This window comes from Falco peregrinus, chromosome 5 (genome assembly GCF_023634155.1).
Source record: "Falco peregrinus isolate bFalPer1 chromosome 5, bFalPer1.pri, whole genome shotgun sequence".
In the NCBI taxonomy this organism is placed as follows: domain Eukaryota; kingdom Metazoa; phylum Chordata; class Aves; order Falconiformes; family Falconidae; genus Falco; species Falco peregrinus.
This window is the reverse complement of record NC_073725.1, coordinates 40,721,003-40,793,091: the sequence shown is the minus strand read 5'-3', so window position 1 is coordinate 40,793,091 and position 72,089 is coordinate 40,721,003.

Sequence of the window (72,089 nt, the reverse complement as noted above, 5' to 3'; positions counted from 1 at the left end):
ACATGTCATTTAACTGGCAGTATCAGAAGGCAGTCAGTCCTTCACAGAGTCAGGGTCACCTAGAATTTAGTCCACCCAATCTACATTTTCATTTTTTTAGTTACCGTCTAATTATGAAGATGGCAAGCTGAAGGTAGGATAACCCAAACAGAATCAGTTTTCCCATGTTATAGACCCTATTTATGTGATTTGAAGACAAAAGATGAGAATTCTTAAACAGCATCAAATTTTGGTATTTGTAGAGAGGATTTCACTGTCTCATTAGCATCTGCAATAATTAATTGATCGACTACTTTGAAAGATGTGGACACTAGAAATTAATGTCCATAGAACTTTAAACAAGAAAGCTTTATGGGAATAATGGTAGGCCATATTTTTAGAAACCCCTCCTTCACTTCCACATACACAATTCTGCCCATTAAGACACTACCACACAGTTGTTACCACTAATCTGTGTTTATGCAAGTAATGCATAGACCACCCAACTGGGATGAAGAAGCAGGTGAAATATTCTATAAGCATCTGGGAGAAGTCTCACAATCACTAGCCCTTGATCTCCTGGGGGCTTCAACTTAGCAGATGTCCACTGGAAATACAATGCATTAGAGAGCGAACAGCCTAGGAGGTTCCCGGGGTGCGTGGAAGATAACTGCCTGGCACGGCAGGTGAGGAGCCAGCTAGGGAAGGCACCTGCTGGACCTGTTGTTCGGAACAGAGGAGGACTTGTGGGTGATGTGATAGTCAGAGGAAGTCTTGGGCACAGTGATCACAAAATGATACATTTTCCGATTCTTCGAGAAGTGAAGAGGTGAGACAGCAAAACTGCTACCTTGGCCTTCCAGAGGGCAGACTTTGGCCTTTTTAGGAGACTGGTTGACAGAGTCCCTTGGGAGGCAGGCCTGGAGGGCCAAGGGGTCCAGGAAAGCTGGACAGTCTGCAAGAAGGAGATCTTAAAGGTGCAGGCACAGGCTGTCCCCGTATGCCAAAAGACAGGCTGGTGGGGAAGAAGACCAGCCTGGCTGAGCAGAGCTTTGGCTGGAACTCAGGTGAAAAAGGAGAGTTTGTGACCTTAGGAAGAAGGAGCAGGCAACTCAGGAGGACTATAAAGTTGTTATTAAGTAATTCAGGGAGAAAATTAGAAGAGTCAAAGCCCAACTAGAACCTAATCTGACTACTGCCATAAAATACAATAGAAAAAGTTTCTGTAAATACATCAACAAAAGGAGGGCTAAGGAGAATCTCCATCCTTCAATGGATGAGGAGGGAAACAGAGTGACAAAGGATGAAGAAAAGGCTGAGGTACTTCATACCTTCTTTGTTTCAATCTTTAATAGTAAAAGCAGTTGTTCTCCAGGTACCCAGCCCCCTGACCTGGAAGACAGGGATGGGGAGCAGAATGAAGCCCCCACCATCCAAGGGGAAATGGTCAGTGACCTGCTGCACCACTGACACACAGGTCTATGGGGCCAAACGGAATCCACACAAGGGTACTGAGGGAGCTGGCAGAAGAACTTGCCAAGCCACTCTTCATCATTTATCAGCAGTCCTGGCTAACTGGGGATGTCCCAGTTGACTGGAGGTTAGCAAATGTGACACCCATCTAAAAAAAGGACTGGAAGAAGAATCTGAGGAACTACAGGCCTGTCAGCCTCACCTTGGTCCCGGAGAAGGTTATGGAGCAGATCACCTTGAGTGCCATCATGTGGCATGTACAGGACAACCAGGTGATCAAGCCCAACCAGGATGGGTTTATGAAAGGCAGGTCCTGCTTGACTAACCTCATCTCCTTCTGTGACGAGGTGACCCTTCTAGTGGGTGAGGAAAAGGCTGTGGCTGTTGTCTACCTAAAATTTAGTAAAGCCTTTGACACCATTTCCCACAGCATTTTTCTGGAGAAACTGGCTATTCATGCTTTGGATAGGCGTATTCTATGCTGGGTAAAAAACTGGCTGGATGGCTGAGCCCAAAGTGTGGTGGTGAATGGAGTTAAATCCAGTTGGTGGCCCCAGGATACAGTATTGGGGCCAGTTCTGTTTAATATCTTTATTGACAGTCTGGATGAGTGGATGGAGTGCACCCTCAGTCAGTTTGCAGGTGAGTTGTGGGGGAGTGTTGATCTGCCTAAGAGCAGGAGGCTCTGCAGGGGGGTCTGGGCAGGCCGGGCTGATGGGCCAAGGCTAACTGTGAGATTCAACAAGGCTCAGTCCCAGGTCCTGCACTGGGGTCACAACAGCCCCACACAGCGCTACAGGCTTGGGGAAAATGGCTGGAAAGCTGCTGTTATCGATTTGTTAATAAGTTAAGATTGATTGACTTTATTTGATTGATTAATTGATTTTATAAAATCATTTTATACAATTGAAAAATAGAAGGATAAGAAATATTTTTAATGAAACTTCTAGTTGCACAGTAAAAGCTGCTATGAGATCTTCTGTACGTCTTGTACCAAGGCTAGAAGAAGGGGCTAGAACCATTGTTAAAACTTAGGTAATAACTTTAGGGTTTGAAAGGTTTCTTTGTATTTGACCAGTCTTCTGTATGTAGAAGTGTATTGAAATGTCAGAATATGAGATTAATGGAAACTGGGGAGAGTCGACTGGAACAGCTTGTAGTTACCTGCCAAGAAATCGTGAACTTTAGTAAAAGGTAATTCCGGCAGGGGGAGATCGCGACCACCGACTCATATACCACCTACCCAAATCGTACCCCAGACCCATTTCTAGACCTTTCTAAGCTCCACTGCGCAGAATCGGATATAGGAGGAGAATTTGTTAATGATTTACGGGAAATATCATGGTTATGCATGAATACTTAATGAATATGTATGAATAAGTTCTATATATGGTGTCTGATTTTGAGACCTGGCGTGCGTTGATCGTGAGAGGACTCGCTCACGCACCCGGCCGTTAATAAAGAAGTGTCTGCTTATCTACATCACATTGGTGTCGATAAATTCTTCATTCCGAGATTTCGGTAACAGTTTTGGCGACCCAGATGGGACCTCGCTGAAGGAGACCGGAGGAGTCGGGGACCTGATCGGTTCCAGCCGGCACCGAGGATTTCTCGGGGATACCCATCGATCCCTGATCCGTAAGGCTCTTTGCGACGTTCCCTGGATTTTTGGTGGCACTTCTTTTTTTTAATTGTAGTAAGTGGGTTGGAGTCCCACTAAAGTAAGTAAGTAAGTGCACTAGAGGAAGTGGGTAGGAGTCCCACTATAATAAGTGTATGGTAAGGAGTTGGATGGAGTCCCACCAGTGGGTTGGAGTCCCACTGAGTAAGTCTACCTGTCAGACGCGGTGAAAGAGCTGCACAGGGTAGGACTAGGAGTCTGCCCGTAAGACATAAGCGAAAGCTATTGCAGCGTTGGACAAAAGTGTAGACAAGAGAAACTATATGCTATAGTGTTCTCCAAGGTAGTGCCTCTAACAAGAAGTTAGAAGAAGTTTTTGGGGTTTTTTGTTGTTTTGTGAGTTTGTGTATTAAGAAGAAAATTAAGAGGTATAATATTGTGTTATATGTTTGTTTAAAGTAACTGTGGGAAAGTGTGAGTGTGGCTGTAAGGGTGAGACGTGTAATTGAGAACGAAAGCGAGTGTGGAGTGTGGATCCGCGGATCGGAGTGACAGAGTTGAATAATTGTATATTGTAGTGTGAGTAATTACACCATGGCAACTAAGTTAACTTGGTTGTTTAAAAGTAAAAGCATGGGTAATCTTGCTGTAAATGACAAAATCCCAAAAAATTCATTGTTGGGATGTTTATTGGCACATTGGGGAAATTTACAGGATGATCTGCAAAAGAGCCAGATGATTGAGTATTGTAATAATTTGAGTATTGTAATAATTGGTGGCCTTTTTATATATTGGATGATCAGGAAAAGTGGCCCACGAATGGGACACTGAATTATAACACTATTTTGCAGTTAATGCTGTATTGTAAAAGAGAAGGGAAATGGAATAAAATGCCAGATGTGGATTTGTTATTTTACTTAAGACAAAGAAAGGATTGGCAGGATGAATGTAAGCTAACTATTAGAGATAATTTGGTAATGGCTATAACTTCTGATAATAAGAAAGTGGAAAAAAATGTTGTTTAAATTGTGAGGTTGGGAGTGGATACAGGAGCAACATTTTTTTTATTAAATACCTGTAAAGGAAAAATTGGAACAAAAACAGGCCATTCCTGCAACCCCTGGATTTGAAATTTGGAAATAAGATAATTACACATGAATTTTTGTATGTACCAGAATGTCTGATACCCTTCTTAGGAAGAGATTTGTTATCCAAATTAAATGCACAGATTGTTTTTGACGAAGGAGAACTTTTCTTGAAAATACCTGAGTCAAAAATGGGAGAAATCTTGATGATACAAGAAAAGGTAAAGGAACCAGGAATTCCACCGGAGGTGGATTTGGCAGTGATCCCTACTGTATGGGAAACAAATATTCCTGGTAAATTGAAACTAGCAGAACCTGTTAAAATAGATTTGAAGGAAGGCACAGGAACAGTGAGAATTAAACAATATCCAATCAAACCAGAAGTGAGACAGGAATTGAAGAAATTGATTGATAAATTTTTGGAGTATAAAATTTTGGAAGAATGTGAATCTGAGTATAATACTCCTATTTTACCAGTCAGAAAAACTTCGGGTGAATATAGACTGGTACAAGACTTGAGAGCAGTAAATCAAATAGTTAAGGATATTTATCCTGTAGTAGCAAACCCTTATACACTGTTAACAGCATTGAGGGAGAATTATCAGTGGTTTACAGTGCTTGATTTAAAAGATGCTTTCTTTTGTATACCTTTGGAAACGGAAAGCAGAAAACGGTTTGCTTTTGAATGGGAAAATCCTCAAACTGGGTGAAAGATGCAGTTGACATGGACTAGATTACCCCAAGGATTTAAAAACAGTCCAACTATTTTTGGAAATCATTTACCAAAGGAATTTGAAATCTGGAAACAGGATAAATCAAGACCTGGGCATTTACTTTTACAATATGTGGATGATATATTGATTGCTACAGAAGAAAGATTTATTTGTATACAGGTGACTATTGACCTTTTGAATTTCCTGGGACCAAATGGGTATAAGGTATCCAGGAAGAAAGCCCAAATAGCCTGCCAGACTGTGATATATCTCGGCTTTGAGATTTTAAAAGGACAACGACAATTAGGAAAAAATCACAAAGAAGCTGTTTGTGGTATACCTGAGCCGAGAAATATTCATGAACTCAGAGCATTTTTGGGAATGACTGGGTGGTGTCGCCTTTGGATCATGAACTATGGGCTAATAGCTAAACCGCTGTACGAGGCCCAAAAGAACTCTCCCTTTGTATGGGGCCCACAACAACAAAAGGCTTTTGTAGAGTTGAAACGTGCCTTAATGTCTGCACCTGCCTTGGGACTGCCAGATCTAACCAAAGATTTCCAGCTGTTTGTACATGAAAGACAACACCTTGCACTGGGCGTGTTAACCCAGAGGACAGGAAGCTGGAAACGACCAGTCGGATATTTCTCTAAACAACTGGACACAGTGAGTAAAGGGTGGCCAAACTGCCTTCGAGCAGTGGCTGCAACAGTGATGCTCAATACAAGAAGCTCGGAAATTGACTTTGGGAAGAACAATAACAGTCTATGTTCCACACATGGTGATAACTGTCCTAGAACAGAAGGGGGGACATTGGCTGTCCCCCAGCCGAATGATGAAATACCAGGTGGTATTGACTGAACAAGATGATGTGATTCTAAAGACAACTAACCTGGTAAATCCTGCAGTGTTTTTAAGTTCCATACAGGAAGAAGGACGACTGGAACATGATTGCTTGGCTACCATCGAGTATGTTTATTCCAGTCATGAAGATCTGAAGGATCTTCTCTACTAGTTGTATTGTTTTACTCTAATTGTAGTATTGCAAGTTTTAATGAAAGTCAGTTCTGCGTAAACGTTACTCATTACATTCCTGATGTTGCACATCTCAGCCATTGGAGCGACCAGATTGGGAACTGTATACTGATGGAAGCAGCTTTATGGAACAAGGAGTTCGATACGCTGGATATGCGGTAACAACAGAGACTACAGTTATAGAAGCAGGAGCATTGGCGAGTACCACATCAGCCCAAAAGGCAGAACTCATCGCTTTAATTCGAGCCTTAGAACTAAGCAAAGACAAGAGAGTAAATATCTGGACTGATTCAAAATATGCCTTTGGGGTAGTGCATGTCCATGGAGCTTTGTGGAAAGAGAGGGGGTTATTGTCCTCTCAAGGATCAAACATTAAGCATCAAACAGAAATTTTACGATTATTGCAAGCAGTTCAAAAGCCAGATCAAGTAGCAATCATGCACTGTAAGGCACACCAGATTGGGAATACAAAAATAATAGCTGGGAATAATTTAGCTGATAGAACAGCAAAAAAAAAAAAAAAAAGGTAGCAAAGAAACAAGCATTGGAAATGGCAACAATTCCTTCTAAAACAGTAACCCTTCCTAGGGAAAAACCGAGATATTCAGAGGAAGATGACAAATTGGGTCAGTTATTAAATGCTAAGAAAAACTTAGCTGGATGGTGGATAACTCCTAATGGACAGGTAGTAATTCCACCTCTTGTGATGAGAGAGATAATTCAAACGAGACATCAAGAATGTCACTGGGGAGCAGAAGCCTTAGTAACATCTTTACAAAAGCAAGTAATATCAGTTAAGATGTTGGGAATAGCTAAAATGGTAACTGCAAAGTGTGAAGTATGTTTGAAAAATAATCCAGTGATTAAGAAAAAGGTTCAAATGGGTAGACTGAAATCTGGTACAGAACCTGGAGATTATTGGCAAGTAGATTTTTCAGAGTTACCTAGACAAAATGGGTACCGGTACATTCTGGTAAGGGTTGATACTTTTACAGGATGGCCAGAAGCCCTTCCCTGTCGCACCATACAAGCAAAAAGAGGTTGTGAAGTGGTTATTACAAGAAATAATTCCAAGATTTGGAGTTCCTATTGGAATTTCCTCTGACAGAGGTCCACACTTTGTTGCTGAAGTAGTCCAAAGTGTTAGCAAAGTATTGGGTATTAATTGGTATTTGCATGCGTCTTGGAGACCACAATTTAGTGGAAAAGTGGAGAGGATGAATCAAACTTTGAAATAACAAATAAGTAAAATTTGTCAAGAAACCAGTCTAAAGTAGCCTCAGGCACTTTCATTGGCATTATTCTGAATCAGGGTACAGCCAAAGAGTGGAACCTCAGTCAGTCCTTATGGATTATTATATGGAAAACCATATGAGTCTCTAGAACCAAATCTAAACATACATGTAAAAGGAAAACAAGATGTGTATAACTATTTGCTTTTTCTAAGGAAAACTTTGGCTGCGATTTGGAGTGTAGTAATTTGGAATAGACTTTTACCCCTGGAAAATTCAGTGCATGATTTCCAACCAGGAGACTATGTCTATGTGAAGACCTGGACCTCCGAACCTTTGCGGGAGCGCTGGAGAGGACCTTTCCAGATACTGTTAACCACTTTTACAGCTACCAAGATAGCAGAATCAGATGCTTGGATGCATTATACTCGAGTGAAGAAAGCACCTACTCCATGGAAGATTGTCAATCGTGACCCAGAGACTTTAAAATTGACACTGAAACATGTCTAATTTTTATATTGGATTTTATTTTGGTTGGTAGTGTTGGTGGGATCATGGGCCGGCTTGGTGGACAGGAACAAAAGACAAGTAGAAACAGAACAAGTGATTGAAACTCCCAAACAAATGGCTGAGGAAAATTTGATGGTAGGATTGACTAAAGAATTTGCCAATTTACAAAATGTCACACAGATCACTGCTTGTTTGCCAATACCGAGGGCAGTAGGTGAATCTATTCCATGGGGAATTTTAACTATGAATCTGACTAATCTGGAACATAAAAATTAAACCACCTATTGTGAACAAAGGCTAGTAACTCAATGGTATGAACAAACAAAGGTTATTAGAAAACAGTGGAAGTCACCAGGTAAAGAAACAGATTGTAAAAAAAAAACCCACCAAACTATTGAATTATGATTTTATAACAGGATCCCGACCTAGTGCCATAGCTTGAGTTCTTCTTCCTGGGGGTCCAAATCTCCAGTTAGGACGGTGTTCTTATGATGAACAACTTAAAACCAATGTGAGCAGAAGTATCATGAAATGGAAGTGTAATAAAACTGGCCAAGGTACCCAATTAGTAGAACAATGGGACTCCATATGGTCTATGTCCATATTTTCTCATTTTCAGTATATGGCAAGAACTTCTTGGTGTTTTACCTGGGATGGAAAAGATTTTTCAGTATCTTTGAGTGGGTCAATGATAGGTCAACTTCATCGGGAGAGAAGGAAAATAAAATAGTGCCATGGTGGAAATGTGAAAAAGTGTATGATTGCAGTAATGCAGACTTAGTAATCCAAAGAATTCCTCCGTAGGCCACTGTTTTAAAATATGGTTGTTTTTGTTGAGGTCTTAAGAACACTCTCAATTTAACCAGCACTTTTACAGTTAGGAAAGGAACTTTGTTTAGTTGTAGTAAAACTACTATTTGAAGTCCAGGACATTTAGTTTGGGCATTAAGTGATGGAACCTGGACCACACATTTACCATTAGATGGTAAGGTGAAACCAATTACTTTAGGCATGCCAACATTGTGTCCAATTTGGAAGAAATCACCATTTAAAGGATCCTTAGAGAATTCAGAATTTAAACGAATAAAGAGATCTGGGATAAATGTTGATATTTGGAATGAACCATTTACAGGAGTGAAAACTGGTTGGGCCCTTGAATCACTTTTAAATCCTATAGCTTCATATAGAAACAGAGCATGGCTCTATCAGTTAACTGGTCAAGTGGAAAAATTAGCAAACGTTAACAAAAAGGGGTTTAAGGAATTGAATATATAATTACAGGTGACCTCCAGAATGACTTTACAAATAGAATGGCACTAGATATGCTCCTACTTAAAGAACATGGAGTATGTGGATATCTCAAGGATAAATTGGACCACTGTTGTATCCACATTCCAAATGTCACTCAGAATGTGGAACATGATCTAGACCTATTAGGAAAAATTGAAAAAGAAACTGAAGCAATTCAAAAGGATATGTCAGAAGATTGGCTTGGGAAAATTTTTAACAAACTGGGATGGAATTTGAGCTCTTGGACACAATCTATAATTAAAACTTTGTTTCTGTTATTAATTGTCTTTTTGATGAGCATGCTAGTATATGCATGTTTGAAGAAACAGTTTACCAATAGAATTGCAGTCAATCGTATGATTATGAGAGAAGTACCAACTATTTTATCAAGACATGATCCATCACCAAAACATGTTGAAACAAAAGATATATGAATAATGTGAAAGTATTGAAATAATGATTTTCAACACTTTCAAAGGGGGGAAATGTTATCGATTTGTTAATAAGTTAAGATTGATTGACTTTATTTGATTGATTAATTGATTTTATAAAATCATTTTATACAATTGAAAAATAGAAGGATAAGAAATATTTTTAATGAAACTTCTAGTTGCACAGTAAAAGCTGCTATGAGATCTTCTGTACGTCTTGTACCAAGGCTAGAAGAAGGGGCTAGAACCATTGTTAAAACTTAGGTAATAACTTTAGGGTTTGAAAGGTTTCTTTGTATTTGACCAGTCTTCTGTATGTAGAAGTGTATTGAAATGTCAGAATATGAGATTAATGGAAACTGGGGAGAGTCGACTGGAACAGCTTGTAGTTACCTGCCAAGAAATCGTGAACTTTAGTAAAAGGTAATTCCGGCAGGGGGAGATCGCGACCACCGACTCATATACCACCTACCCAAATCGTACCCCAGACCCATTTCTAGACCTTTCTAAGCTCCACTGCGCAGAATCGGATATAGGAGGAGAATATGTAAATGATTTACGGGAAATATCATGGTTATGCATGAATACTTAATGAATATGTATGAATAAGTTCTATATATGGTGTCTGATTTTGAGACCTGGCGTGCGTTGATCGTGAGAGGACTCGCTCACGCACCCGGCCGTTAATAAAGAAGTGTCTGCTTATCTACATCACATTGGTGTCGATAAGTTCTTCATTCCGAGAATTCGGTAACACTGCCTGGTGGGAAAGGACATTGGGGGTGCTGGTTGACATGTGCCGGCTGCACATGAGCCAGCAGTGTGCCCAGGTGGCCAGGAAGGCCAACAGCACCTGGGCTTGTATCAGAAATAGCATGGCCAGCAGGACTGGGGAGTGACTGTCCCCCTGTACTGGGCACTGGTGAGGCCGCACCTCGAACACTGTGTTCAGCTTTGGGCCCCTCACACCAAGGGGGACGTTGAGGTGCTGGAGCGTGTCCAGAGAAGGGCAGCAAAGCTGGTGAAGTGTCTGGAGCTCAAGGCTTATGAGGAGCGGCTGAGGGAACTGGGGGTGTTTAGCCTGGAGAGGAGGAGGCTCAGGGGAGACCTCATTGCTCTCTACAGCTAAAGGAGGTTGTGGTGAGGTGGGGGTCGGTCTCTTCTCCCAAGAGGTAACAAGCAACAGGACAAGAGGAAACGGCCTCAAGTTGTGCCAGGGGAGGTTTAAATTGGATATTAGAAAAAAAATTCTTCACTGAAAGGGTGGCCAAACACTGGAACAGGCTGCTCAGGGAGGTGGTGGAGTCAATGTTCCTGGAAGTGTTTAAAAACATGCGTAGATGTGGTGCTTACAGGCATGGTTTAGCGATGGGCTCTGCAGTCCTGCGTTAACAGTTCAACTTGACAGTCTTAAAGGTCTTTTCCAACCTAAATGATTCTATGATTCTATAATTGATGAGACATTTAGGGTCATGGTTTAGTGTTAAGCAGTGTTAGCTTAAGGGTTTGACTTAATGATCTTAAATGTGTTTTCCAGTCTAAATGATTCTATGATTCTGTGATTCTATGGATGCAGACTAGCATCTGCAAAGCTTGCATGCACCAGTAACTGAATCTGTAACGTTCATGCACTGACTAAATGGTGAAATCTGTGGGAATCAAATGCCCAAACTACCTCCTTCAGCCTAACTTTAAGTGAATACTATGCAAAAATTAGATTAGTCTTGTGAACAAGTATTAGCAATTATGTTTGAACTTTAATAAAGCTATAGCCTAACCCATAGAACTGTTGCATATATTCAGTGGCTTTAGTAATTAAATCCAGTGCATGATGAGTTAATATCATCTGTCAAACCGGTACAGTTTTTTATTCCATTATTACCCAGGAACAGGGCAATGTCACATTATGTGATGTGCAAGCACAGAATAAATAAAACTCACTCTGAAGTTCCATGCATTTCTGTAAAACACAGCCACAAAGGCAAAACTGAAAGGAAACAATAGGAACGTGCCCAGTGGCAATGATCTTGGCATACCAGCAATTTAATCTAAATAAAGTTATTTTCCTATGTGCTGTGACCAAGTTCAGACAAAAGACTGGGATGTATTCAGTGAAGTCCTTCCCTGGAATTTATAGGAAATTGCTATTATGGCGTGAGTGTAACATAAATAAAACCACAACAATCTTTTTTTTGCAAATGCAAGTGGGCAGTGTTTTTTGTTTGGATGCAAAGTTTATTGATCTGTAAAGGTAAGCAGGAAACTTCAGTGGATATTGCAGGAAGAGAATGAAAAAGAGAAAGGTTGAGGAGATATTGAAAGGGTTCATTTTGACTTTTTAGGTTAGATTCAGGAGAAGATTTTAGGGCAGATTCAGAAGGGACATTCGGGAAACAGAAGTCGTTGTGCCCAGTAATTGCTACACATAAAATCCTTGTGCAGACTGAGAATTTCCTCAATTTACTGAGTAGGTAAATGCTGAAGGAATAATTCTCTTCCCTCCACCCACTGGCCACCTTTGTCAAAAACAGTATTTAACTCTTCTATCCAAATGCAACTGTGCAATTGAAAGACATCACAGCCAGAATATCACACAGACTAATGGCTAAGGCTTGTTCCAGCAATGGGAGATGGAAGGGTGAAACTGATTTTCTGCATATGGTAGATACTTATACACTGGAGAAGATTCACAGCTGCTGAACTGCAGAGCCTGCTTTCACTGCTGGGTTTGTAAATACTGTTTAAATCACCTTGTCAGCTTAGCCTTTTGCTTTATTAAAATGCCTAGCTGGGACCATACTTTCTTCAGTTCAAAATTGTTTCCTTCCATTTAAATGTGTTGTGTTTGTTTTATTTATGGTTTTTTTTGCATCAACCCTAAACTGAAATTAGTTGTCTTCTGTTTGTTTCCGTCACTGAACACAACAACCATCGCTTCTTAGAAGTCAACATCTGTATGATGTTTTTCATCCATATGAGACATAAACAAGGTAGTGATAATCCTTGAGGGCATGAGAAGGAAGGATTTAACATGTCTGATCATGGAGGTGGGGCAGTGAAGGGAAACCAAGAGCTACAGCTTGGAAAGAAAAAATGGCTTTAATGCCAATGTTCCCAGATGGCACGGGCAAGGCAGAAGGAAAGCCAGAGGAAAAGCCATTGCGGTAATGAGAATTCGGGTGAGGTGAGATTTTAATGGGTGAACAAGAAAGGCTGGGCTTAGTGATCAGATGGAGTGGGAGTGGTCCAGTTTACTTTTGGTCAATGTGTAAGGAACATGGGAAAGTTCCAAGATCCCACTTATGTGTGGGAAAGAGAAGGGATCTGTTTTCCATTTCCTGTGTTCATAGGTTTCCCTTGCATGCTACTTGTTCAGATATACAGAAAAATACCGATGAGTGGAGATTTACAAAAGCCACACTGGCAATTTCTGGCCCCTGGTTGGTTTTCTTACGTGAGGTTGTGAGCAGCTTTGGTTAGAGGCATGAGAGATGCTTGAATTTTCAAAGCTCTGCAGAGTAAACATACAGAGCTGGTAACAGCATTTGCAAATTAAAGATTACTTTAATCTTCAGTGACAGATTTATGAAATATTGCTTTAAATTCTGTTTCATGCTGCACAGCCAACTGAGTTTATTTTGAAGACAAAAGCAATTTAAAAGAACCCATAGATTACTTTGGCTACTGAAGAGTGTAAATTACCCTTAACTAAATTTTGTCAGTAGAGTATGTTGAGCTATTTAGATAAAACATGCTTTTTGACATTTATTACAGCATGATCCCTTCCCATAGACTGCTAATCACAAAAGAGGGACATGGGATGAATCATTAGGGGGCTGGTAATATTTCTGCTGACATAAATGATATTGGTTAAAGATGAAAAAATTAGGGTGTTTTTTTTTGGTTTTTTTGTTTTATTTTTTTAGTATGGTATGGTACTATGTAATCAGACAGCAACGTATTCAAATTCCAATGGTAAAAATACTGTAAACATGTAAAAATGTATCTTGATGTGGCAGATGCTGTTGCTAAATATATATTTACTAGGATGCAGAAGAAATCCTTCTAAGGTAAAAGCAAGAGTTCTCTTGCCTAAATTAAATGCCTAGCAATGAATCTTGCCTCAAATTCTTCACAAGTCAACAGTTTTTGAACCCATAGTCTCAACAAAATGCTATTTCCAGTCCCAGCCTTTTGTAGAGATATATTTTTCAGGGTAGAATTGAGATTCACACCTTTCATTTTGCTTTCTAACATAGATATAATTATTATCCCCAAAACTAACTGCATGAATTAATATGGGAAATGAAATATTTTTCACCAACTAAAATATACCTGTGGAAGGTATCAATAGTATGCACTGCTATGCATGCACCAAGAAATCTGTGAGTGAACCTGTCCTGGAGACATGCACAGTTTTGCTGAAAAGCTAGCAGGACTGGACCCTCCATGAGCCACCCTCATGTTTCACATCCAGGCTGCTGGGAGTATGCACCAGGCACATCCCCCAGCCCTCGCCGCAGGCATGGCTCTGCTTCCCAATTTATCCCACTCACTCCAGAGCATCTGGAACAGCTTTCTGGAACAGATGCATACCATCAGTGTCCTATAGGGCCCATCTGTATCTGTCCATACGCTTTGGCTGGAGACAATAGCTAACCTAGATTTGCTGCTGTCTGGGCTGAAGAAAGAAGCCTAATGCAGTCAGCAAACTGTTAACAAGCTGTTAGAAAACAGTTCCCTTTTTTTTATGAAATGTAATTACATACCATATTCTATATTCTTCCTCCTGATCCACATTCTTTTAGTCTCAAAACAGAAAAAGAAAAAAACTCCTTAAAAAGTATATAAATATATTCCCTCAAGATCATGCCTAATGTGTGCCTCTGCAAATTACCAGATGTGAGGGGAAAGAGTAGTTACTGTCCACAAGCTGTACCATATTTCTGTTTATGCAAATGAGGAAGCAAATAAAGATGGTTTTGAAGTGAGAAGGGAGAAAAATCGTTTCCAAAGCACACCCAGTTCTCCGGGGAATGTACAAATCTCTATTGTCTTTTACCACCATTAGAGGAGACTGAACTGCCCAGTCCACTAAGCTCAGTTTCTCAGGGTTCTATTTTCAGCGTACAAGTTGGGTACACTACTTGCTCTCCAGTTAAAACAGCATTTGCCCAGTTTCAGTAGAGATTGCCCTCTTAAGACTATGCTTTGTTCCTCTGTCCTTTACTTTTCAGTTTTCCAGCTCTTGAGTTTAATCATGAGATTTTGAGAGTTGGAGTTCTTTTTGGTCTCTGCCATGAAGTTTCCTTGATTTGAAAGGGTCTGTTCTTCATAGCGACATATAGACTAAGTAAGTACATACACCACCAGCTCTGTCTTCATGCGTGTGCAGGTTCTGTGTCCACTGCTCATAGCAGGGAATAGCTCTCAAATAGCCTTGGAGGTCTGTAACACCTCTGTGTACAAGGCAGATAAAGAAGCCTGAATCCTTGACATATTTTTACTCTATCAGGGTTCTGTCATTTTGTTGCTTTATTTCCTTTCCTTGCTTTATCACTGAGCTGTATGTTTTCTGCTTGGAGCTGGAAGGGGCCACTCATCAGCAAGAGATGCCTCAGAGTTGTCCCTCTGAGAGGACCTCCCTTGCTTCCACAGTCAGGCTCAGAGCCTTGACTGTATGTCTATATGTGATGCTGCACTATGAATGGAAAATTAGAATTGACTATATTTACTGTAAACATCAACTAGTATTCTGCATGCCACTAACAAAAGGTGCCAACAATTACCCAACACAGCGCTTGAGGACAATTCATCAGGGGCTTTAGTTAACTCAAACACAGTTTTCAGTAGGAAATTCAGTCATTTTCTGGTGCAGGCTATTCCCCTGTTTAATTTATTTTTTTTATTCTGGAGCTTCTCTTTTTAATGTTATTTCTTTTCTGTGCAGGAGGAATCACACATAATGCTTCTGCCCTTGATTTTCCAGTTTTGCATAGAAGATAAAAAAGCCACCTTAATCCCATTAATATTTATATTCATATTTTGTACCTGACAGAAATGAAGAAAACGGACTAAAGAGTTACTTGGTTACCTTTGAGATTTCTCCTTCTTTGGTTTATAAAAATGTATCCTTGCTAACAAAAGGATACCTGGTTGAGTATGTGTAGAACCTCAAATGGTGTACTGTGGAAAAATAAAAAGCAATCTGAAGTCCTACCACAATTACAGAGTAAAAAAACTTCCTGCCATACTACTAATATTGCACACGACTTCTTCAGGCAGAAGGCTTCCTGACGTTGTTCCCTAATTTAAACCAGGATGGTGTCTCATAATTCGGTGAGGCAGAACTATTTCTGCAACAGAACTGCTTCGGTTTCAGAAAAAAAACCCACCACCCTCTGCACCTCTCATCTTTATTAGTACACTGCCTTTTAAATCCTCAAAATACTCCTGCATACTGTGAACAACCACTTAATTTTAAAAGCTCATTATAAAGTGTAAATATATCCATAACCACTGCATAATGATACTTTACCGTCAATTTGAGTAAAGCAGAAATCTAAACTTCACAGTCAAACAGGTTTTGAGCTGCCTAACACAGTGGCACCCTGTTCTTGGCAAGGGTTTTGGTCATTTTGGTAGCAAACAAAATAGCATTAAGGTTCAGCAGACATGCTAAAGCAAAACTGTACTAATACACAGTTGCCTTTGTGCTACAATATTTCTGTAACTAACACTAAAATTAGATAAGCCTTAAAAAAAACCACGCCCTGTGCTCTTGGAATGGTATTTAGCGTATTTTTGTCAAAGGAGTTGCACAAACGCTAATGATACTGAGGTTTGCAACAATCGGTCTTCAAAGAGTGTCTTGGGATTTGCTCACTTGCATTAGGTGATCTCAGGAGGCCATTGGCGCTTCCCCTTGACGTGTACGTCCAGATTCTCAAAGCTGCCCTTCACACCTGACATGCTGCCGTGGGGGCAGTGCCGGGCGGTCTGCACGCTGCCTTCCTAGCGGCTGTCAGCTGTAGCTCTGGGACACAAAGGTCTCCAAAGGTGCTCTTCATTTTTCCTTTGTCACCCATGCTCTTTGGGTTTCACCTTGTTTCCTCAATTTTCATACCGGTCTTTGGATTTCAGACCCAGAATTCTGAGTAACAAACTGTCAGAGTTTACTGAATGAAAATCTTTCCTGAATTATCTCCCAGGCTAGACTTATCACTAGTGCTTTTATTTATTTCATAGGAATAAACAGAATTTTCTGGATACCTGTGCCAAATGCTGGTCTCATGTTGAATCTATTCCCATGTTAATTCTAAGTGATACTTCACTGTAGCTGAAAGAGAATTTAGGCAAAACTACCAAACCTTTCTTATCCCACTTAAGTAAAAAGTAAGAGTGGTGCCGTATCTTTTTTTGTGGTTCATTAGAATAAAAAGTGATATCTGAATCCTAATCCTTCAGAGCTGTGGTAAGAAAGGACTCTAAAACTGTTTACAGATGAAGACATAAATCTCTTGACCTTTAAAAACTGATAAAAACATCAGTGACATGATATTTTAAACTGTTTCTCAAGTTAGTACAAATGTGTACCAATAATGAAAAAGAATTCAATAGAAGAAATCTATAGGACCTATAATTCCCTTTTGGATTAAGGCTGGTGAAATAACTTGAGCTGGCCAACACAGTACAAACATTTGTGTTGACCATCACAAATGTTTTCAGGAAAAAGGGGAATAGATGTTCTAAAAAATAATAAATGTATCATATAATATATATTATTTAATTTTGACTGTTCCCAAACAAAATTATTTGTTTGGCTTTGGAAAAAAATAATTTTAAAAAGATATAGCGACCCCGAAGAAATGAAACATTTTGTTCAGTTCACAATTTATCACATTGAAAATCAATCTACAAATAGGCTGATGCTCCAATTTGCTACCTAATACTTTTCACTTTACTGAAAATGGACTACTGTTGACTCCTCCTGCTTCATTGTTCCTCAAGCTCTTTTAGAATGAAGTTTGAGGGAACTTCTGCTGAAAACTGCATAAAAATGGAAAAGAACATTAGGATTTAGCGCACTTCTTCAATCAGCAAAATCATAATTATGTAATTTGTGTTGTTTGATGCTTACCTGTGGCTGACAGGAGCTGTAATTTATTTTAGCATGGGTTTTTTTGGTGATGAAGGGGGGCCTTTTTTTTTTTTTTTTTCTGAGATGAGCAACTTGTGTAACTCATGAGAAACTGCTGATGCAGACAGCAAGTTTCAAGGAAGTGATTGCATTTTTATGTGGGATTGAAGAACATTCACATTTGCATTAGGTAGGATATAAATAAATCTGAGGGGCTTGTTTTCTGCTAATTGTATAGCATTTTAACTTTATCATTAGAATTTAAGTAATACAGCCCTCAATTTAGAATGTATGAAAATCTTGATGTAAAAAATATGCAGAGAATATGCATGGGAATAATCAAAAGCATAGTAATCCCCTTCTCAATTATGTACCTGTACCCATGCATATGATCAAATAATTTATAATTCTCAAGTGACTGAATTAACAAACTACTTGCCACATCTGTAACTGACCACGTGTATTTTTGTAGCCCACCCAATTGCAGAACAAAAATTATTAAATCACTTTAGGTCATGATACTGACAGAGCCACAGTCAAAAGACCCAAGATTTGCCTCCAGATCAGCTGGGTCTTTTTATGACGACCTAGTATGACTTGAAGGAGCTGTTACTTTACCACAAAGCATGTTCCTCGTGAGCTATGCAGCTGCCACCAGAGTGGACTTCTGAGCCTGTTCCAGAGTTCAGTTGTGAGAGGCAGCTGCATAAACCAAGAAGAGTTTGGGGGAGAAACAGGTGTTGTGTTCAGCACTTGAATAACTGGCATTCTTGTCTTTGCCACAGATTTCTTCTGACACAAAACACGTCCTGCTTCACTACTATCAATCATTTATATGCTATCAGTTTCAGATGAAGAACCGTAACAAACATCTGCATATCAAAACCCAGTGTTATGTTTTGTCCTTTCTTCTAAACAACATAAAAAGACCTCTGCCAGCTACTTTCTGAAAAACAAGCTGCAGTGTTGAAAACATAGTGTCTAAAAATCAGCTATGATGTAGAATGCCCTTTTGTAATTAGCTAACTACATGGCCTACAATGTTGATCTGTTTTTAATATACATTATTTTTGCTGTTAACTGTTGTTTGTGATTTTAAAGAGAAACTAAAAGCACTGGGATATAAACTTTTCTGGCTAAGTTTGTCTGGTTATTCTTTGGAAACATTTTTTAAATTAATAAATGCAGATTCAGCCTCACTAAATTATTTTATAAATATTTGTAGGTTGCAAAATTATTCGATATGTCAGAACATATGTTGATGTGAAATGTTTTGTTGTGATAGCAAGAAGTCCAGAGAATTTAATTTAGCATATAAATCACCTGAATATAAATAATTTCTGATTTAGTGTCTTTTCTGGAGTTTTTCGGAATTAGGAGAAGTTAACCAAATTATTTATGGTATGAGGTCAGTCACAAGCTTGCTCAGCAGCAATCTGTCTTTGTGAATACTAGATGCATTACAGCTGAAATCTCTGATACATTTTTACTTTTTTATTCCCTAACCATGTCACTTGTGTGTGCTATACATCTCTGGCAATTTACCTCACATTTTTAAGAATGAATTTGAAATGAAAGATAATGTGGATCCTACAGCAGCTCTATAATGATACATCAAATATGATTTCAATCTGTTATGTACACTTGTTGTCTAAAGACCTTCAGCATTCAGTTTTCTCACGTACAATGAGAACTATTTTAAGAACTTCAAATTTAATTTATCCTAACTTGTGAAGACATACAGTAATTGTTTTTTTTTCAGATACTGTCTGCAACTGTTATACAGTTCCTCCTCACACTCTTATGATTCCTTTGGCTTTTCTTGCTATGGAAATATAATGTATTTTACATTAGACGGATACCTACATGCTTTCAGATCTTGAATGTTAATCTGTTTAAATTAATCTGACTAAAATGAAGTAAGCTGTGGTCGCATGAACTGTGCAGCCAGTAGACCATAGGGTGTGGTTGCTCCAGACAGCAACGGGGTGATGTGCAGATGAAGGCACTATTTGCATAGTGGGATCTAGAGAAAGTGTCTGTCTGTGGCTTAGGAGCACATCTAAAGAGACTGATTTCTCTGTATTGTTGTACTTGTTCAATGCAGAAGTACCTTCAATGAGCATCAAAAGCATCCAACTGGTACAAAACTATCAAAATTTAGGTCTTCGTAGTGCTCTCCTTTCTGATTTTTTCCATTGCTGTGTTATTGTAATGTAACCTGGGCCAACAAATTTCACTTATGTTTCAGATTCTCCTTAAAACAGCAAAATAACCAGTAGCAAAGAAGATGTGAGGGGAAAATGGAGCAGCAGAAAAAAATGTTTAACCTTTTCCCTTTGAAGTTTTAAATAAAAGAAGAAAGCACAGGACAAGAACATATCCATGCAGACTCATAAGGCAAAGCTTTCTGAGGAAAGGAACAATTCATCTCTATGATCTGCTGGGCTTGTGCAGAAAGCCTGACTGAGGGCTCCCTTATTTGCCTCTGCTTCAGCAACTTTTATTACAAGCAAGTGAAATACAATATAATCGTGACTTAATAAGTGGTTTCAAAGCCTTTTGATGGCAAACAGCATTCTGGATCTTCTGATGGAGGTCAGAGTGAATGTCTGTGAGAACAATCAGACCTATATTTATTACAGCCAAAACCATCCTTTATCATCTCTTTTGGTTGGTACCAAGCTCCAGAAGGCTCAATATAGGAAAAGATCATTTCAGGATAGTATGTCCAAAAAGACAGCACCCATCTGACTCTGGCAGCCATCACTTTGTACGCTTTTGGAGAACTTACATTATCAGCCATCTCCACCTCCAATGGATATGCAATTCAGAATAGCGTCTGCGGCATTCAGTAACTCAAAAGCAAGTTTGAAGCTGTTGCATTTTTTAATAATGTTGCTTCAGAGACAGTTGGCTATGTCATTACACAGTTTGTTGAAAATAAATTAAGAAAATAATATGGCACAGTTACATGACATTATTTTTTATTACTTTCTTAAGTATGTCCATAAAATTTTACAGTGCCTGTTGTACAACACCCACCATCTTCCTGATCACTTAATGAAGGATTCTGAGTTACAGCACCTCCATCTTGTGGTAAACTTGAGAAATAGATCTTCCTTAATGCTATCTGCCAAAAGGTACCTCTGAAAAAATTGCAATAATATAGATATATCCAGATTGAACTCGGCTCCAGGTCCTTCAGGGAGTTTGTTTCAGTGTGATTTCTCTCTGCCTCCATTTTGCACTGGTCAGCTGGGAAAGTTCTCTTTGTCCAATGCAGAAACCTTGTTTCTTACAGGCTTGCGGCAGGAGGAACTTGTCTTTGCCTAAGGAGTCAGGGAAGTACTGTGTTTCTATGAAGTGAGAGCTAATGTTATCAATGGATAGCAGTATTTAGGCATTGAGAATCTTAAAGGTTTATAAATACTTGTCACAGAAGAAGCTTTCAATTATCATCATTGCATTGCGATTGAAAAGTGGGTTTTTTGGAGCTAAAAAGTCAAAGCAGAAGTTTTCCACTGCCCTAGTTGACCAGAAGCATGAATGCATGTGTGTGCGTCTGTCTGTGTTTTGGGTTTAAAGTTAAATTTTATAATTTGGACAAATTTAACCCAAAAAGAAAAACTTTCAAGCCCAGGAAAAGATCCTTCATGACTGGTACTGTCCGAAATCTAGCCAATGCCTTGTTCCTGCCTGCACTCTTGGTAGGCACCGAGCACAGCTCAGGCACCTACATTGGGCTATCAGCTGAAAGTCTAACTTCAAAGTGTGTTATCTTTTCTTCTTTGTTTCTGTTTGTCTTTCTGGTTTTCTACCAAGGAGATTGCGTGTGCTGTGAATGCAGAAATTGAGACATTTAACAGGCAAGTCAGCTAGATGCCAAACATGAGGTTCCTCCTGCTTTCTAACCTGATACTGCAGCAGTTCTGTGTTTTACCGGACAGCTCTATATAATTAGTTCCATCATACCCAGCTCCTTTACCTCTCCTCATGTCCAGTGAGCTACAACCCTGTAACTGTCTTGGATTTACTTCAGTATATTAAATTCTTGCTTATTCTGGGGAGCTCAAAACCGGGCACAGTATTCAGCTGTGGTTTTACAAGCACAGAGCAGAAGGAATTAATCACATCCATTGACCTGTTGCCTAAAATTTTGCTAGGAGAAAAGTATGCTGTTAGCCTTCATCACCACAGGGACACACTGCTGACTCAATTCAGCTTCCTTCTCTAGGACCCGCAGGTCCTTTTCTGGAGAGCTCCTTTGCAGCCTGTTGGTCTCCCATCTTTGCTGTTGCATGGGGTTACTGTGTACTGGCTGCAGGAGGTTGGTTTTGTTGCTGTTGAACTTCATGGCATTTCTGTCAGTTCATTCTTCCAGTCTGTCAAATCCACTTTGAATGGCAATTCTACACAGTATTTAAACAAAGGAGTAGTGCATCATCTGGACCAGAAATTATGTCAGCATCGTAATTTAAGAAGATAAAAACTTCTGTGTTGAGATGTCAGGTATTTTCTCTCTGACAATGGTCAGCAGAGAAAAGTACCATAAATCAAGAAAATTTAACTTGTCCTTTTCCTCCTATGAGCTACTGACTCCAGCAAATCAGTTGTTTAGGGACGTCTTAATTTGGTATGTGCATTTTGACCTTTCTCTTCAGTAGCAGGAAAGGAACTGAGTCCATTTATATTTTTTGCTGACAAAACTCTTGTAGCAATTAATTCATAATCTGATGATCGATTATGCAAAGAAACTCTTTGGTTTAAGCTTGCTTCCTTACAATGTTTTTGTTAAACTTCTTGTATATTGAGAAATTGGGAAGAGTAATTTGCAGCTTGGCTTGTGCACCATTCTTACTTCTCTACTCCCAGTCTATTTCACCTTTGCTTTTAGAGCAGAGTGTGTTGAAATGTTTTCTGGTTTGTTCTTCAATGCTTTCCTAGCAGTTTCTAACATTTGACTGGCATTTTTGACTGTTGCTGTGCAATGAGCTGGCATTTTTTGATAACCCTGCCTAGGAACTCTAACATTTCTTCCTTGAGTGGCAATAGGTAATTAATCAACATCTTGGATGTGTAGTTTGAGTTGCTTTTCTCAAACATGTTATTTTTTGCTTATTGACATTGAGTTTCATCTGCCATTTTACTGCCCAGTCACCTGCAAGATCTTTCTGCAGCTCTCTGCAGTCAGCTTTACTTCGGACTACTGTGAGCAATCCTCTATGAGGAAGGATGTGCCACATCAAAGCCGTTACAGGCAAAAATTGATTTGACTGAAACTCACTTAATTCAAAATCATAGGCTGAAAAGATTAGTATCCTTAAACATAGCTTCCTGCCCACAGCTGCATATCATGGTCCCCAAGTACATGGCTCCTGTTTGAGTTTTGGCTTCATGGGGTGATGGAACACAAACCACAGCGTTTTAACTGGCATGTACCCTGTCTGTATTTCTGAAAGCTGAAAGCTTCTTTCTTACCTGGATTCAGCACACTTCCAGCAACTGCTGCTGGCTTTGGGCTGCTCCTGTGTCATCCACACACATACATGCCCTGTAAACACAGCAGCAACTTCCAAAGCTACACAGGCTTGTGACTCATCTAATGTATACCCACATATTCACAGATGCTTCCACAGCCATGGGTGGCTGGAGCAGAGAAGTTCCTGTCCACACCGCTTCCTGCAGTTCTTCTACATTCCTGGTGCCACTGCGCATTTATGCTGAGTCCTGGTCAGCTGAATTGACTTGAAATCCCGTTTGTGTTCCTGAAGCAACCCTCAACAACTTTCATAATACTAATTTCTTTAGCTCCGTGCTGAAAACAAAAGGGTGTCATCACAGCCATCTGCTACTTAATGTTGGGTTGCACGTCAACTGCAGAGCAACTTCCCTCCAGGAACTCCCATCCTGCAAAATGTTATATACATGGATATATGTAAAACGTTAAAGAGTATATGTACATACGTGAGCAATCATGCTTGAAAGCGTAGTTTGAAGCAAAGCAAAGGGGAAAATGTATGTATGTGGAATTAGATGCTTAGAGAATGTCAAAGAGAGCACTTTAGTTCTTCAATTTCTTTAATTTCAACAGGACATCCTGAAGGATAGAAAGTAGAAACTATTGATCATTAAAGTTAATGGTGATACTGTAATACTCTGCATGTTCTGTATGGAACCCTTTTGCATTTATTACTTCAGATTAGCACTTGAACAATGAAATGTAAACTGCTAATACTTCTAGCTGGTTTTATGCCTGTGTTACTAATTGCAAATCATAATTTAAAAACTGGCACACCTACACAACTTTGCCTGCAAATACTGAGTAGACTCTAATGGCTGGATCTCAATCTCTGTCCATCCATTTTTGTTATCTACATCCAAAAAGGTTCAGTCAATACTAGGGAAAAAAAGCACCCAACAAAAAACTTTGATGATAAAATAAAAATTAATTTCCATGTTATCTCTACCCCTTGTTTTTAAAGTCAAGTTTTCTTAAAATCAGTTTGTAATATACATAAATCCTCAGTGCATTTTGCATATCCTTCATAAAATGCTAATACGTTTTCAGGAAAATTATACGCCTCATTCAAAAAAAATTATTGCCTACCTTCATAGGTTTGACAAAATATTTTATTCCCTTCCATTTTCACCTCAGGTTCAATGCCTCTTGCACTTTTAATTAAAAAAAAAAACAACAAAACAAAACCACAAACCAACATTACCATTTCAAATATTACTTAATCTAACACCCTGCATATGAAATATGTTTTCTCTTGCAGACGTTAGAGTCTACCTTGGGGCATTAAAACGTAGTGCAGTTTTTTGTCTTGAATTAATTCATGCTTAATCTCTGGGTTTGCATAAATTTTTTACCGAAACCATATACCACCAAATCTTGGGAGTGTTAAGTATATGGAATTTATATGGAGGTCAATGAATGTTCTAATATTTCTTTCTACCTGAGAGGAGGATCAGGCCATCAGTCTGGAAAACCTCGCTCCACTTTATGTCATGTTCCATATTTTAACTCTAGGTTTACGTATGTGTTTATATTATACTTTGCTCTAAAAATCAAAAGGTGCAAAGGGAAGTGCGCTGGTGAGAATCACGGGAGAAAAAGCAAAACCAGTTTTCTCTCATTTACCCAAAAAGGCAATGCTTTGGGTTTTATTTAGCAGTATTTGGCTCACTTCTCCTTAATAATTGTATCTGTTTCTCATTGTTAAAGATTCCTCATCCAAGCTAGTCTAGTATTTCTGGAATTCATAGAAAGGTTAGTGAGTCTCTAGAGTTGTGATTACTTTTTTCTAGCTGACATTTATTGATCTCATTACCTTCATGCTCATATTTCAAAAACTTTTTTTTTACATTTTGTTACCATTTCAAAGCTGACAGAAATGCTGCAGTGCTCACTGTATTAGACCTGTATGTAATTAAAATTTGTACTCTGTGTTTCATCAGAAATTCACTGTCAAAACCTCAGCATGTGTTGTTTACAAAATTAGTTTGTTATAATTAGAACACAAAATGACTGCAAAAATAGAGACTGAATTTATATTTGAAACAAACACGTATTTTATTTTTGCACAGAAAACTGTTACATTTTTGGCCAAAGGCAAGTTGCTAGAATGCCACACTTCGGGTTAAATCAGATGAATTCCACACCTGCGCAGATGCCAGGAAGCCCACGAACCAATTAAGCACATTTCAGAAGATACCACAGGGGAGGTAGGAGCAGTGCAATTCCTGTGCTAGCTTTTTACTTTGGAGTGAACTTCACTTTTTGATTCTACTGCATATTTTGTTTCTCTATTATTCATTATCACTGAAATTTAAGTGATTACAAATTGATACAAAAGTGATATCCATTTTCTTCAAGGTACAAGGAAATTTTGCAATGATTTGAATGGAATTTACAGAATACTTGAAATGTTTTAACCTATTAAGGAAGAAAACTAGGCCATAATACACTCCAAAACCTCTTAGTATACTTGTCTGTTTCAGAGAAAGTATGTAGGTGTCAGTCTTAAAAAGAAACGTTGTTTTATAGACAACTAAAAATGTGAAGGACTCCATGTTCAGTAAACATCTGAATTCCAGAGGATACCATCTGACAAATGCTGCTGTCAGTTTGAAATTTCTTCTGTGCCTTTCATATCTTTCTTTGTAAAGTGTTTTTAAAGGTTGTCTGCCAAAGTATTAATGTGGACAGATGATGAAATGCTGGCAACAGGATACGTACAGAATTAACAGGGTGGTCCTGTGTAGTGCATAATAAATACTTCCATGGAAACATGAAGATCTGAGGTAGCTTAGCTAGAACGGTGGTTTTATGGTTCACATGGTTCACACAGTTCTGTACTGCTTTGCTGAGGATTGCTAAATCACCTCCCTGTCATTGAGTTCCCTAAAAAAAAATATAATAAATTGTCACTTTGCTGAAGTGGGGAAAACAAAGACACCACACAGGAAATACATTGGTATAGGTGTTAACATTTTAAACATTTGAATATGTATTTCTATATTATAGCACTAATATATGGACTCCAGACACATTTATACATATAGAAATCAATATATATATGTAATATGCATCTATATTCATATAATATATACAAATTTTAAAATATACATATATTAAAAATACATTTTATTGCTGGTACTCCAGTAGACTTTATATTCATGTATTTCTTCTCAAGTTATACAAAAGAGTTGCTTTCTCCTTGTCATTTTTTACCTGGAGGGGCTTAGTGAACTATCATAATAAGTGGCCCTCTCCACAGAGAAACTACCTGTAGTTACTTGCTACTTCCTTCTTATGACCAGAATATACAGAGTACCCAGGTCAGTGATCTTTACCCAACTTGTGTGACACCTCAAGCATTCCCTTGCAACCCCCTCTTTTGCCAAGCTGAACTCTCATTCACTTGGTAAAAAGTAACGTGACTCCTCTGACAAACATGACTTGAGAGTCCTTTGTAAACTGTGCATGATCTTATGCCAATTAATAGGCCTCAAAGGCTGAAGACGTAGCCAGATTTAAAAATAACATATATGTGCTGACAGTCTATGGGTGCCTTATGGCAATGCTAGTGCAAGACAAAAAGGGTGATAATCACTTGCCAAGCTGAAATAGTCTTTGGAAGTCATTGTAGGTGCTATGTGTATTAGCACACAGTGAGCACAAGCATGCAAGTATGGGTCTTGAAGCAATGTCAATCTGCAACTACCATTGCAGATAATACCAAGAGAATGGAGACGCCTTACTCTGCCAATGGAAAAACCTACATGACGGAAGTTGCCTTACTCATTCCTTCGCAATGGGAGTCCTCTGCTGTTCCTAGGCTGTCCATGGAGCACTCCTTGAGACAAATGAGTATGTGTATGAAAACGGATTGACAGCTGTGGTTATGTTGGTTATTGAAATCAACATATCTGTAGCTGAAACATATAACTCTCTGGCTACCTGTGAATATCATGGCTACCTATGGGGAGCTTAAGTAATATTTTCCTTATCTTTACATTCTTTTAAAGTAATTTTGGAATAACTGTTCCCCAGTTAATATTAATTTCTGGTTCCTAATAATAAAATGCAATAACTTTACTCACCTTTTAGATACTAAGGCCACTAGCACATACAGTGGTAACCCCAGGAGATCAGCCTGATGACCACCGATGAGCACTGAAAAACGTGAATCACCACTCCTGTGGATGTCCAGCAAGTAATTGAAGTTTTGGTGGGATTTAGCAGTGAGAAAATCTAAGAAAAGTACAAGACTTGAAATGCAAACCATATTCTTCCTTTAGAAAGAGATTGATGTATTAAATATTTATGCAAACATAATAAATTGGCAAGTATATGAAAACACTGCTACACCTTCATCTCTTTTATATATCATCTTCCTGAAAAAAAGGATTTGCTACAAAACCAGAACTGGCATTCTGCTATGTAATTCTCCTACAAGTGGATATTTGCCATTATTTTTTCTATGTTCATCCTAATTTATGTAAAGAACATAGCTAACTATAAGAAGAAACCAATTAATATTATTTCTGAATAGAAAATGGAAGATATCTTTACATCATTGGACACACACTCTGGAAATACTGAGCTCTTGTTAATGCAGGATTAAAGTCCTGTTTCTGTTACTGACCTATTGATTTAGATGAATGGCATGTCCAGCAACCTTCTGAAGATAATAGATTACTTGCATATACTTAACTGATTATGAAATCAGCAATCTACCTCAGTATCACCTGGTAATATTTAGCATTCTTCTTTATGACTGTGGTTTCACTATTCAGTAATTCTCACAATAACTCTGAAAGAAACATTATATTTTCTTTATTTAGTGATAGAAGAAGTAATGCAGAGAGGCTGCTGAATGTCACGTAAGAGGTATATCAAAGAAAAGTTGGAGTAAGGGTGAATTATTTGAATGAGATTCTTGTTCAACTACAAGACTTTCTTAAAACCAGCAGAGCATGAGCCTATAAGAAAAACAGGGCATGATTTAAAACACCGATGTATATGCATGCACTTTGGTTTGATCATCATGAAGAGCACTGTATTTGCTGGCTACACAATTAATAGCAAGCTGTAGACTATAAAGTGATTGTTCAGCACTTAGACATTCCAAAAAGCTCCATCCGAAGTAAAATGGTATCATTGATTCTGCATGGACTACAGAGCAGAATAACTTAGCTATCAATGCTTCAAGTGTATAAACCTTGACAGACTCAAGTTTTGGGTAATGGGAAGGTGTTTACGTAAGTGATTCACAAGAGGAGTGTAACAACTATTTAGATAAAAAGAGACAGCCTGGGATTAAAAATGTTTGGATAAGCAGTATTATGTTTACTTCAAATGGAATAAAATAGGGAAGGACTAAAATATTCTAAATTAATTAATGAAATAAAGACAGATATAATGAAGCTTTGATTACTACTTACTTCAGGAAAAAATGTAATCAGTGTCTTTCAGACTCAGGAAAAAAAAACAAACAGATATTTGAAGTTGCCATTTCACTGAAAGCAACATAAAGAATCTCTACACAGAATAGCTCACCTTAGATTTTTACATTCACCAGATTCACTAGATAAGAATCAACCTTTACAAAATGTTCCTCAAAATATATGCCGCACTGAGAAAAACAAATCAAATATTCAGGCTAAAATGTGGTCTACAGAAATGTTGACTATATCTAATATATGATTCTAATTTACTAGGAATCAGGACTCTTTTGGGATATTAAATAACATCTTCCGGTAGAATAATAGAACAGTTAACATTGCAGTAATATGTTGCAGGCTTCTGTAAGAGTTTGTTACCATCTGTGAACATACTTAACAGGTGAAAGTTTCTAGAGAAACTGGTTGCTTTGGACCTCAAAAACTGTCATTGGTTTCAGTGGGGCAGGAGTTCACTTTTCATGTGAACCCTGATGAATTAGCTGTAGTTATGGACAACTGGAATGGAGGAGAGTTAGAGGTTGGGTGGATGGGTTAGAGGAACTGAAGGTGCATGAATATGTAGTTTAAGCAGTTACAATCCAAAGATCTGCATATATTGCCAGGATTGGATTTACAGCTTTAAAATCTCCTTTATGGCTGAAGATAACATATGCTGTAAAGCTACACTAAGACATTTCTGCTATATGTCAGGAACCTTGTTGTGTGTTTTTATACCTGAATTGTCTTGCCAAGCTGTTGATCTCACTCACTCAGTACCATGAGGAAGACCACTTGTAAAAAGCACATCAATGCTTTTTCTAATGCATACCTTAGTTTATGTTCTCACTATAGGGTTCAGTTGGGTTCTTCTGTGTTGGAAAACATCTCGTGTTAAACTAACCCAAGTGAGAATAAGCAGACTGTGAAACTGCATTCACAAAAAAGCTGTGTGTCTGCACACCCTCTGTTCTCATTTGATTGCTGAAGTAAAATTTCTAGAGGTGTATTGCCAGAAGATTCTTTGCACTCTTTGAATTTTCTCATGTCTGGAGGCATGGGGAAGGATGTCTTCATTATTTCTGAGCACTGTAAGAGGATGTAAGTGGAAAACATTTCAGGATTGGGGCCCTTGAACTGATCTAGCCTGTGTCCACACTGAATTTGATATGCCAGCTGCAGTTTTTACCTATACAGCAGAGAATATTGGTGTAACAGACTCTGTGTGCAGGTGGAACTCATACTAGGAGCAATAACTGAATTAGAATTTAAATAAAATTCACAAAGTAGACAAGGGTTTAAGGGTATGTCTATATTGTATTATCTAATGCTGCAAAGAAGCATATGAATTACCTTAACCATTAAAAGTGGTATGATTGCACTAACATGGTTCTCTGCTGCCTGACATTCAGAGCATCATTTGTATCAGAACCAGCAGCTTTAGAGCCAGGCTGGGTATTTCAATTTGACACTAGATTGTGCAATGAGGACAATACCTACAAAGAATAAGTAGAAAATGCTTACAGACTTTTTTTGGGGGCAATAAATGCTAAGGAATCTTTGTTAATGATTAAAAAAAAAAAAAAAAAAAGAGTGTAAACTGTGAGGATAGGTGAACTGGAGAACATTTCATTATTCTAATCATCATCTCTTAGTGACAGCTAACCTGCTTCTCCACTTCCTTGCATCTTGAAAAGTCACTAACACTTCTGCAAAGAAAGCATAATGTTCAGAAAGGTAGTATTTTACATCCACTGTACTCAGCTGAAAATTACTTTATGAGATCTAAGGTAGTGAAGGATTGGACCCAGATGAAACTACTAATAGTTAAGGCTCATATTTCTATATGACCTGTGACGAAAGAGAAGGTGGTGCAGCATCTCCGGAGACCTGGAGGAATGTTCAGGGAGTGCTATAATTAATATCCAATCGTTCCATTTGACAACTCTTAATCTCATTTTCTCAGGCTTGCGTCCTACAGATTGTTTATAAATTAGATTGGTGGTCATAGTAACTATTCCCCTGAGTCTTCAAAGTGAAGCGAGCCTAAAATGACTTCTACTTTTCACAGCAGGGTCAATTGAGCACATCATCCTTCTCAGCAGGATAAAATGAGTACTGTTAGGTCTACTCTGGGGCAAATCATTTCCCTTTCATACCATCTTAGTAAATGGACTGTGGAAGACTCTGTAAGTTTAAGGAGGAAAGTACTATCCCTTAGTCTACAGTGAAGCTCTTACACAATTTCAGCTTGTCACCTCATCTGCAGGTAACAGGGACTGGCCACTCTCCGCATAGCTGCAACACATGAACATGCATCCCCACTGCATGCATGCAGTGTGTGTCGCCTGTACCCTCTTCCTCACTTTGTAATAGAACATCAGCAGCTCTGTAGAGCAAAGGACTTTCCATGTCTCTTCACAACAGAAAAAGAACCAAGACCTCGGTGCAAATCATTGAGACGAGACATAAATTCTTCTTCCGTTCTGAGAAGCAACAGCTGCATCATGGAGAAGCAAAGTTTTGGGAACTTCATTGCGTTGCCATAGAGAAAATGTGCTTGTCTTTACTTCCAGGAGTGGATATTCGGTGCAGAGTCAGAAAGTCAAGCTTCCGAGCAAAATTCAAAGTGAAGTTAATACTTTTATCTTTAACAGGGTTGCAGAGGAGTTATTTCAGAAAGAATTTGCAGTTAACAAAACATATAAATTATTTACCAACAAGAATAAATTTCAAATCACTCACAAAACTATAACTTGTAGGAGGAAATAATCATAAAAGCTCATTTTTGCCACCAAATTGACAGTGGATAACTTCTTTCAGTACAGCAGTGTAATTTCTCAAAAGCCACTTTCCAATGTAAATTCTTACTTCAGAAAAGTCCTCCACAGGTCTGCTGCAGGCACAGCATCACTCCCAGGCTGCAGTGCCTGATCTGTACTAATCCATGGGACTCTTTTCATCTATGATCCACACCACCCGTTGGCGAGGAGTCCCACAGCTCAACCACACATTACACAAAGGGCCTCGTCCTTTTATTTCTTTTGCACCTGGGTTTTACTAGCTTTATTTGACCCCCACCCCACAGGTTTTTAAATTGCAAAACACTGTATTGTGGTCAGCATAGGGGTGTTCTTAGTATGTTACTCACAGCTTTGGCTATTCCAAGATCAGGCATTTTGTTTCTTTTATGACATTATATATTTATTAATAAAATACGTAAGAATACATGTGACCATTTGTATATATGTACTTGCACACACATATAATCAAATTTTATACTGTATGCGAAGCATTATTATAGAGACTGTGCAACAGTATTTTACATATGCAGCCAAACAAATGACATTTAATTTGTCATGACTGTTTTATTTATACAGTTGGGTGGTTTGTATGAGATTTTCTTTTTCTTTACGTTACGTTCATAGAAACGTAGCTCTTGAGAGGCAAAATTAGAATGAGTGAGGCTTATCAGTTTCATTCACTAAGTATCTGAAGACGCAGGCTTTTACAGGATTAAATGAAAAATCTGAAATAATTCTTATCTACAGTTTAAAATAATTTACTTCGAAGAAATGAATGACCTGCAGGTTACTACTCAGGCCATGCGATTTATTGATTTATTGTTATCGACTTAGGATGCAGCAGGGCAGACACCACCTGTGACCTGACCAAGGCAGCCAGGCCCGAGAACATCGCGCCCGTCTCCCGCAGAGGGGGAGAACAACCTGTTTCCGCGGTTTAGCGGTGTTAGAAGTTCATACCTGCGACACCACGTGAATTATTTGGGCGGTAAAGGGCACCACACACCCACATTCACCAGCTTTCTGGGGGGGGCGATCGGGACAAGCCCCGTCACAAGCTGGGGGTGCCCGGGCGGTTTGGGCAGCTGCGCGCAGCCCTCATCTCGGTCCTGGGCGGGTTTGCGCTTCCAGCCAGCAGCGGGAACGGGAGCAGCAACGCTTCCCGTTAACCCGGCCCCGCCGTCGGCTGCGGGCGGACGGTGCCCGCTCACACCCCCGTCTCGGCCGCCGCAGAGCGCTCCGGGCCCCGCTCCGCACCCTGAGGGCAGGGAACGGCCGCGGCCCAGTCGCGGGACAGCGGAGGCGGCGAGGGGAGGCGGGGGCGAGGAGGAGGCGCCGGCAGGGGCAGCGGGGGAGGGACGTTACCTCCCTGCCAGCGAAGGCGGGAAAGTTGGGCGAAGAGGAGGAGGAGGAGAGCGGCCAGCGCACCCCGTCGCCTTCCCCCCTGCACCTGCCCGCTCCGCCCGGGACTGCCGGCCGCAGCCCACCCGCCTCCCCGGAGCGGCGAGGGGCAAAACGTCCTCCCCGCCCGCCCCCGCTCCCGCCCTACCCCTCCTCCGCCCCCCTCGCACCACGCACCGCCCCCCCACCCCCCCTGCCGGCGGAGGTGAGGCGAGGCGCGGCGCCGACTGCAGCGGCGGCACGATAGGACTGGGGCGGCGAGGGCTCTCGGCGGCGGCCGGCTGCATTCACCACCCAGCCCGGCGCAGGGAAGAGCCATGGAGAGCCGCCGCCACCGGAGCTGCCGCCGAGAAACTGCCCCCCGGATGTCGGCTACCGGTGGCCTGGCCTGAGGAGGAGGAGAGAGGGAAGGGGCCGCAGCAGCGGCGGACTGTGCAAGTTGCGCTCTGCCCTCCTTCGTGCCGGGCCCGTCTCCTACCAGCGGAGCAGCATGCGGACTGGCCTCCGCGCTCCCTCTGATGTGCTCTGCCTGCCGCCGCTGCTGCCGCCTTCAGTGCATCCTGCTGCTGGCAGCGCTCACCCGGGCGCTGGATGAGACGGGAGGGGGGAGATCGCTGCTGCGGTTCCGCCCGCTCCTTCATGCGGGCTTCTGCTCCGGCGGGGGTAGCGCCGCCGCCGCCGCCGAGGAGGAGCCGGCCTGCCTTCCCCCGCGCCGCCCGCGGGGCTGGGGCGCTGCTCCCCGCTCGCCCGCCCGGGGGGCCCGCATGGCGTGCTACCTGGTCATCAGCTCCCGGCACCTCAGCAACGGGCACTACCGCGGCATCAAAGGCGTCTTCAGGGGACCGCTCTGCAAGAAGGGCGCTCGCTCGCCGGTAACTGCCACCTCCTCGCTCCCTCCCTCACTTGCCCCCCGCACGGTAGGAGCGGGGCGGGCGGGCGGGTGCGCGGGTGCCCACGCAGCGGGGCGGCCGGCGCGGCGCAGCCCGCGGGGGGCGGCGTTGGCCCGCCGGGCGCACGGCGCGTGGGCGCCGGCTCGGTCCCGCTCTGCGGAGCGGCCGGCGTGGGCGCCGCCTCGGCGGGTGGCTCGGAAAAGTTTTCTCCGTCGGCGGCTGCCTGCGTGGGGCCGCGGGGACGGCGCTCGGCGGCGGGGCGGCCGCCGGGGTGCGGTTCTCCGCGGACCGCACCGCGGGCTCACGCCGGCGGAGAGGTTGGTGTGCGAGGCTTTGCAGGGAAGTTGGAGGCTGCCAGCGGGGAAGGCGCGGTGTCGGCTCCAGGTGTCGCGGTTTAGTACTTGTCCGAGGCTTTGACGCGGCGCAGGCGGGGTCGGTCGACCTACTGGTTTCGGCTGCAGAAAACCATGAACTTGCGCGTTTGGGCTGCAGCGTGTTGAGCTGCCTGCCGAGACCCACACCTAGGCAGGACACGCGTGAAGTTTGGGGAGGGCCCGCGGAGAGCTCCAGCTACCGCAGACGGCCTCTGTGAATCGCTAAAGGCGTCGCGTAGGGGCGAGTGGGTGCCTGGGTCTGCGGGCGCGTCGCCCCCGTGCCCCCCGGCCGTCGCCGCCGGGGAGGGGGCCGGGGGACCCGGGGGCAGCCGGGGTGGGGTGGGGGCAGCGGGACGCCTGGGCGGCGCGGGGCCGTTGTAGCTTCTCCTCCGCTTATCGATACGGCTAATAACATCGTAAACGCTTCTGTAGCCGCGACTGAACTTCCCCTGCCCGTGTGCAGGATCGCAGTGAGCGCAGTACGGAGGGGTACGGACCCGCCGTCCTCCGTGCTGGACTTGCGCGGGTCCCAGGGGCGCCTTGGTCCCACGGCCGGGGCTCCCTCCGGCTTCGGCAGTGCCGGCTGGTGTCCCGTCACACACCTGCACCCTAAACACCTTTTGGAAGCTGCATGTGATGACGAAGTAAGTCTGTGCTTTCTGCTTCTTGACGTTCGCTGACGGGAAGTAACACATACTTCATTATACTTCCAAAATCACTTCTGGGCTGTACGACAGCACTGTGATACAGCACCTACAGGCTCTTCCCTTGTACTGCTGTACCTTCCGTGTGCAGTACAGCACAGCCCAGCCGTAGGTATCATCAATCAGACGGTGGCTGAGCTGCGCTTACGCTCACTGACCCGTGGAGCTGATCCACCCATGTGTGTGGAACCTCCCGAAACGTAGGAGACGTTAACTGAGAATTCTGTGCAAAATTGTAGAGATAAAAAGGAAAAGACCTCAAAAAACCTAGAGGGAAGAAGCTTGCTGGTAAATACTTTGTATTTAGTAGAACTTATAGAACTGATGTTCAAGCGGAGGTGTATCAGAAGATACTACCCTTCAAATAGTCTTACGTTCCAGTTCCTTCACTTTCCAACTACTTTCCCTTTCTTTCTAGCTACCTAGTGAGTAAACGCACCACTCCTCTCAGTCTAGCTACTTAATGAAATAAATGTAATTTTCTGACTCCATTAAAAATAATTTTTAACATAGTTCTGTTACCAGGTGGCAGTAATTTTTGTTTAAATGGAAATACCAGAGAAAAAGACCGGAAATAATTGTATTAATATTTCTTACTGCTTAAGGCTTTTTTTTTTTTTAAAAAAAAAAAAAAAGGATTTTGCTTTAAATTGAAGCGTCTTAGTCTGAAGCCCACCATTCAGGGTTTAGTGGAAAAGGGATGAAAAATTACGAAGTTGAAAATAACCTCAGGTCTCTTTCACTACATAGAAACATTCTTTCATGTGAGCTTTCCAGAGTCTGAAGCAGGTAGCAAGAGCCCTTTGTACTGGTTTTCACTAAAACAGAACCTCTTGTTTCTGAGATTCACATGAGCAGGGTTTGGAATGCTTTACATGGTTTTGGACCGTTTCTGTAGAAAGAACTGAATTTTAGCAGTTCTTATCTTTCATTCTGAATACTTGAGGGAAAACTTGCACTTCTGAACACACATTTGTTTTATTTCCTTTTGGGTTTTTTGGTGGCCACTCTGAATCTAGTCAGGCTTTTGAGGTGATAGGCTAATCTCTGTGGAGAAGGGAGTATTGGGCAGCTCATGGAAATAAAGGTATGTGATAAGTTAATGTTTCATTAATGCTGGGTAATTGTAGCTGTAGAACCCTTCTGTGCGCTTGATATTTAGCATTTACTACTGTTTCATATGTGATATTTTCAGATATCGTATGGGAGTCCAGATTTTAGGAGAAAATAAGGGATGCTTAGCTGGCAAAGTAAATAATAGATTGCTCTTAAATATTGAAAGCAGTGATTGTCTAGAGTAATCTGCATGTACCTACTTAGAACTTTCCAGACTATATCCTTGTTGCTCATCACTGTGTATGAAGTTAGGAACAGGAAACAGAAAACAACACCTGAACACATTTTTGGCATTATGGAATTTGAATATTGAGATTTAGTATTGACTGAGGTAGTAAAATTGTTTTAAGCATGGAAAAAAATCCAACACAATGCAAACAAACCCTCCAACTATTAGTATTCAGTAAGCTATGAGTTGAATGTGGGACCACTTCTTATACTTAAGAAGGAAATCTTAAGCAAGTGACACTTATTTGTATTTCCTGTGCTGTGCTTCTGCTTCCATTTAATACCCTCTGATCATAACTTTGGAAGATACAGGTTGTATTTTGCACTCATTTTTAAAATGCAGAACTTCAAAGAAGCCTTGAAGATTCAAATTTTATCATTTGTACCACTAAACAATCTTCTATTTGTACACTATGAGCTATCTTATGCATGGATGTACATAGTCTTTAATGGATAATGTGTACCTTTCTATATTTAAAGTGTTCTGTATTAACAGACCATGAAATGTCAGTAGACCTAAGGCTATGCTTTAAGAATTGAGAACAGTGGTGAATGTTTTTAATACTTTTATCAAATTTCATGGCTATATGAACAAGGATTTTTCAGTCTGGATGTTTCTGTAGTGTTTATTTAGCATATTGCTATTATTGTGTCAGAAACAATTCTGGTCCTTCATCCTGGTGTGCAGAGAGACCTTTAACTGTAGCAGTACTAAGAAGAAGATAGGGAGGACTACAAGGATAATGCTCTTTGCTTGTGCATGTGCGCTGACATTGTCACAATCTTTTAAAAATTCTGCCTTTCCTTTGCCTGCTTTTACGTGTTGGAAAAGGGACTAGCTATGAATGTGCTGAAGCTGGGATCTGCAGTTAGTGGTAATGAATTCAGAAAGAGTGGAATTAAAAGCAGTCACCAGTGAATCATGTATATCAATGGAGTTGTGATAGACTTGTATGAGGAAGGGAATGCAGAGTTTGAGCATGGTGCCGGCATTACTGAGGATAATGGATAGTAAGCCAAAGAAGGAAGGTGCTTATTTTAGAAACCTGGTTCTGTGCTTTAAGCTTTTTTTATTTTATCAGGGAAGTTATGTGCATGAACGTACTACGAACAAGTTTTCTGCCTCTGAAAGTTTCTATTGAATGAAATGCATTGTAGTACAGAGATACTGCATATACTTCAGACTGATGACATTATTCAGGAGTCAATCCCGTAGACACATTATGTTGATCAGTGTACTGGTTTTAGTTTTTGCAGTCATGATAGATACGCTGTAATATTCACCTGCAGCCAAACCTGCTATAGAGGTTTACTGCCACACCTCACAGCCCTAGCAAAAGCTGGCACTGAAAAGGACTCGGCTGTGAAATTTTTGAAGAAAATCTTCCAGGATACAGCATAAAATGGTACTGGGAATTCAGCAGATGGCCCCCTTGCTTCTGAATCATTTCTGTGCCAATGATGTTATTAGGGTGCAGTGTTCTGCTTGTGGCTTTTTAAGATGAAATATAAACAAAGTCTCATTTACTACTTGGTATTTAAAGATCCCTTTGTATTTTGAAGGAAATAGAAGGCTTAAAATACCTGCTGCCTTAGCCAGTTTCTGACTTGGCTAATTATTTTTCTTCCGTTGTTCCCTGCAGCTTCAGCTGAATATAGTATTTTTCAGGTACTTCTCTAAGCTGTTTTATAATAAGTCTGGCAAGCAGCTGCTCCATTGCACTTAGTGCTTGCCTAATTTCTTTGAGGTGTTTGGGGTGGGAAATACTTCTCTGTTACACAGAGCTACCTTTTAAAAAGCACAGCTCTCACCCAATGTCCAGAGGTTTCAGTAGTTCTAAATAAGTACACTGAAGGTACTTGGAAATAATCACTAGTTGATACTTCAGCCCCAAGCATGCCGTTCCAGCACTAAAGCAAGTGTAACCAGGACCAAGTAGCACCTTCTTACTCTCTGTAGCAGATAAAAACACTGGGCACTTGTAAACTTAGAAAATTTTAGCATGTTTGAGGACTGAGGGATGACAAATAGGCAACGGGAGGGCCATGGCATGAGCAGCTCTTTCCATCTGCCTGAGTGTAATGGGGAAATGCTACCATTACCGAGTCTGCAACAAAGAATGCCAGTTGTATGTTTGCCACCAGTGGGGAGAGACATGTGCCAAGTACAGTTGTTAGAAAGCAATTTGAAGGCTAGATGTAGTGGATATGTGTCGTGTAAAATGTAGTCAAGGTGGCAGCAGGTTAGAAGGAGGATCCACCATACATCTGGGTGGTTAGCGGGAAAACCAGCTCATGAGTTCCTGATCATAAGCCAGTGATCCCTCAGCGTTGTGGCTGTATCCTCAACAGCACTGGAAGTGGAGAGGTAGGGTATGCTCTAGGCATTACCAAAGAAAATGCATGAGAAATAAGATTTCAATTAAGAAATACAGTGCAAAGGGACCAATAATGAAACAACAGCCCCAATAAATAATCTGATTTGGGTAGTTTCTATCCAAGGACAGGGCAGGGGACGACGATGACCCAGCTGTATTAACAAAATAATGTAGAAAGAAAAAGAGGGAGAAATAGGAAAGAGAATGGAAAGCAGTACTTCCACTTTTCTGTGCCAAAAGCCTCTGGCAGCTGCCTCCAGCAGAAGTGGCCACCTGCCAGGGGGACTCCTGCATGCTCTGCTGAAAGCGTGGAGCTGGCTTACCAAGGTATCTGCATTATACAAACCTAGGGAAGGCATTCTTGCTTAACTGTTTCTAATCTCATTGATTCAAGGTACTTTGTGTCTCTGAGTAGCTGAGTGTGTTTCTTACCAGTCCTAATGCCTCCACCGTGCTGGAGAATATGAGCATTCCTGCCCACACTCAACCTTACAGTGACCTTATTTCCTGATTTTGTAGTTCCTCTTACTGTGCATTCTGTGCATTTCTGCAACACGTGAGAGATGGAAAAAACTTTTGGAAGATATAAAGTGTTTTTAGCCACACGTAGTCTTGCTGCTCATGCCTTGTATTAAACCTGGTTATGTGGTATGTATCACTGTCGAGCATATTTTGTTTCTAATTCAGTCAGTGGGTAGCACTTTGTATATAGCATTGCAATTAAATTTAATCATCTTCAACCAATTTCTGCTGGGGCCATTTCCTTCACCCACAATTAGCAGTAATGTTAAACAGGTGCTTTATGTTTGACTGTGCCTTTCCAGCATTCTAATATTTTTATTGGTCCCTCAATTGAGTTCTTAAAGCCAGATCGATTTCTCTTCTTATTTTGCATGTAGCAATGCTTGTTTGTCCATTACTTCCATGGTTATTGCCGTTACACCCATTTACATTCTTGCTTTCAGTTCATATGCATTTTTACTCACCCAGAGAATAGCAGTTTAGTTTGTTTTTTTTTATTCTGCACTGTGTAAAAGCTTGAAAACTGATGTAGAGACCTGGTGTTTGTGAAACAGGTGTTCCCTTGGATAGTGGGTTGAGCTGTTAACCAGGCTCTAAGCATTAAAGGCTGTTTCTCTGCCTGTTTGTGCCCTGCTTTCTGGACTGCTGCCTGTATGTGCTGTCCATGGTAAGCGCTCGCCTGCCTGTGCTGGGGAGGATCCTCCAGCTCCTTCCTCTGGCTAAATGAACGTTTTGTTTTGACCAACTAATGACTAAATAAAGTGAGTAACTTTGTTTATGCAAACACTTTCATTTGAGATTAGATTCCTTGCGTTAAAAATTTGGTCAAAAGAATCTCGTAATCTGAATCTACTTATTCCCAGCCAAAAAAGGATATGCAAGAGCTCAGTGGAAAAGGTACCTAAATAGAGAAGGAAAATAAAGCTTTTAAAGACTGGCCAAAATCTATGCATTTTTTTCCTACTTAGTTTTCCCTGATGGATTGTATAGCCTTTGGCTACGAGGTTTGGGCCTTTTTTGGTTTAGGTTTTTTGGCATTTAACACCAAGAACCTTTCTTAAGTCTTTTTATTCCATCTCAACTTACTACTTTAGAAGACTTTAAGTGGTCATTACTTGCAAATGTAGTTTTTCTCACTTGTATTAAGAAATCCATGGGGTGTATTAAGAAGAGTATGGAAATATGTTCCTCTGGGGAAAATCTCAACTTTTCTGTCGAAAAAAAAATACGAATTTTAAATGTTTTATCTGCCTGCTGAAACACTGTTATTTTAAAATGCCACTGTGGTACACTGAGAGAGATTTAGTTTTTTCGCTTTTCTGTCTATTGACCTGTATAAGCCGGGCTTCTTATACGGACATAACTTCCATGATGCCCTCAAGGTCTTCAATCTGGAAGACGGTGCATCACATTTGTTACAGCATACAGCAGAAGCTGTAATTCTTCTTTTAGAGCTCAAGATTTACAATCTCATGGTGAAAGTTTTTTACACCTACAACAGTAAAAAAAATCATGGATCAGGGATAATTTATTTAAAAGGTCAAATTATGTTTATTGAAGGGTCAAGTCAATGTCAAAGAGAAGTACAGATGCATACATGGGCCTGCAGGTACCAGAATTATCAACCTAACATGTAGTACCATTAAAATCCGGTTTGTCCCTCCAAGGAATTCAGTAGTCTTCGCTGGGAAAAAGTCATTTTGCAAACATATGTGCATGCAGGAGTCCATGCGTGCAAACCTTTCTGAATAGCAATAAGAAGATTTTGTAAAAGAGCTTTTTAGCATTCACATCGGCACTTGCAAACACTTTTTTTTTTTCCAAACTTCAACCAGCTCTGCTGTTACCGTTCATTCAGAGGTTTGAAAGTTCAAAGGCTATTAAAATAACTTGATTTATGGTGATAATCTGCATAGGTGATACCAGAGGCAGCTACTGTAATGTTAGAGCTAGGTATCCAGAGTTCACTCCTGCACATCTGTGTTTTATGTGAGCACATAGCGCTGCTTGTCTTCTACAATCAGCTACTGCGCATGAGTAACAAGATTTGTCATGGGCTATGTACACATGCCTGAAAAATGCGGTTCACTGCTCAAAGCGTATTGTTTTGTACCCAGACGTAAGACACTTTAATGACAGCTTTTTGGTTTTTTTTATACTAGACTAAATTTATGTGCATATTGGATAAGATGTAAACATCATCATCAAAATTTTGTCCCAGTTTCATAGTTATGCATAATGATAATTGGCAAGCTGGTTCAAGTGAAGAAATTGAGCTATTGCTGGGAGATTGCATGCAGCTCTGAAACAATTCATACATTAATCAACTCTACTTGATATCAATTTTTCAATTGATGTTTTCGCTGGAACACATTCTAAAACAGATTTAGTGCATTTGTGTCAACAGAAATATTCTATCTATATTCTGCTCAGACTGAACTGGAGAGATGTATTTGATGTTGTTGAGAAAATTCTCAGTTGTAATCGGCTGTAAATCTGCAGCCTGCGTTTCCAACTTAGATTGTAACATGTTAGGAAGGCTTGTGAAACTAGATTGGAAAATACAAGGGCAGAACTTCCTAAAATTCACCCTTTGATAGCAAAATATTTGGTAGATGGGGTTTTTGAGTTAATATTACAAATGAAATCTGTATGAATACTGTGATCAGAGCATCTGCTAGATATGCAAACTCTTACCATTATTAAGCTGTTTCATGTATTTTTTATTTTCAAAGAGAATTTCTCATATTCAGATTTTTATAATTCTAATTTTAGTAGGTTTTTTTGTGGGTTTCAGAAGTGATCAATACCAATTATTTGTCTATACTAATCTTCATTTTCCTGTGCTAATCATTACATCTTCAGTGGAAGTATGACTTTGTCAGGTGTGAAAAGCTCTGCTGATTATATTTTGTGTGTGTGTGTGTGGTGTGGAGGCTAAGAAGGAGCAGAAGGTGTGTATTTATTCCACCCTAAGTTAGATCCTGGAAAAGTGACTTCAAATCTTGATATTTTGAGCATGTTCTTGAGCCCTTGCCTGTGATTACAAGAAGCTTCTGGTGATGCATTACAGGTTGACAGGGAAAAAATCTGCAGTGATCCCTGCATTGGTTGCTTGGTGAATATTGTGGTTTAATTGCTGGCTAAGGTGAGTGATCAGTGGACAGGGTAGTAATAAGGGTTTCTCTGTGTGGGAAAGACTGCTTACTACCAGATGCTGCTCTGAATGCTCCACTGTGCTGGAAGGCATTACAGTGTAGCAACAGAATATCCAGGATGGCCACAATCTGCAGGGCTCCAGGTCCGTGCCAAACAGCAGCTGAGAGGTGTACCTGTCATCTCAACACAGGGAGTGGCTGCCTGCTCTGATGAGCACCAGATCACAAACTGACACATAGCTATTGAGAACTTGTTGAGAAAATAAAATTAAAAAGCACAGTCATGTAGGTCCCTGTAGAGCAAAACACAAAAACTCACAATGTGATGTGTATGCAAGTAATTTTTGCATACCAAATAATAAATAAACATGCTGTAAATGTCATTGAATACATATGCAGCTTCTCCTAGCTGTCTGAATGCTTAACTGCAGTTCTTATGAAGCTGTGCTACTGTTCTTCCTTGGTAGAAGTGTAAGGTTATTACGCTGTATGCATCTATGTTAATGGACACTAGCATTTCCTTTCTTCAGTCTTTCAGTGTACACTTGCTTCACTTTAAAGGAAAGATAGCAAAACATATGTGAAAAAATAGTCAAGTGAGCCAAATGAAGAAAGATTACGTTGGTACTATATGCAAAGATTTCAGATTTTCATTGGAATGATAAATGTATCCTTGGCTGCAGTGAGAAATTTTTGTGGTTACACTGTATTCATATCCTGTAAAACAAAAATGACATTAAAATAAGTGTTGAGTATGCAAACTTGCTGGTTTTATATTTTGTTCATCTCTTCTGCTGAAGACCTGTTTATCACCAGTGTATTGTATACCATGTGGAACAGGAGTTTTTTATTCGGTATATTCTGTATGTGTTTTATTGCTTAGCTTTATAATAAGTGTATTTTAGAAGTTAAAAAAATACAGATGCAACATTGTGGTTATTTATCTCACAAGTTATCCACCCCTCAACATAAACAAAAAATGGTCTTTAAATTTATTCCCTAGAGAACATGTCTTATTTGAAAATGATAACGCTTGGTGGGGAAAGATACACCTTTCATTTTGGCTAGGTTGATAAATCTGTGCAGAGCAGGTTTAGAGCTCTCTTCTTATTATAAGGGAAGAAGTTTTCATTCTGTGAACTTTAAAAAAAGAATATTGACAGCATTGGGCTTTTTATTATATAGAGCAGATGTGATGGCTAAAATAGAGGGTTGTATCCATGTGCCATGTTATGACTTCTAATAGGGAAAGGAAAACAGAGCAAATACATTTGGGTGGAGTTTTTGTTTGTTTGTTGGTTAGTTTTTGGGGTTTTTTTGTTTCTTTTTTTTTGACAGCTGTTTACTAGCCTGGATATCTATTCATGATGTTATTTCATAATGTTAAAGCATCACTGACATCGTAGTGATTGAATTTCGTCATTGTGGGGTCAGCCTTTAAATGTTTATATTAATTTGCATACATGAAAACTTTCATGAGTAGAGATCATTATAAACAACAAATTAGAAGAAGGTAAAAAATTTGTTTCCTTGAAGGGGTTTAAACAAGTTTACAGAATGACTTAACAGAGCCTCCATAATCTTTCCAGTCAATAAAACGAAAGGCTGAGAAACATCCTTAAAATCCACAGCCAAAGCAAAAATGTTTTGTTTCCATTATCTATTCTTGAAGTCTCACTCTTTAAGCTATAGCAAGTTAGGCTTATTAGGTATGCATACTTAGAAATATTCCAGTAGAAAAACAGTTTTCAAGGCTTTTTCTTCTAATTCTGGAATTAATTTGTAAATTTAAGTAATAAGACCCTTGAATACCTTTTCCCTCTATCCAAATACGGCTGCTAATCTCAAGCTTTTGCCAGAATATTTCTGATTGCAGTAATACTGTCTTCCTGACGCTCCAACTAGCACTGATTGAAGAATAAAATGATGATTTAAAAAGTACTTGAAATATGTATTTTCAGAAACTATTTTAACTACTGTAATTTATCCTTGTACCAGGCAATACTATAACCTTGGATAATTCAAAAAACTTCCAAACCCACCAACACCCCAAACCATGCCCCCAAACGGCAAAATAATCAGTTAGCAGGTGAGATCACCATGAATGCGATGAATCACTGGCAGCCTTTCTTCCGATGTCCGCTGAGGTAAAGTTCAGATCTTGACCTTCCACTTGCCTGGGGGCCGTTACAGGAATCCTGCTTGGCTTCACAATTGCCTGTTAAGAATAATAACTGATTAAGTAATTGTAAGACCTTATGCTGAAGAGTTTTAAATACATAAAAGCATTCTGAGCTGTCTCCTTACAATAAAAGGTATGGCGGCCCGTGTTATATGTTATAAAAGAAACTGTTCTTTTCGATCATTGTTCCCTTCTTAGCTGTGTTTATACTTATAACCTTTAGCTAATAAGGATGGTGAGTGCAGGCATTAGGCAGCCTAAAAAAGATTGATGCTTTTGATTACAGAATACTATAGGATAAATTATAAAGTTCAAATCTGTTACCACATATTCTGTTAAGCTCTGTATCTGAAGAAACAGAGGTGTCAGTTTTCTACTTGATGTTACTAATATATTTTGATAAGATCTGCATATTAAGAATGAGCCCTCAAGTACAGTGATTTAGTACCGCAGTTGTATGCTGTACTTCACAGTGAGTAGAACAAACAATAAAAATGTGAATCCTTGCTTCTGCTCTGAAGGACAGTGAACAAAGACATGTAGGCATTACAGCTGGCAGGCATGGAGAGGACTTGGTTTCCAGAATTGAGTGGAAAGAGGAAAGGAAGGGGGCTAGTAAATGTGAACAGGGAGGTTAATTGCAAAGTAAATTAGTTTGCTACAGAAAGTGCTGAGGCTGAGATCCTCAAAGGCTATGTGTGTATTAGTAAACAACACTAGGGAATGTGCCAGGCACTGGAGCTTAATCGCCTAAACTATGAAATTGTGAGCATTGTTTGTAGTATGGTTGTGGTGTCAACCAAGTAGCACTATCCCAAACGTTTCTTGGAGAGGGTTTGGGAGCTAGGATAGGGCAGGGATCATTACCAGCATGTGGATTCCATTCCAGAAGTTTAACAGCACTGACATGGGCTGCTCAGCAGAGGCAGGTGAAAGCCTTCCTTCTGTTTTTAACAGGCTTTGGAATCACTCCCCTATACAGAGCTCCAAACCACCTACTGGGAACATTGCCCATCCACTGCTGTTCCCCAGACTATAACTGGACATTGAGAGAATGGTGGGTGCCATAAGTCAAAATGGTGCTGGGCAGCATTGTAAAAAAAAAATAAAAAATAAATGTTGTCAGTTGTTTACTAGTGCTTGAGCCATGTGCTTGCTCTGTTTGGTTCCTAGAATGAGTGTAGCCTGTGCTCTAGCTCTGTTAAGTGTATGCAGAAGATAGCACTTTATCTTGGAGCATGTTGGGACAGCTGAAGACTGAAGGGTAGTGGCTGGATGTCCTGACAACAGTCTGGTGGGTGGATCAGATGGGGCAGCCAGATTTCCTCACAAATACCATTACAGATCTGTCTCGTGCTCCTGACAGGAGCCGTCCCAGTAAATGTGGTATGCATATGCTGACTGAATGAGGCAAAGCTTAGCTTTACCGCTAGGGCAACAGACTTCAAAGGTTAAGAGCAGGTGAGAAGATACTGGTGAATCATAATGAGCTTCTTGGAGTGCTTTTTGTTGTTCCTTCAAGCATCCTTAAATTTCACAGGGAGCAAAAGTGAATTCAGGGCAGAATTTGAGCTTGTGTAAATCAATGTATTTAATTGATTGTGTCTTCCAAGGCTGATTTATGCCAGCATGGATCTGGTCCTCAGATTTTATTTAGTAAGTAATCTGGCTAAAGTTAGTGAATACTAGTTGCTAGGACCTCCAGGGCTGAGGCATCACTGTGATTCAGTCACTGAATTTCAATTAGAAGGGAGTACAACTGTGCTCCAAAAGTGAAACCTTGTACATTTTTGCTGGACTCTATACAATAGTGACTCTTTTCTGTGCTGCCGAAACACAGTCAATACTGGTTAATTACAAACCATGCTGCTGTAGTGTATATATTCAGGCAGTAAGTATAACGCCTTTCTCGGTATGGAGCACCTCTTTGATTTGCACACTTCCCTGAGAGCACACAGTTTGACTCGGAACTTGCTTCTGCATTCCTTATCCTCATAGCAAATAGATGTTCATTAGAGAAGGACAATTCTGGGGTTATTCACTGTGAGATGATGTTATACTATACATTTTAGATGCTCATCATAGTAACATCAGTGCCTCTTGCTTTCAGGATCCAGATTGATGGTTGAAATAAAGCAGATCTAAGCAAAAGACACTTAGCAAGCACTTCTTATCTTTCTGGCAGAGAAGGTGGCACACAGAAGTCAGTTGCAGCTCCTGCTGGATTAGAAATGCAGAGCACTGTGGTTTTGAATTGTGAATTAGTGATCAGACTTAATATTCCAATATTAATTAATAATAATCAATAACCTGGTAGTATCTTAATATCTGAATATTAAGCTAATATCCTGTTCTCTGCTGTTAGAATTTTTGTGCATAGGTGAGTGAGTGACTAGGCCAGTTAACACCAGCTGCTGACATCGTGAAGTGATTCAGTTTCCCATGTAGGACAAATGTAATTTTCAGGTTTCTTTTGGAATCTAATGCACAATATTAACAATGCAAGGTGGATTTTCTGGGCTTGTATGTTTAGCTGCCCTGTTAGGGACTTCTGTTTCTTGTTTTCCCCTTAGATTACAGTGTTGCTAGGCTGGTAATTTCTTCTATCATAATATGTACCAGAAACTTGCCAACAGTCATTACCTGTAAGCCTGCTGGAGGAGGAATCCTGCTCTTTAATGACTTCAGTGGGACCCCGCCCTTGGATGAAATAGGAGGGCTGGCATTTATTTCCACATAAGATACTAGCTCTTCACAAGAACAGCGAGTTACTCTTCTGTTTCGTTACTGCAGGTGAGTGCACAGCAGGGGTGCTGTGGCCATCTGCAGGTCACTGGTTTTTGGGAAACTTTGGAGCTTGGTGCTTTGCTGAACAAGATGGATTTACCTTTGGGTGGTTTTATTGCTTGATGTTGTTGATGCCACTATTAGGCAAGTGAGAGATGGAGATGTCTGTCTTTATTACCTGGATCTGGTAAATATTTCCATTGTGATACTAGGTGATGATCTGATGAGCCTAGAGAACTACTACTAGAAAATTAAGTCTGGAAAAATGACATCTCTGGGGATGACAGAGGTTTTGTGAGGCTGTTTCAGTTTCTCTAGCTGGGATGAGTGGATATATATGATAACTGTCTGCTGGCCCTCCTCTTGGTACTGCCGCTAGCAGTGGTACGCTTACGTGCACTGCGGTACCTGCTAGTCACTGCTCTCTCTGTGTCTCTGTCCGAAAGTTCAGGAGGAAATGTGCACGAGAACATGGAAGATGGAGCTGTAAAGGGCTGGATTGTTCATCCTGCCTTTTTGAGATGTTCTTGGGGTTCATCATGGTTTAGCAGGCTGGTGGTGATGTGGAGAACTATCTCGGGAAGGTGAAAGGGACAGAAAAAAATAGGGGAAGCTAAATATGGGGAAATATAGATTATTTCCATTTATTTTGTTTTCATACTGATAGCATGCTAGAGAAAAGGTATTCATCCATGGCCAAAAGTCTGCAACATGACAGTAGATCTGAAATAATTGACATAAAGAAGTAAAAGCTTTGGAAAACAGAAATGTGGCAATTGTGTGAGGATGTTTTTGCTCCTTCTGTAGCTTGTTGATGAACTATTCTGCAACTGCAGCTGAAAGCAGACTTAGCTCTCTCACTGTCATATTTAGCCTAATGGCACTGGTTTGATCCCACCCACAAAACAATTGAAACACAGATACAGGTTACATAGAATTTTAGTTAATTTATGTGTAGTTAGTCTGAATGTATGCATGGTTTACAGGCAATGTAATGGAAGAAGGGTTGGTTTTAGTACGCAGATAAGTGAACTGCCTCCCTTGCATGACTAATTCCAGTTTTTATTAGTGTGTGTAAAGTGTTGCTCTGTTAGCACACTGAGTGTATTTATCACAAAATAAAAGTCTGAGAAAATGCAGCTTTTGTCAGGAACAAATGAAGAGTTCCCCTCTTTAGGTGTGGTGCTGAGAATGATTTTGTGTAAAAGAGGGAATGAATCAATAGCTCTTTCAGTTGCACGAGCACAACTTTTCATGGCAGGTATGTCCCTAGGCAGCGTATTTTTAGGCAGGTATGTGCAATAATTTATGTCTGAGCCGTTTGTTAATATTGGCAAAGCGTCACAGGTGCTCAGAGTGCTGATGAGAGGCTGGGGAGAAGAACGCAGCAGCAGGTTGCTCCTTCGTCCCCGCACCGAGGGCTGGCATTCATACACAGCGAGAGGTTGGAAAGGTACATTATTTTCCCCTGTAACTAATACAGGAATTAATCGGTGCTTCTTACAGTAGTTTCAAGAAGTTTTACTGATTTTGGCTTTCATGATTTTCAGCAGAATCTTGTGTAAAAATGTTTATAGAAAATCCTGTCTCCTGTGCAATTACTCTGCCATATGCAGTGGCACATCTTACTTATTCTTTGAACATTGTATGCTCCCAGGGGGATTTAAGAATAGATACTGCCACAGAGCACAAAATTAACATATCAAATTAATTTTGTGTACTACACACAGTGTGATGGATAATGTCAGTTCAGGGCTTGATCCTGCATATGCTTAAGTTAAGAAGATTTCTTGGTGTTATTTTTGTTTGTAGTTGGCACGTAAAGGTCTTGGTTTTCTCTAGTTGTATAAAACCCCATATTAAATAAATATAGAAATAATGTATTAACAAGGGCAAATAAAGAGGTACATTAGGTTCTTCTATAAGGAATATAACATCAAATTTCTATCATCATTTTTGTTTTTCATGAAGAACAAATACCTTTGCAGTCCTATAATTATGTTCTGAAACAGCAAGTCAGTCGGATTACTTTCAGATCATAATATCAACTGTTACAAAGTGGTAATTGGGGATTACTGACAGTTTCTGTCAGATTTGGCTTGGCAGAAAACAAGTTTAACATAAGTGGCCATATAGCTGAGTTCATCTTAAATGATCTTTAAGGTTGAGATGTTAAGGTTGAAATGCTTTTAAAGTAAGCTAAACACTGCTTGTGTTTGGAATGTGAGCTGATGTATAATTAGGTTTCTCCTACAGAAAGGTTGGAATTTGTAATCCAATGTTCAGAATCAACAGCATAAATACATCTTTTTAAAGTTTAGAAATGTGTAAAACTTAATGTAAGCTGATTTTAAAGATTTATATGCATGTAATAGCGTGGGTATGGAAGAGACTGGATTTTAAGCAAAGAAAATTCTGAGTTACACAGGATACTTCAAGTAATGTGAGATCATATTCTGGGTGGTTGGACTGTAAAAGAAAGTGGATTTGAGCAGTTAGTATCATTATATATTAAAAATAAACATGTAGAGACATTTATTAGGGTGAAGGACTGTATGTAAGATTTAGGATACACCACACTATCCCTTATAGTGCTTTTAAAGACTGCCATACCTTTGTTAATATTTTGAAAGTTTTCAAAACTGAACAAGCTTAACACATTGCAGAAGCTGGTTAATTAATTTATTTAGCATTTTTGTGAGAAGTAACTGACACGGTCTCCTTAATAAAGAGATTTTTGCAACTAGTGGGCTTTTTTTGTTCTCCTAAAAAAGGAAGGATCAAAATGATGGCAGTGATAGCTTAAAATTTTGGCCAGCATCTCCTGGCTGTTTTGGAAATACTGTGGTGCTGTGTTCTCTCTTGAAGGGAAAACAATGTCTTTTTCACATGCACTGTGACTTCCCATGCTAAGTCAGCTTGAATTAAAGTTGCTGAATGTTCTGTGGCAGAAAGCTTTGAACCTAAATTTGATTTTAGACTTCCTCGCTGCAGCCCGAGGACAGCAGGAGAAACGTGTAGTGTTTTCACACAATACTGGAAATCTTGTGGACATCAGACTGCCTCCCTTTCCCTCTGTTTTATGCATTAGCATGGTAAAAATACATTCAGCAAGCCTGGATAAGGGAGGAACAGAAGAAAAGGAAGGTAGTAATGAAAGCTCTATGAAGGAATGCTTTTCTTCCTTCTATTATGTCTCCCTGCTTGTTCCTAGAAAGTGATAATGTGTTTTGCTCTTAGGATTGTGTGATGGCTCAGAGCAGAGTGTACACATGTGGTGAGCTAGCTAAGTGGAGAAGGGCAAAGAGCAGAAGGTGAGGAAAGAGAGGTAGAAGGAGGTGAACATGGCTGTGGCCCCTTCCTTCAAGAAGCGTCCTGTGCAGACAGGGCTGTGTGATGTGGCAGAGGCAGCAGTAGTTGAGAAGCTGCTCCCTTAATCTAGAAGGGAAGTGGTGCAAGTAAGAGGGAAATTGAAGGGCTAGTTTGCTTTCCCGTTTGTTTGTTTGTTTGTTTTTCTCATTATTGCAGAAAGGAAAGGGACACTCCTTGAAGTCAGGGGAGGTTGATGCATATGTGCATATAGACTCTTCACATGATCCAACTTCTATGCCACAATATATAAGTATTGCTGCGGTTTTTACAAGATATATGAATGGGGAAAGGAAAGTACATTTTCACTAAAGCTGGAGAAGATGGGATCTAGTATTCTGATAAAATGTGATACTGTTACTGGACAGGGAAGGAATGTGTGTGTGGAAATGAATGTGTAACTTAAAAATGTGTATTACATCTCTATAAATTCATTGTATGTTAATATTAACAAGACTAATTCTCACATTAACATATGAGAATAGTGTCAGTAATTTTTGTCTGAGTCCAGCGGCAGCTTGAGACATGTTGGCTCTGAACATTTTAATGAGATTTCTTCCTTTTCCAGTCTGTGAAGCCCTCTGTGCACCTAAATGTCTAGTTGATACCTGACTTTAGGAAAAATAATAATACATCGACCTTGTTAATGAGGGAGAAAATTCTAGCAGAAGTGAGGTAGTAGTCATCTGTATCAAGCTCAGGATAGTAAAAAAATGCAGGCCACTGATATCTTTATGCATTATTCAAAATAATTAGTGCAAGCAGTCAGTCTCATGTCAGCTGCTTTGAGTTTACAGGGCGAGACACAGTCCCAGGCTGGGGCCATACAGCCTCCCTCAGCACAAGTCTGTGCTTGAGCTCAGAAGTTGGAGTCACAGGTGGGACTCACTTGAACAGGTGCATTTAACAGTGAGCATCTGAGCAGCTTGCTGGCTTAAGATAGTATAGAGGGGTGGCATTTGATTGTTCCTGACCATATAGACATAATTTTGTGTTATTTTTTTTTTAAAAAAAGTAAATCCACTGTCTCTTAATCAGCAGCCAAAAGAGGAAGTAATTAGGTTGTGCAGTGCTTGCATGAGAATGAAAGAATAAATTGCATTAAGGAAGCTCCTTCTAATCAGAGGTAGAAACAATGTTGATAAGCATAAATGAGAATAATGAAATCTGGATGTTGGTTTCTAGGACCACAAAGAATGCAGGTAGTTTTATTTACAGGTTTTGGTTTTCTAGAATCTCACAAAATACCTTTTTTGTTGTGATAGGCTATATTTTATTTCGTCACCAAAACAGTATAAAAGAATAAGGAGAATGAATATTAATGGGCATTACTAAATGTAAATGGATTATTCTTGTAATGCTACATGACATCTATCCTGAAAATGAAAGGATGGGCTATATTCGCTAACGTGGTGTCCTTAATTCTGTCATTAATAATGATAGGAAAGGTAATGAAAACTACTTGTTGAAGACAGCTCACAAAAATGATAAGTGAGAGCAAATAGATGACACATCGGGAAGAAGGATTCTTGGTGGCTGGAGATGATAGAGGAGTTCTTATGTGCTCTATCTGTTGAGGCTCTAAGCCTGCCTCCTGGATAACTTTAGCAATTTAATTAACCAATACGAGCCAGTGTTTCATCATGTATAAAAGGTAGACAATACTTACCCACCTCACAGGATCTTAATAATTGATTTTCGTAAAGTGCTTTGTGATTCTCAGATGGAAGACTATGGAAGTGTCTTTCATTTCAAACACAGTTTTGGTGTCTCTAGGCCTAGATTGATGAGGAGGTTTTGGATTGTATTTTGGTTGAAAGGCTTAAAAACTAAATTCTGGTTTAGGTGCTTAAGAGTTTGTATATGGCTTTTTTTTTTTTCTTTTTTTTTTTTTTTCTTCCCTCTCTTTTGTTTTAATGTCACTGAATCTGTCTTTTAATAATAATGATCTGAGATTTTAATTTGTCTTTTTTTCCTGCCTAACTGCACACATTTCTTTAATGTGTGATATCTTGGAAAACTGGAACTCTGCATTGCTCACCCATCTTTTCCAGATCAAATTCTATAGTAAGAAATGAATATTTACCTGTGTTTCCATTGCTGCCTTTGGTTTGGGCTCAATAGGTACAGGTGTCATCATGTGTGGAGCGCCCTCTTCAAAAGCAGCTAATTTCCAAGGTGGCAAAGTGTCTTTGATTCACAGCAGCAATGGGCTCCAGAGCTCAGCTGGTGTCTAAACGTCGCTGGAAACAACATGTAAGCAGAAAGGATATGAATGCGTAGTGTGGGCTCAAGCAGTAAGCCACAATTTTCATGCACTTGAGATATAACCATAATCAGACATAAACTGTGTTCAGTTTATGTGGTTGTAGCATGATTATACTAACACACTGTACAGGGTACTAAAGTATTCTGGTCTGTGCAGAGACCCCTTTAAGCAATGAATTAGGATATGTGATCTGCTGTTCGGAAGCCTTTTCCTAAGGCTTCGCAAGATGAGAGCTGCAGTGTGAGCATGGGCTACAGCTTAAGTCCTTATCCCATGGTTTGCCTCTGAAGACTGCGCTGAACCTCGCCTGCTGTGAACACCCTCCAGTGGACTTGTGCTTGCAACAGAATGAGGTGTAAATAGTCTTCATTGCAAACAGCTTTCACTGTTCTTTTGTGCAATCAAAAGGTGAAATCAGATTTGTCAAGAAAACTTCTTATTGGCCATTGTGACCCAGGTAACTAGCTACTGCTCAGAATCGCCTGTTTGGAATGTGTGGGGTCTGGGGGGTAGAGAAGACTTGGCTTTGGAAACAGAAGTTCAGTTGTTATTTGCATGCACATAATCTCAATGAATCGTTTATGTAGCACATGTGTAAATGAGAGCAAAATGTGACTCGGCATTTTGTGATGAAAAGCAGATAACGAGAGATGTGTCGTTTTGTTACGTGCAGCATTCCCAGGCCATCACTAATGAAAGCCTTGGAAATCTGTAAGTAAGTGTTTCTTCTTTGTGTCCTAGACATTAATGGTTATCAATAGCAGTAGGCTGCTGAAGTCAGCTTAAATGGCAAGAACGCTTTTCATGAAAACAGTAATGGGTAAAATCAGACTGAATTTGAAATTCAGTGCAGGCACATGCTTCAGGCTTGCCTGAGAGGTGAGGTGTGTAGAGACCTCTGTGTTGCTCATGATCATGAAAAACTAGAAAATGACTAATCACAGAGCTGGTTAAATGTGCAGCAGGCAGGCTTGGGTTCGGTATTGAGACAGTCTTTTTGCTTTCTGCACACTGGCAGTTACAGGGTCCTGCTGCCTCCCTCAGCAGAAGGAAGGCTCCAAGAATTAGTGAAGTATTATCCATAGAAATCATAATATAGGCATAAACAGGAAGACTGTTTTGTGCCCCATACGTGCTCTGCATCTTCCTGCTTCCTTGGTTTAGCTCGCCGGCAGAACAGCTCCATCCACTTGCACTGCCACAGAAGTTGAGATTCTGCTTCAGAAAAGGGTATTTCTGTAGCAGGTGACTTTCATACTCTATCTATCCCTAGTTTTAGGGATACTATCTCAATATCTTACCGCACCTTTTGAAAATAAGATTCAGTCTCTCAAGCATTAACTGAATTAATAAGATTACCTGCACAACTAAAAGTTAAAGCATTACTTAGAATCACATAGTCAGTGTAAGAAATCATCAGTTTTTATATAATTCCCATTTCTACTTTTAACATTCTCCATAATTCCTTTTTTGGACCGATTATCCCCTGTCTTTAAATCGGCTATATGCAAAAATGTTTTTTAAATATACTTTAAAACATTCTTTTTTGCATATAGCTAAAAATTACCTGAGTTACGAAATGGCATGTGAGTGTTCTAAATTAAATGAAATTTCACTTTCAAGTACAATAAGAGATTTCAAGATATCCTGTATATATGGACATACAATGTCAAAGTGTGTCATGAAACTACAGAAAATTGTGTTTAATATTTTCCTGAGGCCACAAAAGAGGTTTTAAAAGTTTTATTTATTATTTTAAACTTCCTTACAAGTTTAAACTTTTGAGGATAGTTTGGTGGATTAGAAGATCCCATTTTATGGACTAAGGTGAGACATAGCTGCACCAGGACATACTTCTATGGCTATATTCTACTGTGTTTTTTAGATATTTATTTTTAATATGACCTCTCCTCCTTATTATTGAAGGAAGTTAAATTTAGGCACATAGTTCTGGGTAATTATTTTTAAAATGTACATCTTGAAGGAAACCTCATGTAGGCAAGACTAATGTATGAGTGTTGGTAGTCATCTGAATGTTGAATTTTGTGGGTTTTTTTGTTTAAATTGTGTTAGACTTTGAGGCTGCTTTTAATTTACTGTATAATAAAGATAATTTGTCTTTTGCTTGTAATATAGTTCCTGACTTAGCTCATCATCTTTCTCTAGCTTAAGCAACAGTGTATGTGCCTTATTGATAGAGTTTTGAGTGCTTCCTAGGAGAAGAAAATGTGGCTGTCATGTTTTGTACCATTTTCCTTTCCAGCAAGACTTGAAACAGGGGCTCACGCATCTCTTAGAAAATAATTGCTGAATATACAGAATGTTGAATGTTATGAATAAGGAAAGGTCTTTGTGCCAGATCACCTAGACACAGAGGGGATATTTGGTGGTTGTTGGGTTCTTAGAAACGAACAAATGTCTAGATAGAAAATATATGTCCAGAATCTCACCTCAGCTTTTCCAGGTTTATACCCATGTAGCCCTGTTGATGTCACTGCTGTTTTTCAATAATATTATCACTGTCTCTTTGGTTTGGAGAGTGTGCCTTGCACCTCACTGATACGACTTATGTCAGGGTATCATTATCTGTCTTTAATCTGATGTGCCTGTGTAGAATGTGAAAGAGTATGGGGTGATGCTGCTTTACCATCATAGTGGGTGCTTTTCCATTTTCACGTAGCTTTAATTTCAACATCTGAAATATTGTAATCCATGAGTGAGGTTTTTTTGGAGATGGTACATATTTGTGTGAGACAATTCCTGTTTAAAACGTGGTCTTCAAAGATTCAAGTGCGTTGCATAACTATGTCAAATAGATGATTTCTGGGATCAGCATCTGGCTTGTGTGGAGAGTAGCTCCTGTGTTGTTCTATTTCATTGTAGCTTTGTCCATCCTACAGCTGTGGCTGTGCTTGTAATGACAATTAGGAATTCCATCAAGATGCTTAATTTTTCTCATCCGTGGCAAAGAATACCTAGAACACTGAAAATGTGGCAGTAGTCACAGAGCTCCCCAGGACTTTAATGTCATGTAATAAGTTTGTATCAACTAGTTGCATCCATATACACAAAGCACTCCTGACTGTATGTGCTGGTTTTGGCTGGCACAGAGTTAGTTTTCTTCACAGTAGCTACTATGGGGCTATGTTTTGGATTTGTGCTGGAGACAAAATTGATAATTCAGGGATGCTCTAGTTCCTGCAGAGCAGTGCTCACACGGAGCCAGGGGTTTCTCTGCTCCTCACCCCACCCCACCAGCAGGTGGGCTGGGCTGGGGGGGGCACAGGGGCTGGGAGGGGACACAGCCGGGACAGGTGACCCCAGCTGAGCAAAGGGATATCCCATACCGTATGGCATCATGCTTGGCATGAAAGCTGGGGGAAGAAGAAGGAGGAAGGGAGGGATGTTAAGAGTGGTGGTGTTTGTCTTCCCAAGTAAGAGTTGTGCATGGTGCAGCCTGGCTTTCCTGGAGATGGCTGAACCCCTGCCTGCCCGTGGGAAGTGGTGAATAAATACCTTATTTTGCTTTGTTTGTGTGCGTGGCTTTTGCTTTACCTATTTAACTGTCTTTATCTCAATCCACGAGTTTTCTCACTTTGACCCTTCCGATTCTCTTGCCCATCCCTGTGTGGAGACAGTGTGTGACTGGCTCTCTGGGGCTTAGTTGCCAGCTGGGGTTAAATGACGACACGGTAGATACGTTTCCTCTGGATGTGTGTAAATCTCCTGCACACTGTCTGTAACTGTTAGCAGGTACCAGGCAGGACAGGAGCAATAAGGAGGTACTCTAAAGGATTTAAACTGCTCTGGAGCTGGGAAAAGAGCCTGCTTCTGCCAGCAGACATGATTTGGAAACTGTACAAGGTCCTTTTATTGATTCTTTGTAAGGCATGAGATAGAGGAAGAATACCCAACCTTTTAAGACAGGGTAACATACAAGGAGTGTTTTCAAGTGATTCAGCCAGAGAATTTTGCCTGGTAGAGGTAAGAGCGGCTCCTCATACTATTTATTGTCAAGGATTTACAACAGATATGACATAATTTATTGGTGTTTTCAAGAGGCAGCTTCCACTATTTTAAGAGCAGCTCTATAAGCAATAAAGTCATGCACATAATTAAAAGTTACTGTGTGTATTAAATATGTTCTTCCATTAGAAGAAGCAGTTTCAGCTAAGTTTGTCATCATCTACTAGATACTGGGTAGTTTACATAAAATGATACAGTAATTGCAGGGTGATTCTTGTGGACAGATTCTTAAAACTCTACATCACTGTGCAGCACTAATTGGTCCCCTGGCTGGAGTGCTGTTGGGAAGAAGATAAATGGGAATGAGGAGTAAAATCATCTCTCATCTCTATAGGTGGTTCCTAGTATTCACATCTTTATTACCATCTTTTCTGTGATGGGTTAGGTTAGGCAAATTTCCAGGCTCTTCACTAGAATAATTTACACCTGCTTTAACTGTTTACATAGATGAAATAAAAATGTTGAAGTTAGTCATAAGAATCCATATGCCTCATCCAAAGCAATGTAAAATTAAAATGCAGATAGATCTTTTTTCCTTTTTATCAAACTCAAAGGATGCTTAACTGACTGACTGATATGAAAAGCTGTAAAAGTTGCTCCAATTTCAGGTCAGTCTGATTTATTTTTTTCTACTGTGACTCATCTCTGAATTGTTCAAAATGTATCTCCAGTTACATGCGTGAGAACAAGGTTACTAACAGTGCTTTAGAGAAACCTACTCCAACACATGCTTAGGGCTGTTGCAATCAAACTCTGAAGTGAACACCTGCCCTTCCTCTCCCCCATGCTCCCTGTAAGCGAAACACCCAGCCTGCCCTTCCCTAGTCTCTGCTTCCCTTGTGTTCACTGTGAGTAACTGCACTTTGTCCATCCCAGTTCCTCCAGACAGGCAAGGGATGGCTGTGAGGAAGGTTGTAGTCCCATGTGCAAAGGTCTCTGCCAGCTGATTTTCCCTTCCTACTGGTGGTCCTCTGCCTTGCTGTGAGCCACCTGCAGGCCACAGTCTTTTGAGGGTGTCCCTGTCCCAGTGTGGTTTGCCCATGGGCTGCATCATGGTCCCTCAGGTATGTCTCTGCTCCTGGAGACTCTCCCTCCAGGAGGGCATCTCCAGCTGTGTCCTTCTGGGTCTTCTCTGCAGCGTGTCTTCCGCCCCCAGCAGCAGCTGCTTGGGCAGAGGTGCTGCGCATTCCCCTGACTGGTTGCAGTTCTGGTGTGCGAGGGGAATTGTGTGTCTGCAGTTGGTTTTAATTGGCTTGTGGCAGTTGTGGCCTCCTCTCACACGTCACTACTGCAGCACCCTGCTAATTAAACTCTGTCATTTATGCCCGGTACAGTGATATATGTCAAATTCTTTCTCTAAATAATTATCTTTCAGAAATGAACTCTATAGTTAAGTCTGTATTGGACTTCCCATCCCTTCCCTTGCAGAAGGGAACGGCTATTGCAGCATCCGGCAGTGTGGTTCAGGGTAAAACAGGAACCTACACCCAGACTGTTGCAAGGTGCTTGATTGGCAAGCGCATCTTGTTAGGCTGGGGTACTTGAAGTATGTTTAAGGTGCTATAAATTGCTTTTTTCCATGGAATAAGATAAAGTAGATTTGAGACTTTTTCATTAATTTCTTTGGTTGGTAAATTCATTGTAACTGTGTTTTCCCCATAACAGAGTGTTTTTTGGTGGTGTGGTGGTTTGATTTTTGTGGGATTTTTTGTTTGGTTTTTTTATTTCTTTCTTTTTTTTTTTTTTTTTTTTAAGAATGTTCCCCTTTTTTTGCTGGATCTCAAATGTATTTGTGTGGTGAATGAAGTTCTAGCTTTGCCTGATCCCGTCATCCTTTCCTGTCTGAGTGAATTAATTGTTTATGGTGGGTGGGATAGTTGCTACAGACAGAGAAATACAGATGTAGACTCTAACTGGGATAGTTGTGGAGTGGGAGATGCTGTTTGCTCTAAACCTGGTAGGGCAGGGTTTTCAAGGATGTGCAATCACATAAGACTAAGCCATTGGCTTTTCTAGAAGATGTTTTTCTAAAAATATATGGTTTACCATGGAACAAATTCATACTCTTGTAGCACTGAAAAAAAAAAAGAGCGAGATTTTGTTTCTGTGTCTTCATATATTTTTCATGTCTGTTAAGTCCCATGATCATTATGAAATCACATATGTTTTCAGTTATGTATGTTGTAATTTCTTTGTTTGTTTAAATTCTTCCAAGTATTTTTATGTACTTGTAGACAGAGTTAAGTTTTTTGTTATTTGCTGTCAAACCAAGAAATTGAAGTGGGATGAAATCAGAATAACGTGAGTTTAAAGTTTATGTATTAAAATAAATCTGAAACATTTTTTGTCTATTAGGCTCATGGCAGAAGTAAAATTAAATTCAACCACAGAGTACAGAAGAGCAAGATTAAATCTGTGATGCACTGCGGTTTGTGAGTGGAGAAGAATGATTCCTGCATATGTTTTACAACATTTGAGTGGAAACACTGATTCTGCAGCTTGGGATAGGAAATACAATCAGTGCAGCTGAAGCCAGCATCTATTTATCTTAAATGAATCATTCTCCAAGTAGGCAGTTGATATCCTAGTGCTGTGTGCCATCTTTTTTACATTCATGCAGCACACATTAAACCAAAGGACTGTTATTGTAGGAGCTGAAATATATTGTAGCACACAGATTGTAAATGTTTAAAAATGCACTTTCCTGTATCTTCAGTTGACAAACTGTATTAATAATTTTTCTTTTAATAGTTACAATAATTAAACACTTGGAAACAGAAATACTTATAAAATTCTTACAGTTTTTGCAAGTATCTTTTTTGAAGATCTTTAAATACAGGAGAAGAAAAAGAAGTTGTAGGTAGATTTCAAGTAGAATATTTTTTAGCTTATTTGAGGTTTTTAATTTCATGAATTTTATTTCTGATCTTCTCCAGTATGGAGACAGACAAAAATCTGAGAGTTGTTTCTAGTGGCTTTTGAATTTACAGGGAATTGAATAGGTCAGGTCTGAATCTCACACTCTGGACTGAGTTAAGAGGAGGGAAGTTGTTTTTTTGTGTTTCAGTTTAGATACATATAGTTTAATTCAAGAGCAGAAGAGTTCAGGCAATAGCAGCGCTAAAGAGAGACCTACCTCTGAGGCACAGTCTAGGACAGAGCTTGAGGTAGTGTTGGATGACCTCAATGTCATAAGAATGAATGAAATAGAAAGATAATTCACTGTTTCCTACTGCAGATGTAGTAATTAGGAGAAACCAAAGGGAAGAGGATGGTTAGTCATTATGGAAAAGGCAGGAAATGAAGCAGGCAAAATTTTCTCTTAAAGCCATCATTTTTTTTTTCTCCTAAGTACTGATGATATCTGACAAGCATTGCCTGCCAACTAAAGTACTGCAGCTGGAATCTTACCTTACTTATTTTTTGTATTCCCCTATTATAATTTTTTTTTAATTCTCCTCCAAGTATTCTTTGTTTCTGGTTTTAAATCAGTGCTACTTTTATTATTTTATTGTTTTATTTATTTTAATAAATAAATAAAACCCCAAAACATTGTAGGATTTAGAGATCCTAAATGGCAACTTTTAATGTTTTAGCTTTTAATGTTTTTGGCAGCCTTTGTTTTATCTGTCGTGACATGCAGTATATATACAGACAATTACTAGCTTTATATTTGGGTGTTGTAAACTCTTATAGACTATTCACTCTTTTCGTATGCCGACTGTTCTTCAGACACACCACGCTGAAGCAGTCCATAAGGACTTGCCACCCCCGCCTGTAAGCTGGGCTGTGAAGTGACTTCTTGTCTGCTGTGATGTGGCTCAACCTAAACTGACATCCCGTGTATGGAAGCGTGGGTAAGAGTGCATTCCCTGTCTGCGGTACCAACATGCAAGTGGTGGGTAGTCACATCTTAAATCACAATTTCTGAATAAGATAGTTTGACTGTAATGTCTTCCCAAGACAAATGATGGATGCCAGTATGGAACCAGGGGGAATTAATTTCTGCTTAATGGAAATAGCAAAAAAAGCACTTGGACTCACCTTAAGGTGTTTGGGGTGCTCGTCTGGCCTCTGGCGTACAGAAGAGGCTCACTGTCACTTGCCACAGGCACAAACCCTGTGCTAGTGATGCCAAGGACTCCTGTGGGGTCATTGTGGTTGCTTTGAGCTAGAGGTTTCCTCTCTGCAGAGAAGCACTCCTGCTGCAATGTGGAGGGAGGTCTGTCTCTTGCCAGAACTCAAGTTACACAGTACAAATGCTTAGTTATTTCCTTCGTATATGGTGACCTAGCAGCTAGATAAACAATAGCAAGGAGAATCCTAAACAGAAATCAATAACATTATTTCAAATTAATAATTGTAGTGGTTAACATTTTAAAAACACCTGCCTGATTATCTTCTTCAAGCAAGACATGGGCTTTTCATTTATTGACCTGATTTTTAACCTCCCAGATTGAACGTTAGGAAGCATTTTTTTACAGAGGGGTTTGTCAGACACTGGAACAGGCTTCCTAGAGAGGTGATCGTTGCCCCAAGCCTGTCAGTATTTAAGAGGCATTTGGACAATGCCCTTAGAAACGTGCTTTAACTTCTGGTCAGCCTGAATTGGTCAGGCGGCTGGACAAGGTGATTGTTGTAGGTCTCTTGCAACTGATGAATATTCCATTGTATTCAGTTCTAAAATGTTAAGTATCCCGAGTTTGGAACGAAGTGGAGCAATAAGTAGAACTGCTCTATCTTCAAAGTATTTGAAAAAATAGGTTGCTTACAGTTTGATGAAAAACTTAATTAAGCCAATGGGGTGGGTGCCTGTATTGTGACTTCTGGATTTACATCAAAAGGATATTGTTAAAGAAACAGTATGGACAAAAGGAGTAAAAATTCCAATTTGTTAGGAACAGGTGCCAAGGAAGCCACCCTTTGGAAGACGACAAGTCTGCACTGGAATTGTATCATCCAGATAACCATCAGGACAGGACAAGTAGGACTGAACGCATAAAGCCACTTAAACCTGTCATTCTGTAACTGCTCACTGTGGTGTTTATTGTGCTTATGTTGGAGGCCACTATCAGAAAAGGTAGCAAACTGCTTCCATCATCAGGCTGGTCTGCTCTGGTTCTGCTATCTATATGAAAGCTCCATATTGTTGATTGAGGCATAGCAGAAAATATATATATTCTCAAATTATTATTGCAATGGCCAAGTAAATTTATAGGGCGATTAAGATACAATGGGTCTGATTTACAAAGATCTGCTTGCTCAAAAGAGAGCAATAATAAAAGGCTTTTTTATCAGACTTGAGACTTTAGAAAACAGACTGAAATGGAATGCTGACAGACTTAACTATAGCAGTCCTGAATGGACCTACTAAGACATAATGTGTTTCGGAAGTCTGCAAAGGCTTATGGCTAACAGTGATCTGAAGAACTAACTTTTATTTTCTATCTCAAGGAAATTCCTTATCCATTGGTAGAATGAAAATCACTTCATTTTTCATGTGCCTTGAAGCAAACTGTATTTGTGATGAAAATGTAGATTGAACGTGTCTTGCTTACCACTGGCACTTTGAAAGCAAAGGTAGATGTTTAGAAGTATTTTTTACTAGTAGTACTCTTGCGTGTGTTTGTATTTGCACTGTATATAATGAAAGATTTACACATACATGCTGTTTGCTGCATACAGGACATAACGTACATACAAGACTGCAATATGTCAAAGCAAGACAAGGTTCTGCAAGACTAGGGAGCTTAGGTAGCTCAAGTGAGAGTAACTGTACAGCCACAGGCAAGTCTTACATTTCCAGGGCAACTGCTTAGGAAGTTATAGCAGAAGCCATATATTAATTGAACTTTTTCTTTGTAAGTTGCTGAAGTGTAGGTAAAGGCATGTTGTGTCAACAGATGGAAGTGAAAATAAACCTTACACAAATTTACTTCCTCAGGTGTTCCTTTCAGCTGTAACATTCATTTGTAATCTTGCACCCAAAGGGGAGGCAAGACAAGGTTTCTTTTTAAAGCACCAGATTTACTTTTTGGGCTTCACTATGTACCTTTTAGACAAGCACAAGCTAAGGCTTTATACATCCACAGCCCAATTTTCAGAACCATTGAGCACCATAGATTCCTTTGATAACATATGGAGCTGTATGTCTTAACACCTCTGAAAAATCAGGCCTTCAGACACTACTGCTTCATTTCCCCAGGCAAATTGTCTCACAGTACCTGACAAAAAGAATGAGCAGTGCAGCATGCTGCAGTTCAATTTGTACTAACATTTATGTCTTTTGAATGTCAGGATGGCTTTTTAAATGTTTCCTCATAAAACTAAGTCCACTGTCAACAGCATTCCTCGCTCTGATTAGAGGAAGTACTCTAAAGCTTAATAAAATCCTAAACCAAGCAGAGAGCTGTCAGAGCTTTGGAAGAAAATACGTGAAGCTAGCTCAGCCTTTCTCTGAGCTACAAAAAAGGCATGGACTGGTCAGGCATGTAGGTGAGAGCTGTTCTCCCTTTCTGCTTGATGTGCAAACCAGCTTTTCATGATACATATACATGTTTTTGTTTATGTCCCATACCCGTGGACAGGAAAGGGTAGACAGAGCTTCCTTCACTAAATCTTTGTGATGCTTGAGTGGAGCATTTTCCTAATCTTCACCATTTCTGTTTCTTATCATTTGATCCCTCTGATATGCCATGGTGAGTTTTTTGTTAGTTCATTGGTTGTCTGTTTGTTTTGAGAAAGGAGTAAAGGGGTTCTTTATGAACAATTGCTCCTGTGATTTCTTCCTGGTTTGGATTTTTTCAGATCAAACTCTTTACTCAATGTAAAATCCTTAAGGGACGTCAGGCTCTCCAGCTGTCCTGAGGTTGGATTCCCTGAAGAAGGATGGGAAGTTCAGACTTCTGCATCCTGCTCAAGTCAGTGTCACCCATGCAGTAATGGAGGCATTTACTTATGTAAGCCCTCTGCCTCCTGTTAAGGGGAAAAGTAGCAGAAGTCCCAAAATCCATGTAAAATGTCTTTTTTTCCCCCAAAGATTAGGAATTACTTGCGTTTGCTTTGACAGTGACTTTACTGCATGGAAGAGCTCTTCTAGGGTGGCATTTACATCTCCCTGTTTGGTTACTTGAAACCATATGGGAAATCATATTTCCAGATGGGAAACCATCACTTTGTGGCAGGTGCTCTTAAGTATGGTTTTCATTCCAAGTATGTCGGAACCTTTGGTACAGAAGCTTGAATGTCATGAAACATGCTCCTATCCTGGATGGTCTCACACTGGAATATTGTATTGTGTAGGTTATGGTCAGTCTGCTATTGTCTGACTGTTGTCCAGAAAACAACTTTCCCCATGAAATGATCGGTTAATAGCTGTATCCATTCTCTCTTTCAAATGAGCACTTTCTGTCATGGTACCCTTTTCTGTTGAAATTCTTCTGTTTCTCATTTGCCAAGTTCCCTCCTCTTCTGCATGCTCCTGTTCAGAGACCCTTCTGCGCAAACTTCCAGTGCTGGTATCAGCACCAGTAACGCTGCCATTGCTTCTGCACTGCACTAAATTTTTCAAAGAGATTCAGGATATTACACTTAAGTGGTCTGTAAAGAATCAGGGACACATTGGTGCTGTACAGATTTGTTCTGTTAGGTTTTGCTGTTCATTTATTCCTTTCCATGCATGAGACACGTCACTATACATCAAGCACTTCAGCAAAACTTTTGTGATTTGCAACATTCAATTTACAATTGAATATTTATTGTCAGGCTTGAATCCAGAAATATATGCTTATTCTTTTGTATGAGTGTACCTGTATTGTCATATATGTGGACTTTAGACTATGCATTTGGTAAGGGTAGAGAGGGAAGAGCACTAGGGCAGAGATGAGAATGCTGCTGTTGTTTATATGACTGAGCATAATGCACTCCAAGTTATGAGGATATGTTACTCTGCTTGTGGTGGAGAATGTGTAATGAATATAATGCAAACATTGTTCAAAGGAAGAACTGTACAACAGTACAATGGTACAACTCCTGTACAGCAGTAAGGAGCCACTTTACTTACAACTGAACAAAACACTGGGAAGGATGGTCCTCTGGTAAATCAGTACCCGTGCAAGGGAAAAATGAGCAGTGTTAGGGAGAGAGGGAGAAAGCTGACAGCCTTTGTGAGCTTCTCTGGCAAGGTAAATACCAGGCTGTGATTTGTGTTGTCGATCAGGTGTAAGGTTCAGCCTGAAAAATAGCAAAAACGTGATCACAGTTCCCATCCACTTAAGGAAATTAAAGGAACGTGGTAAAGATAGTACTAATCAGTTTATGAGGTGGGGAAAAGCAGATAATGTTGCTGGCTAGGGTCTGGGGGGAGGGGGGGAAGGGTCAGGGTTGGGGCGGGGAGTTGTCTGGAATGTCTTCTGCTGGTAGATGTAAGGCATACAGTAGATTTAGCCAACGGGGCAACTAGAAAAACCAAAGCCTCCATCATCTGACCAGTCAATGAACTCACCAGAGACTGGCTGACTTAGACCTAAGTTCTCTCCTAAGTTCTCTGACAAATGGTAAGCACTCCTTTCTTGTAACACGTGGTTGTGCAGGTAGATATGTGTGTGGCATTGAGTCCTTTAGGAGTCTCTGTGACTCTAGATACACAGAAAAGAACATTTATTTCTTCATGCAAAGTCTAAGATGGCAGGTTAAAGGTGGATGCAGCTATTTTTCCAGGTGCAGTCAGTGTTTGGCACTGTTAGCAGTAATGGATTGTGGACTTGGGTTAGGTTGCCTCCATTTAAACTATCTGTTGTTATACTGAATTATAGAGAAGAAAAAAGTATGCAGATTTATCCCACCTTTTGAAAATATGATTTTAAATCATAATTGCTTGAATTATCTGAGCCCCATGTGAGGCAAAAGGATTAACGTAGGGGATAGAGAAATACAATTGAGATACCTGCCTGTCAAGTCTAATGAGGCATAATGGTTATTGACAGTGCACAATGTGATGCCTTCAGGATGAATGACTGCACAGAAAGATTTGGTCCCATAAAATGGGCCTGTATCTAGACATACCGATGATATTGCTCTGCCCAGATGGTCAAAAGCTTTGACTGGATTTTTTTTTTTCTAGGTACTGTTTATGGAATTGAAATGTATGCTGCAAAACAGTAGCATAGGGGAGGTGGGAAAAGGGACAGGATTCAAAAGATGGAATTTAGAAAGACGGTTCGGGCACGCAGGAGGATTTTAGGAAGAGCAATGCTCAACTGGCATTGAGACTTGTCAAGGGCAGCGAGCCAAGCTCATACCACTATATTAGTAATAAAGGACCAAATGAGGACAGCGTGGGCCTGTTGCTAGATGGGGTGGGTGGATTAATAACAGCAGACAGAGATATAGCTGAGTTGGTCAGTGCAGGTGTTGCCTCAGTCTTCACTGACTTGGTGCTAATGAAATCTAATTAATTTGACTTTGATAACTAAAAGTTCAGAGTGCAGCTGATGTGAAAGAAGAAATTGCTGCTTCAACTGTGAAGAAGCTCCTGCTGTCAGAAGTAGTCACTGTTAGTAGCTCATACTTACTGCTTTAATAGTTGTGGTTTTGGACTTACTGCTTTAATAGTAGTGGTTTTGGTGGATTTTTGTTACAAAGTTGTTGACCAATCATGGGGATATCCAAATGCTTCAGAACACCTGTCAAGGATGTACAGGTATGCATACAAAGATTTCTTTAAAAAAAAAAAAGCTTTGATTGTTGAAATCTACCATGATGCACTAAACAACCTTTAATTTGTATATTTATTCTATTGTGGACACAATGAAAGAGTCATAGCCACAGAGGCAGCTGGGAATTAACTCACTGCTGTGCTGCATGTGTTTTAATTGTCCAGCCAGCCAGCAGAGTACACTTTTTTTCTGAAGCATTATCATCTTCCCAATTTGAGTCCTTAGCATAGATTCTCTGTACAATTATTAACACTGTTCTACTTCATGCTCAGCCTAATGAACTACTCAGTAGAAATGTATTTCTGTTATTCTTTATGGAGTATGATAAGCAGTATGCTTGATGTTTTAGTAAGTGTTGGGGAGGTATGTCTTTCAGATGCCAGTGGCACGCGGTAGTTCTTCTAAATGCCTAACTGAATCCAATCTGAGGACCAACAATATGGATTTGTCACAGGCATAGTTGTGGAGTTAATTCAGTTTAGAGACTTGTGACTTTTGTTCTTTATTAGAAGTCAGTGATTCAGACCCAGGTTTTCTTATCACAATGATTGCTGTTGCAAATACACAGAATAAATAGCATAGAGCCTACTGTGTAAATCAAATACAAATGATTCAACCTTGACACATATGATAGATAGGTAGAGGGTTAAAAACCGCTTCACAGAAGTAGTGCGCTCTCAGAAGAGATTGAGTTTAAAAGACAGGTCATTTGCAGGAGAAAACCCACATTTTTAAGTATAAGAAAAAATATTGGGAAAGAGGCATTAAAATCACAGCTTAAGGAAGAATTGGGGGAAAAAAAAAGATGTTAGGAATACATGGAAGTATAGAAAAAGCAGAAGAAAAGAGAGACTTTGGAAGGAGCAAAGCTGCTGTGGGAAGTGCTGTGATGAAGACATTCACCTCATACACGTGTGTGTGGCTTTTTCTAATGTGAACGGCATGCTGAGCTTGGTGTTAAAAGCAAGAATTTTTGTACTGTTTTCAACAGCAAAGGAGAGTTTTATCTGTTCATAGGGATAAGGCTTTGAGGATCAATAGCTCAGGAAGCCCTCTGAAAGGTGAATGCAGATCTTTTTACAAGATGTGGGCCAACATCTGTTTTAGAATACAATTTTTTTTTTTGTAATGTCCCGCAGAGTTTTCAATGGATTTGTTCAATTTGCTTCACATTTTTAAAAATTAAAAGGAGCCTACGCTTGTGGTTTCATAGTTTGCATAGGAGTCATTAATAACTTATACACCTTCCAGCCTGACTTCTTTGTCTGACACCTATTCAGCCATAACTATGACAAATTACTCACACAAAGGCTTTTGAGTCCCTGGAAGTACAGACTGGAGTTGGAACCATTCATTTTTCAGAAAATTTAAACTGACTACTTGGTCATTGCCAGATATATTTCGTCAGGAAGGCTTTATGCATGACAAGTGTAGTCTTGCTTGTTCCTGTTCTGGTTCTAGAGCACTTTTTAGCACCTACATTTCTGGGCTGATGCTAAAAAAAAAAGAATATTTTTTTCCATGAAATATTTAAAATATATTTCTGAATGTCTCATTCTTTGCTGATGGTATCATTTGGCAGAGGAGGATATCTCCAAGATCTAAACATTCTGAATCCATCTTGTCCTCAGATTTGATATAAACTATTACAGAAGATGAAATGGTCAAAAATAGAGCAGCGTCAACACCAATGTAGTAATTTGTTTCATTCCTTTTCCCTCTGGCAAACAGTGTAATATGACCACCCAGTTGTTCAGGTCTGGAAAAGTCTTGGAGCCTTGTTTTCAGCTTCAAAATTATTTTTCCCTTGAAAACACCTGATACTTACTTTTGACTACTTATTTGTATTGTTGGTCAAGACATCTTTAAATTTAGGGTTAAAGGCTGTAAAAATGAAATATCTCTGAAAGACCAAGTGCAGGATAATTTCAAAATTTACTGGCCATGAACGATACCTTAAGAAGTAAACGGGGATATCTCCTTTCTCCTTTCTTTGATATAATTTACAAAAGTCTTCAGAAAACCTGCATACTGCTCTGCAGTTCAGGAATTATACATTTAAAAAAATATTTTTTGTAATAAGAAAGTTTATTTCATTGAAGTTCACTTTTTCTTTACCATTTAAAGTTGCTTTTCACCTCATAGATTTTCCCATGTTTTAATTAGTTTTACAATAAAAAGTAAGATTATATCAAATACTAATTTTTCAGAATTACTACTTTAACATTTTCCCTACGTTAAATGTTGTCAACCCCTTTGAAAAGGGATTATTTGGTGAACTTTGCACTAATTGTCCATAAGCTTTACTTAGCATAATTGTCCTTATTTATGTCTTGATTTCACAGACTATGAAGTTGAATCCACTTTACAACAGTGCTGATGCTTGGTATTACTCTGTTGACTAGCACTGCATGATGTGTTTAAGTGGTTTGATTCGAAAGAGGCTAGAAATAAAATATTGCAGTAATCTCAAAACTTAAGTAACTGCTGACAGAGGTTGAATTGAGTTTTGGTTGAGGAAGTGTTGAAAAGCAATGCCCAAATATTTTTGATCCTCACCATGTTCTGATGAAACAGATACCGCTTTTTCGTTCTGATTTTTAGAGGGGTTCTGTTGTTGGTTGTCCATGTCTGTCCCCAAGTTTTGACTGACTGGATGAGTTGTCCCAAAATAGTGTAGACGTTGACATCTGACTTATCAAAGGTCCCTGGCATTTGATTGTCGGATGTAAAATAGTCCATTTATAGTTTTAAATACTAGATTATGTATTCAAGAACAAGCTGGTCGCAAAGGGGTCTTTGTTTACTTTTTCCTTTGTTTTCTAAAATCTTCTGAATTTTTACAAAGAACATATGCAATCTTTTTATTTAAACATAGGATATGATTTGTACTTTCTCTAGGCTGTTGGCCTTCCCCCACAGCCATCTTAACCAAGTCCTGTACTTTTTTAAATGTCAACTTTAGCACCTATAGGATGGTGCCAAAGAGGTATGTGCCAGCTAAGGACAGCAAAGCTGTGCTAGTCTTACTGACCTTTGGAAATGTTTCTCACACATGTTAAGCCAGAAGAGCAGGCTATGGGAGTAATTGCCTAAAATGACCTCAACTACCATCTAGATTTGTTTCGGAAAAAAAAGCTACTGAAATGCTACTCTGCCGGTCCTGCTGAGATATGCAAGTCTGTGAGAAAATACCTGTTGTCAAGATGTCAAAAGCCAGAGAAAGTTCTGATAAATATTCTGCATTAGTTCATTACAAAAGGGAGCCACTGGCCAAAGGAATCGGCATGGTCTTGGAACCAGATAGAGGTTTAAATCGGATCGACTTGGGATCAGTGAAATTTTAAAGTTTTAACTTTCTCAGTGTTCCTCCCTTTGAAAGGAAGAAAAAAAAAAAATCAAAATTTCAGCCTTAGAATCACTTCTGAAGTGTTAGCAAAGTAGGTGCTTTAGTTTAAATATGCCAGTGCTTAATAGTAGCTGGAACAGTGATTGGCATAGGGTTTTTTTGTTTAAAAAGCTCTTAACAGTGTAAGAGAAATAAGTATACCACGTCAGGTTATAAATCCTATTTAAAATGGGGAGGAAGGTACACCAATTATTAACATTTTAAAAAAAACAACCCTCTTCCACTGCAAACAGTGGGGTTTGTGTGTGTGTGTTTGGGGTTTGTGTGTGTGTGTTTGGGGTTTGTGTGTGTGTGTTTGGGGTTTGTGTGTGTTTGTTTGTTTTTTTCACTTTACCATAGTTATCAAGCAATGCCGGAGATTAGTATCTTATTCAAAGGCAAGCAAGACAGGATTCCAACAATTCTGGGGGAAATGATGAAGATAATGCTTTTTAAAGTTGTCTGATTTTTCAAATACATTTATTTTACCAGTCCTGTATTTTGTTATTTAAACATTATTCAAGCAAATGAACACTTTTAATGCTCAGTTTGGCTCTTCCTTCTGAAACTTTGGAAATATTTTTCCAGTGGGTGTATACAGTGGAAATAACTACATGAAATCAGTTCTGCAGTAGCACTGTAAAACAATATATGAAATACCAGTTTGCTACTACAAAGCAATAAGACATAGATGTGGCTGAGAAATAGAAAACTTCAAACTTGCCTTTAAAAAGAAACTGTATTGTTGAGAAGCAGTATACCTTAGCGTGCCAAACTACATTTGAAGAAACCTCTAAAAAGCACTGAATTTATCTTACGGTGTTCTATCCAGTGTTCATTTGGTATCTCGCAGGACTCAGTCCTGGATGGCAAAGATAGGAAGTTAAAAATAATGAGCAGAACAGAGGACAGAGGAACTTGGCCAGACATTGATGATGCTGCTTAATAAGTGAAAGCAGAGAACTACGCATACAAGAGAAAGCCCTGATTTGTCCTTGAAGAGCTTAAAATCGCTGTAGGGCATCTGTCTGCTTACGTACATCCTGCTCAGCTTGTAAACGTTGCTCTGGCTGGTAATGAGTAGGAATTCAAGACACCCAAGACACTCTCAGTGCAGAGGAATATGGTGGGCTTTATCCCCATCGGGCTTGCCGTGAGCTGGAAACTACAACTTCACTGGCCTGTAAAAACTGCGTTGCCTTTCTGGTTGGTAGGACCACAGTCTGAAAAGAAGAGAGAGTGGCTTTCTCTTCAGTGCTTTCCATCACTTTTCACACATATCTCTTTAAATATTACGTAGGTATTTTAGATAGGGATTGTTAATATAAAAAGTGATGTAACCCAGTTTCTAGTGAGAACACTAAGGGTGAGAAGGAAATGAACTCAGATGTTCAGAATTAACTATTTTGTGAGTTATATTTTTTGGTAATGCTGTGAAAGAAGAAATAAAAGACCCATTTATACTTTTAGGATGTAAAGCTTAAAAGAAACACCCAAAAGTTTAAACAAACTTCGCTTTAAAAATCATGAATGAATGCAAATGAAGTTGGAGCTACAGTTCATGTAAAAAGTACTTGAAATCTGCCTGCATACATACAACTGATTTCTTGTTGAAATATTCAAGCTTTGAAAACAGTGTCATGTTTATGATTTTACTTGTCTGATGCAACTGTAATGTGATGAAAGTATAATGACAAGAATATTCAGCAATGAAGCAAAAAATAATCTGTGAGAATTCGTTTATATAGAAAAAAAGGCCTATGCTTATACATGTATCACGTATATATTTAAATACTATACATGTATCACATATGACAAAGGTAGTATAAATTTCAAAGAGTCTGAGGGACGATTCTGGTAGAGTGATAGAGGATCTAGTGTAATTCGATTTATTACTTCTACATTTCATGACTGTAGGGATACCTGCCCTATCTGTGTAGTTCTCAGTGTGGCTTTTAGTGACAAAATAAGTAATATAATCGATGTCCCCCTCAGGACAGCGTTGCTCCATGCCTTGTGCAGAAGAGGACTTCAAGGCAGATCCACCATTTCATTTTGACTCTCTCTTATACTTTTGAACATCACATCTCTGGTGGCAAGTTAATTCCATTTGTAGCTTCTAGACTGCTTTTCCACGGCATCTACATGTGTGGAGCAGTGTGCTCAGTGATCCTGTTACTAATTCTCTAGGTAGTACGGCTTCTATTATGGCAGTACCTACGCGCCCTCATCGTGGGTTCTATTGTACTGGATTTATACAGTCACTGCCCTGGTTTAGCTGCTAGTTCGATACCATTGTTAATGCTCATGGAAGT